This window comes from Eublepharis macularius, chromosome 1 (assembly GCF_028583425.1).
Source record: "Eublepharis macularius isolate TG4126 chromosome 1, MPM_Emac_v1.0, whole genome shotgun sequence".
NCBI lineage: Eukaryota > Metazoa > Chordata > Lepidosauria > Squamata > Eublepharidae > Eublepharis > Eublepharis macularius.
In genome coordinates this window covers 18,899,887-18,971,975 of record NC_072790.1, presented here as the reverse complement: position 1 = coordinate 18,971,975, position 72,089 = coordinate 18,899,887, and the positions used below count along the sequence as shown (strand labels likewise).

The 72,089-nt window shown below is 42.3% G+C and overlaps 1 protein-coding gene across 1 annotated transcript; it reads left to right on the top strand.

Annotated features, from left to right (window-relative positions):
* The first annotated feature begins 47,997 nt into the window (after positions 1-47,997).
* Positions 47,998-63,574, top strand: MDH1 (malate dehydrogenase 1). The gene is made up of 9 exons (XM_054990851.1): positions 47,998-48,128; positions 55,363-55,461; positions 55,990-56,086; positions 57,476-57,651; positions 58,983-59,105; positions 59,254-59,430; positions 60,816-60,929; positions 61,182-61,271; positions 62,765-63,574. The coding sequence occupies exons 1-9, from the start codon at positions 48,126-48,128 to the stop codon at positions 62,888-62,890; spliced, it is 1,005 nt and encodes a 334-aa protein (XP_054846826.1). The 5' UTR covers positions 47,998-48,125; the 3' UTR covers positions 62,891-63,574.
* Positions 63,575-72,089: the final 8,515 nt, after the last annotated feature.

Sequence of the window (72,089 nt, the reverse complement as noted above, 5' to 3'; positions counted from 1 at the left end):
ATGCAGGAGCTCATAAAGTGTGACTGAGATCATTATGTAAGAGCCAAGCCCTGCGCCTAAAATGCTGGATTTTAAAATTTATACCCACCATATGAGAAATTTTATTGCACATGGAATAATGTTTTTAAATGTTTATTTATAATGTTTTTATTGTTTTAAACTGTATGTTATAAATTGTATGTTGTTACACCGCCCTGAGCCCGTCTGATGGGGAGGGCGGTCTAGAAATGTAATAAATAAATAAATAAATAAATAAATTCACCCCCTCAACATCTTACCTATCCATACAATGGCTTAGATTCAGCAATGTGCAAGTAGAAACAGAAATGGACTTAGCACACTTCCATTTCTACTAGACCTCGGTGCAACACCTAGCACTTTGCTCCCTCTTTATTTTAGTGCATAGAAATTGGTTGCACAAAATCTTGTTCGAGGAAATGCAAACGGAAATATGATAAGTTTGACTTAAAGCAAACAACAACATTCGATTTATATACTGCCCTTCAAGACAACTTCATGCCCACTCAGAGCGGTTTACAAAGTATGCCATTATACAGAGGTATACAGCAAAAGCGTGGAGCAGTCATTCCATGTAGGTGCGCCCCCAGGGCCCCCTCAGTGCAGCAAGCTCACTTTGCACACATAATCCAGAATAAACACACACACAAAAGTCAGCAAAACCAACCCATAAAGAGGGAGGGGGGCAGCACCATATGGAAGCTCCAGAAGCAGTAGCAGCACCTTGCATGGCCAGTGGCATCTCAGGAAGGATTTCCACCTACTGATGCCTTCCCCAGGAATCCATTGATGTCAGGAAGCAGATGAACAAGGCAGGGGAGGAGGTTATTCATCTGGGTAGGGACTGTGCAGAACCTTTCAATAGTCAAAGCAGTCTACTGAACAATTTTGTGACATGATACAGCCCCATGCCAAGACTGATATAGCAGAGACTTCAGAATTCTGGCTTTGTTCTAAGTTTTTGTGGCAACTGGCCAGGATCCTATTCAAATCAACGTGTTTTCCAACCAAATCAATGCTTGGAGCAGCTCATCTTTGGGGGGGCTGGCGGGGCATTTACTGGGTGGTGATCCTGAACAGCCTCGTAAACACAATCCAGCTCCCCCTCCCCCCAAGATGAGCAACTCCAAGCGATTATTTGGTTTGCTTGGTAACTGAGCCCGCCTGGACACACCCTTAAGACTCACTGGCTTCTCTAGGATTTCATGGTAATGTTTAGTTGCTTTGATGAATGAACATCTAATACTGCCAACAAAGTATAAGCTACCTTTTTCAATAGAAGGAATTGTGTTATGTAGATCCACCAACACATTTCACACAAGCCTCTTAGATTGTTTCAGAATGGACTGCCAAAGATTTGCTATGATAAGGACAGACGTCTGAAATAAGAACTCTTAACTTAAACCTTTGGAACTGGCCTGCAGGATGGCTCCTGCAAAAAAACACTGTTCGATACAGCGGACTGAAGGTATCCAAACAGCCATGTCTATTTCCAGTCACTATTTCTAGACAGTAGTCATATTATTATTACTTTATTTAAAACATTTCTACACCACCTTTCCATCCAATTCAGGGTCTCCATGGCGGTGAACATGAAGACAAAATATTTCAGACATTTAAAATACAGAAATATAAAATATTAAAAATAATCAGATAAAGAATAATAAAACATAAAAGCACACAGAGAGGTGGGCTATTAAGGGTTAGTAAGGGAACGCCAAACAAAACAAAGAAGTCTTCGCCTGCTGGAGGAAGACAGACTAATCTTCCTGGGGAGGAAGTCCCACGATTTGGTGCTACGACCAAGAAAGGCCCTTTCTTGGGTCGCCACCCATCTAGCCCCTCACATTAGAATGAAAGGCCTTCTACGTTAATCAGATTTAAAGACCAATTTACTCAACAGAAGCACAACTCCCCCCTGAAAACACTTTCCTCATAATGTTCAAGTTAAATATACTCTGCACCAGCTGAGTCCGTTCCCATTTCCTTGCTGTAGCAGAATAAAAAGGTCTCTTCTGTAGTTGCTGAACTAATATCTATTTTTCAAATGCTGGCTGTAAACAGCCATTCTCCAATGAAGAAGCCCTTCAGATATGATTCTTCCACTGCTTGAAAGCATGCTCCTTCAGTGTACTCTTGCCACAAAAGTTACACAAGGTGGTGGGATAGGTTAGAAGAGCACTGCAGTAAAAGAAAGAGAAATTTGTTTCAGACTTCTAAAACATGAACAATATTTGTAGAACATACACACAAGAGAACCATACTTGTCTCTTGGGGGTGGGTAATACAGAACCATAAGCAACCAGCTTCTGTGGAGTTTAGGAAGTCTCGACTGAATCCACTCCCTCCACCCTAACTCCAGTTGCTTTCCTATTGAAAAGTGTGCTATTCAGTAACAACATAATCTTTCTGGACTTGCCAGTTCTCTCAGGATTGCAAAACTCGTGTGTTCCTGTTACTTGATAGTAATACCAAGTCATCTTACTTAAAACTCGTTTGTGCAATTAGATGGGAGAGGTGCCCGCTGAACACCATTTATACCACATGCAACATATGTAATAAGCAGCCATGCATAGAAGGACTAGTTTTCGGGTATGAAGTTTGATCCTTAAAGAGCAGCAGCGCCTTTTAAGTGGATGCTATTTGTGCTGGCGCATCACCTCGAGTGTTAGAGCAGCAACACAGCATTTTAGGAACCCATGCCAACTCGGCAGTGGTTTCTGGGTCACTTAAATCCTTACTTATTATGTCTTGTAAAGTAGCCAATATATTTGAATAACAAAGCACATAAATAATAGCTTAGCTCATATTATGAAACCTTTATTCTGTGATGTATAACAAATTAGTTTCATAAGGTGTTTTCAGGTAAGTTGAAGTCTTTAACCATATATATTAAGCAAGCATCCAAAGTGATGCTCAGAAAGTCAATCTCCTTTAAAGCGAGGGTTCCCCACCCCCAAATCTTATGAGGTCATTTAAAGATTAAACTCTTGCTCAACATCACTCACTCATTCTGAGGGGGGGAAACCTTATTAGTGAACTTAGTCTTTACTTGGCAAAATTCCAATGAAATCAAGCACTGATACGCAAACATTGTGCACTCTCAGCAAAATGGTTTCCCTTTCCTTTTTAATTTTAATATCAAAGTGTTACAAACATCAATTACGGCTCATTACTAAAACTGTGAATGTACCATTTAATTATTTTAATATACTGGGTTTACATGAAGAATGCATAATTTTTGTAGACAAGATGGGGGGGGGCACAGTATTGGAGAGGGGGGGCTGCATCTCATGTTTTTACCCAATCAGCCACCAACTTCAACTGTAGGCAATATAGTATTTCACATAATTGCTCTAATCCTCAGGCATTTTAAGGGGCATCTGAAGTAACACAAGGGCAGTCTGTTTTGCTATATTCACAATGAATCTGAAATTACCTTCTCACCGTGTTGCAGGAAGTGTTACTGGAACGACTTCTCTCTCTTGTTTGGAACAAAGGTAGTAAATAATTTTTGATATAAGAAGCCTACTAGCCCTATATAACTGAAATGATGCCTGAACACCACTTGCTTAATGAATGTAAAAGAACAAATTATGTGGGCATTTTATGGAGTTTAGCAAGCAAGCAGCCAGTTTTAAGAACATTTCTGTAACTTTCAAAACAAACACCACACTTGAAAAGGCAGGCAGGGATGACTACAGAAAGTTACCAGGACCTAGCTTTGCACAATAGTGCCATCTAGTGTTCAGATATATTACATAACCTTTACAGGATGACCTATTATCCCTTCATTACACTTTTTAAAATTAACTACTATGTTGTGTATTTGGATCTTTGTCTACCTAATCATTATACGCCAAAGTCATCTTTTCCTCAAGTTTTCATACCTACTTTATAATTGTCAGTTGTACACAGTATGCTACACATTTTTGACTTCGCCTATACATCGGACAAAAATAGGTGATGCAATGCAAGCAAAGTAATACTTACACATAAACATGAAGTGTCTGGCATTACGGAAGTGGTATGAGTAAGAGAAATGCATTAGTGCGTAAGGGAATCTTCTGTAGGAAGGCAGAGAGCCTCCATATAGTTTCTTCTATAGATGTCCTGCATGCTTTGCCCTGCAGAAACCTGTGAGGCAAGTGCCAGGGTAGTCATTGGAATGTCCGACTAGGATCTGGCAGCCCCGGGTTCAAATCCCTACTCTGTCATGCAAGTTTCCTAGTGGCCTTCAACCAATCATACCCTCTCAGCCTAACCTACCTCACAGAGTTGTTGTGAGGGGAGGAGAATAATGTAAGCTGTTTGGGGTCTCCATTGGGGAGAAAGGCAGGGTAGAAATGAAGTAAATAAAACAAATAAATAACAATAATGGAAACCTCAACATGAATATTGACTATGAATATATGCTGTGAAACTTCCAAAAGACAACACGTTTGTCCATCTCTCCCTCTCCAACCATTAGCATGGACACAGAGCTTTTCTGTTTTTTTAAATTATGCTCAAAATTAACAGGTTCCCCTTCCTAGTAATTGTTATAAAATTTAATCTTCTGTTTCCTTTGCTATTATTTCTGTTAGCACCTACACTGTGATCAGAACAGTACAGCTTAGAACTAGACTAGCTATAAGGTTAATGAATAGTTATCACTGAATGGTAGGGCTTCTCTAGACTTGGTCTTTCTTGCACTATTTAAATTGTGCTGTCACTTTTCTCTACCAGACTGGAGATACTTCTGCAAAAGTCAAGAAAACAAAAATTATCTCAGCCAATATGACACCTGAATAAAAGAGGAAACTGATCCAAATGTGTTTGTAAGACTGTATAATTATATAAAAAAAATTACCACCAGATCTCTTTGGATCTTTTTTATTTGTGCACTCCTGTTGAAACACTACATCAAAAGTATAAAGGCATATTCAATACTCTACATTCATTTTGCAAGAAAAAATACAAACCATGGAGTAACTGGAATCCTTCATTGGTCCTAACATCAGTCAGTGGCAATGGTCTTCTCTTACTGACTGGCTGGCTGCACCAGATGTCAGTATTTTAGCACCTACCTCATTTTAGCCATCTCACCGCTACAATCATCAGGTTCTGGTGGGTAGTCATGTTGGTCTGTAGCAGAAGAACAAGATTCAGGTCCAATAGCACCTTAAAGACCAATTAGATTTCCTGGGTATAAGATTTCGAGAATCAGACTTGCTTCATCAGGTAAACGACAAAGGGAGCTCTGACTCAAAAGCTCATACCCTGGAAATCTAGTTGGTCTTTAGGGTGTTACTGGACCTGAATCTTAATCATCAGGTTCATTACTGTTACCCATTCATCCCCATCAGTAAAGAGACAAAAGTGACACTAGAATGCCAATGAGCATTGTTCAGAAGTAGCAACAAAGAGCATACTAGAAGGATTTTTCTGCATTTGGTGTGAGCAACCCAATTTGAGTCAGAGGCATCACACTAAAGCTCTTAAGAGTTCCTTTATCTCCCACTTCACCCTTGGGAGTTCCCACTCTTTAGCAGTCACACGGTGGAGACATAGTGTAGTCACTGGGACAATACTTTGCCTTCCCTTGTAGGGATGTGCACTGGAACTCTGCAATAGCTGTTTTGCTTGCTCTGTAAGGTACAAATCCTTCAAGGTAAAAGACATCAGGGGTGCCTGGCTAACAACAGCAATTGTTGAAATGGTTGGCCCAGAAAGGTGGTTGTGCTCCATTTTCTCCATGTGCATGTGACATTTTGTGGATGTAACACTGTGAGGACATCATGGGGGCTTATTGCACTTTGTAGCAGTGACAGACACCGTTAGCTACTTTTGACAGAGGAAGAGTTATTGAACCCATACGCTGTTCAAGAGTGTGGCCGTGGGCTCCCTTCCCCTTGCTCACACGTGTGGAGTACATCGTCCTTGCAACCCCAGCTGGATGAGTGGAGAGGACAGGTCGTTGTTTGTTTGAAGTAGAGTACCTGTAAGGGTTCTGAGCAGAACAGCGCCAAAAATATGTAGTGACAATATCTGATCTCATGCTTGGCGATTTGTACAAATTACCCCTTTTGCACAAACTGATCTCTCTCTGGAGCTTCCACTTCCAACATCACCTCATTTGGGTTCTGTGTGCACATCTTGAGGCCAGCAAGACTCTGCTCTCTGCCACAGGTACTATCAGCTGAGATACAGGTGGCCTTGCTGGAGTTATATAGCATTTAGGAACTCTTGGCTGGCTACAGACTTACTCATAACTCCAAGCTGTGCTGTGGCTGTGTCATCATGGTTTCGGGGGAGGGGGGGCTGGTTTCTCTCTCCCTTTGAATTAAGTGGAATTTCGGTACTTATGCAGAGAACATTATGCTGCCACCAAGAGCAAAATGTGGACTGAAAGGGCTTAAGATGCTGACAAAGCACCTCTCCTACCCCAGCATTGCTCATTTCTGGCCCCTAAGCCAATGTGGTGTTAGCATGGGGTGACACCAGCATCTCTCTATGTTGCTCTAGTGTGGGGGTTTAGTTGCTATCCTGAGCACTTTACAGTCTGGTCTTGGGACTGTACTAGGAAGCAACATTCTACAATTTGTTCCAAGAAATGAAATTAGGGCACCATGCCCTATTGAAGTAGCCAGAGAGTTTGAACCAGAACTGCTCCACTCCCAGTCTGAAGGTGCATGACAGATCGCCTTTTCAATCTGAAGTCCTTGGATCCTTCTATAGGGGCATCTACCATATACTATGTGTGGACTTACATCACTCCAAATTCTCTAATTTCACAGGACTGTTGTAAGGATATCTTCTCCTCTATCAAACCTTTGATACCATATCACTGAGGAACATACATGTAGCTAGATCACAGGTGACAAAACACAGCCTACTTTATAGGATTTGGCTTTGCATGCTTATCCTTTTGAAGAATGGCTGAAAGATTTGGCCAGCTTGTCTTCTCCTGGCTGCAGCAAAAGAAGGTATAGTACTCCAAGAAATGCACCAAGTATTTTATACAAGAATTATATATTCCTATGCATTGGCATTCTCAAAATGAGGACCCAAAGGAGCTTACAGCATTTTCCCCTCCTGCATTTTATCCTCACAACAACCCTGTGAGGTAGTTTAAGCAGCTACCATACTTCAGACAGTGTAATAGAGTCTCCAATGAGGGGATCTTCATATGGGAGAATGCAGTCTTTGATGTATCCTGGTCCAGACCATATAGAATTTTAAAGGTCAAGACTAGAATGCTGAGTCTAGAAATCAACTAGAAGGTGAAGCACTTGAAAAAGACATATGCTTTATGCAGCCCTCACCAATCCTGCTCCAGCGGATGCACGTTTAACCAAAAGCAGCATGCAAATACTTGTCAAAAGATGACCCCACATTGAACTAAGCACATTAACTCAGTAGTCCTCAACCTTGTAGAGCTTTGGGGGAGTTTTAGAATTTTGAGAAAGAATAATGGACAGCAGCATAATATTGCCACAAAATGGCTGCCATGGGGACAATCACAAAAGCTTGGGAGGCCTCACAAAACGTTGGGAGGTTCCACGGCAAATGCTGCCCTACCAAAAAAAGGCAGCTGCTTCCAAATTAGCACTTTCTGCAAATGCAAAGGTGATGCCTCCTGGGCTCTTCTTAAGCATCTCCTGCCACTGAAGAGTTGGAGAGAAGCCAGGATCAACTGTTTGCTTAGGGTCTGGATGCTGTATGGCTTTGGTTTCCAAAGAAAGGGGGAGTTTGCTCCCTGCATAGCCATAGGGAGAGGCTGCCAAGTCTAGAGACATCAGAAAGTCTGTGTCTACGATCATGCCGATGGCACAAGGCTGTGACGTGCCTGCCTGTGCAGCTTTGTTCTTTGCTAGTCAGTCAGCTGGTGGAGGGCAACTCAGAGACCCCTGGGAGTTTTTTGCCTCAGTCAAAGCCCTTTAGATTTTATCCCCAAGACCTAGGAAGCAAGTAGGTGCCAAGAAACACATTGATGGACACTGTGGCTGGCAGTCATGGGCACCATAGTGGGAATCACTGCACTAATCCAGAGATGTGGGATGGACATTTTTCCATTTCTGCAGATTCCTTGTTTCATAAAATGAACACTGAATGGACACCATTATCAATGCAGCATTAGGTACTGCAATCATAAATCCGATATGGAAAATAACAAGTAATACACAAGTGATACTATGGACAGACAGAGCGGAATGGAAATCCCTCAGTGACCACCAGAAACGATAGTTAAATTCAAATAGATAACTACAACCCTGGCATATCATGCATAGTTCTTTGGTTGCATAAAATAACCATGTAAGTAGTTTTCAGTGCATTTGTTTACATTTAAGGGCAGGGGGAAACACCAGTGTAAGGAAAGTACAATGCTATATTGTCCTTTAATATTTACAAGCATTATTCCAATAAAAATAATTTCTACATAAAGCTTTGGATTTGTTTGAATATAACATTTAAACCACACTTAATTTATTTTTCCTAGGCAATTATTTCACTTTAAGTATTTGTTGCTACTGAGACAAAATTAACACAATGTGCTCTTTAAATTTTATAAAATACGAGTTAAAAAACCACGTTAAATCTGGTCATGGTCAAGAAAAATTTCCAGAATTTTCTGATTTAGATTTTTCTGGAAAACCCACCTCACTGCAGGAATTTAATCTACATGTCACTAGTGCAAGAGTTCCAGTCTTTTCTTGTCCAGGAAAGCAAGCCAATGACAAACCAGCCTAAACTGGCAAGAGGCACCAGAGAGTCATCCCTACGCCTCAGAGAAAAGGAGAGCAGCTGAATGCTTCATACACGGAGCACCCAGAGCTTTAAGTAGTCTAAACTAGGTCTTCAAATATTATTAATTCAGCTGCAGCACCAAATGAGAAACCGTTTTAAATATGCACAGAATACATCCCCTAGATTTGTTATTCAGTAAGGAAGGTTTTGAATGAGAGAATTTGACAGCTTTTAGTGGGAAAACTTGATTTCTCACCTGATGCTTCTGAGACTTCTGGCCATTCTCTGAAGAGGTTAAAAAAAAAACACCTGAGAGATGTTGAGAAAAGTGATCCTAAGGAGAAGGGCACTTTAAAGAACAGTAGCAAACACACTTTTGGCTAATAAATGATGCCCCACAGGAATGTTAATGGACAAAAAGTAGGTATTTTATAATGTGACAAGACTGTACTGTTGGCCTTTAGCCAGTAAAGATTCCCTGCAGTATGTAAGTTTACAAGTTTACTCATATCTATCTTTGAACATTATGTACTAATATTAAGGGCACACGATTACTTACATGACTTCCAGGTATTCACATAATTCTAGATTTAAAATGTATAACATTTCTGCTAGGCTGTTTTGTCACACAATGCGCAAGTTGCACACTCTTTCCATCTGTGTGAGTTCTAATGTAAAATATACAGCTATGACTGCTTTGGAAGAGTATTTTTAAAGATTAACATCCACTTAAGGGGATACCTCTACCCTAAAAAAACCTGTTCCAAGTACAACCACCTGTTATAACTTCGTGCAAAAGCTGATGAACTATTAACCCATACAAAGTATACCACTAAAATTTCAGACTTCAGTGAATTATCCAATTGAATAGATATTTAAAACAAGCATGAACCAGATGTAATCAATGTTGGGAGAAAAATTATTCTTCCTTTAATCTCAGCATGAAATCGTTTTTTTCAATGTACAGTTTTAGGAGTGAAGTACAATTTTACATTGATTAAAACAATATTAACAATGAAGTAGCATGTTCCCATTTCAAGCATTGTATTTCTTTAATGATATTTTAATGACTGATGTTTTAAGTCCCTAACCAATCATTACCACATTATATTTTCTTGAAAGAATGGCAAAACAGAACATTTGACAAAGTAGGTGTTTACAACAAGTAGCGTCTCTCTCTCTCTCGCTTTTTTTTAGCTAAAACCAGGACATCTCAGAACTGTGAAAATTAGGCTTCCATTAGCATCTAGATTCTTTGTGGATATCACTGGCAGTTATATTTGCAGCTTTGAAGTTTCCTCTAGGTCTGTCATTTGGTTAGGCTGCTGATGGGTGCCTGGGGTGCTTTGTCCTCTGGGATGCTATTTGGCTTTAATTCATCTCTGATTATAAGCAATTTATGCATTTTTATCTGTTTTATATGAACATCAAAGGAAACAGATACCTACTCTGCGATCCCCAGTACAGACAAAGAAGATGGCTACGTGATTGTATTTACCTTTAGTGTAGATCTCTATGTTCACTTTTACAGTTCTGAAAGACAGACACGTCTCTTACTTATAAAAGGACCGTTCTGTTATATGAATGGCAATGGTCCAGACTTTACAAATATATTCAGACTAAACACAAATTACTTGTATACATTTTTACTCTGAAAGTATTTAGACATCCTTATCTAAACAATAAACAGTTAAATGTTTAATTGCTTTGAAATAAATTTTACCTGCACATCTGCATTACACTCCATATTCATAATGCTGCTTCAGAATTTTAGCCACTAATCATCACCCTGCCACACTTTGATTTTAAATTAGATCCAAGGACCACAAAAAATGATACAATTGTCCAAAATTAAAAGGCAATTTCTGGTATAGTAAATATATAGAAGCAGTATAATATGTTTTCAGCATATGATTTGCCAGACTGCTTCCACAAGGAGTACCAAGAATATGTCAGTTTATTTTTAAAAAGGTGCAATTTCAAGCTCTCTGCATAGAATGCCTTTAGAAAGAACTTTTTATGTCAACTGTTGCCGTATAAAGTCTGATATATGGAAGGAGACTCTTGACAAAACATCAAAGCATAGGATGGAGTACAGGAAACTGACTGTACTGTGATTTGGACACTCTAATTTCCAAGAACATTTTTTCAGAGTGGATTTTGAGTTTCTACCTATACTGTGGATCCAGGGAGCAGTACAGTACAGTACACTGTTACTTAGTACTTAGTGGCTTAGTACTAGGGTTATGATCCAGAAAGTAACATAGCTTCTTCTTCTTTTTTTTTTAAGAATTTTTATTTGATGGGTTTACAAACATAAACATAAAAATCATTATCATTATCCACCCCATTGCATTTTCCCCCATCCTTCCCCCCCCTTTTTTTTTCTGGTGACTCCCCGCAGTTTTCCATACCCAACTTAATCTAAAAAGTATATTATATCAATTCTTAAAATTTATAGTATATATCTATATTATACATACTAATTAAATCTCTTTACTTATCTTAACTATCTACACTACCTATATTATTTATCTTAGTTAAAAATACAAAAATTATATAAGTAATAATAAGTACATATACTAACTAAAACAAAACTACATATATATATATATATATATATATATATATATATATATATATATATATATATATATATATATATATATATATATATATATATATCATACTATTCCTTACATACCAATTAACTATATTGTCTATATTTCACATATACTCCCTATAACCTTATTACTCATACTTATACTCCCCTGTAAATATACTATACTAATCCATTAAAATACAGTAAAATATACCCCTTTTTAAGCTTAAGTAAGTTTCTATCTCCCCTAATTCTCCAAAGACCACAATTTCCCCTTCATGTCCCACTTTTTCTCCACATATTTCTTGAATTTTTCCCAGCTTAATGTATAGTCCAATTCTTCTTGTTCTTTCAATTTCCTTGTTAGTTTGTCCATTTCTGCCATATTCAAAACTTTCAAAATCCAGTCTTCCATAGATGGTATCTCCTGAGTCTTCCACATCTGTGCATAACACATTCTGGCCGCCGTAATCATATAAAACACCATTAACTCTGTCCATTTTATCAAAATCTTCTAGGTTCATACATAAGAACAGCAATTCCAGGGTTTTATTTATATTCCTTTGTAAAATATCTGACATAACTTTAACTATATCCCCCCAGAATTGCTTAGCCTTATCACAAGTCCACCACATATGATAGAATGAACCTTCATGCTGTTTACATTTCCAACATTTATCAGACATCTGGCTATTACCATTGGCCAACTTCTTTGGTGTTAAATACCATCTATACAACATTTTATATACATTTTCACGCACAGTGGTACATGCTGAAATCTTAACTACATTTTTCCATACCTTTTCCCAAGCTTCCATTGAAATTTCCTTGTTACAATTTATTGCCCATTTGACCATCTGAACTTTAACAACTTCCTCCTCTATAAACCATTTCAACAATATCTTATATATTTTAGAAATTATTTTCTTCCCCCCCTGAAGCAAACAGTTCTCAAACTCAGAATTTTGTACTCTAAAACCATTTTTCCTTTTGTCCTTCTCATATAAGTCTTTTATCTGCATATACTGAAACCATCCATATTGGAATGGCAATTCATCATTACCTTTAAGCAAATAATTGTTCTGCTTTATCTCAAGAATCTCTTTATATGTCAACCAGTCTTCCCCTGCATATTCTGTTCTTGGGTTTACTACTTCTGCAGGGATAATCCACATTGGTATAGACTCTTCCATATATTTCTTGTATTTGTCCCATACAACAAACAAACTTCTTCTTACATAATGGTGTAAAAACATAGTCTGCTTTCACTTTGTCATACCATAGATATGCATGCCATCCAAATAATTTATTGTATCCTTCCAGTGCTAATAGCTTCAAATGCTTCAGTGACAACCATTCCCTTAACCAGTCCAAACATACCGCATCATGGTATAATTTAAAATTTGGTAATTGCAAACTTCCTCTTTCTTTTGCATCGTACAATACTTTCATTTTAACTCTGGGTTTCTTTCCAGCCCAAACAAAGTTTAACATCGTTCTCTGCCACTTTTCAAATTGTTTATTATCTTTAACAATAGGTATTGTCTGTAGTAGAAACATCATTCTTGGAAGAACATTCATCTTGATTACTGCAATACGACCTAACCATGACAAGTTCATTTTATTCCATCTAATCATATCTTTATCTATTTGTTGCCATAACTTGTCATAGTTATTCTTATATAAGTCAATATTTTTCACTGTCACTTCCACTCCCAAGTATTTAACTTTGTTCACTACTTCACATTCCACCTTATCTATCAAAGAAAGTAACATAGCTTCTTCTTCATAACAGGAATCTCTCTCATGTACCAACTTCAAAGCTCAAATGATCTCCAAAAAGTACTTTAAGATTTTTATGTGGGAGCACTATTAAGAGGAAAAGAAAGTCAGAAGCTGGTAAAGAGCTTGAGTAAATGGTAGGAAAGGTACCCCTACTTCATTAATCGCATTGTGTTAGACCACTAATAAAGAGCATATACACAATGGCAGAAAAATAATGACCATCTTACCTAATTTAGTTATGAAGTGTTTCATACAAGATACCACTGACCTGAGTGAATATACTGTGTGTAACTATATGCAGAGACTGTGTATGCCCACTGAACACTTGAGCTTCCCATAGTTACTAAATACACAGTACGTACACACACGTACACACACACACACACACACACACTTTAAAGTTTTGAGCAAGATATGAGAAAGATTGTTATATGATAGGATAGAGCCCAGAGATAACATCAACACAATTCACTCTTCCAGCCATAACTCAGTAGTTACACCTTTAAAAAGTCACTTTGGTAGAAGCTGTACATGCTCCAATTATGTAGATGTTCCATCAACATTATTCCCCTATCTTCATTATTCCTGATTCTGGAAGAGTTATGCATTCTACCCAACTCATTAAAAATTAACATTATACATGAAAAGCTAAATCTTCAAACATTTTATATACCTACTTAAATTAAAGGATTGCCAAATTTCAGGTGACCTCCATCTTTCCCAAGAAAAGGGAGAATGGACTTTCAGATTATGTGTTATGTATTATATATATGATTCACATATTACATTCTTAATATGACAGAGAACCTGAGGCTTTCATTCCCATTCACAGCATAGAAAATTAGGTTTCTAGGAAAATCCAAGGCAAATTATAAGAAATTGAAGGCCACAGGGACAGAACTACCACAGGCACAAAATATGCAATTAGAAGATTCCTTTACTTTTAAAATGGCAAAGAAACTGATGAGGTATTTTGGGTGTATGATGGAGTGAATATTCCCACCCAAATGAAGAACTACGCAAATAATTTTTCACATTTCTTAAGGGGACTTTTAAGTTACACTATGAAGTAGGCTTCAGTCCATTCAAGGAAGAAAGATACTACCCATGGCCTCCTTTCTTGTCCAGGTGTTATCAACACCCATATCTAAGGAAGACTTAATTGATATCAGATTACATATTATCAAGTTCATATAGCCCATCTAATTATATATATTGTAGATATATATATGCCTGCAAAAAAGATGGTGTTAACTAAAAACTCATTTGTTAGAATCAGAGGTTAACCCAGACAACAGCGACCTCCTCAACCCGACACATCAGGGAACATGAATGCCACTAAATAGCCAAAGCAGATCACAAATAAAAACAGCAACCCTGCCCCCTACCAATGTATTATATATTATATATTATATTATGTATAATATTATGTATTATATATTAAACTAATTAAAACATAAGTCAATTTTAAAATCATTTATTTAATTTATTTGTTTGCAGTCAACAGTCATTAAGAGCCATTAACGTATATAGTCCCAAATAAAACGGGAACCACATAAAATTCCAGCATATAAAATGTGAAGGATAATAAATATATAATACAATTTAAAATACATGTTAAGATCATTAAAATTGTTGAGATCATACCAAAAGGAAGGAAGAAGTAGATCTCTATGTTGTTGCTTACTATCTTGTTGCTTACTAAAGAATTTTATCACGTGAACACAAAACTTGGTTATTAGCCTAGAGAAATCAAACATAAGCATGATAAAAACCGAAGTGCACCAGTTAGTGGCTGACTGAGGAGCAGGCTTTATCCATTTAAAGAGTTTCACTCTTATCCACCTTTACCAAACACATTACTAATTTCAGAACTTGCTCACAATTCTTCTGTCCCTCAACATAGAAAAGCACCCAAGGACTAATTTCTCATATTCAAATTGGTCTTAGAAGGAATGCTGAGACAATTCAGCTCCTATGGTAAAACAAACCTACTGAATGTAAATTATGATATAACCCAGATTATGGTTTTTAGTAGAAGAGGACATTATTATAAACGGACAATGGATGAGAAACTTCTAGAATAGGTGTCTAGCTTTAGATATTTAGGATTGATTGTTCCATCAATCCGGCTCATATTGACTATGATAAGCATAACCTCAAAAATGTCCTTGGTATTCTAAGATTTTATAGGAAGAGAGGAGGTCTATCCAGTCCCCTATCCAGACCCTCCTGATGGAACGAAGAGTTTCCATTTGGAAGCGTCTCAGTTTGATGAATTGGTTCACATATTTTAAGTCCTGAATGGATCTCCAGTCCCCATTCCTTTTGGGGACTGTGAAGAATATCGAATAAATGTCCTGTCCCCTCTCGTCTAGAGGGACAGGTTCAACAGCTCCTATTTTTAACAGGTGTTGCATGGCTTGAATGGTGATGCTTCTCCCATGAGGGTCTTTTTTGAGGGGTGAGATTAGAAAGCGCTCCGGAGGGTAGGTAAGAAATTCTATTGCGTATCCATTGGAGACAATCTCCAATGCCCAGGTGTCCACCTTGGACTCTGTCCATGTTTGTTGAAACATTAGTAGTCTTCCCCGCACTGGAGCATTCTGTGAGTCAGGGCTTCTGCCCTTTGTCCTCTGCGTCGTGCCTGTTGCCACAGTGTCCTTGTTGTCTGTCGAACTTGGAGTGGAAAGGCCCCCTCCGAGGTTGAGCCCTGGGTAGCGTCCAGTTGTGCTTATGGTCCTGTCGATTCCTAGGCAGTGTGTGATGAGATCTGAAAGGTTGGTAACCGAACAATTGCCTCTCTGGTCTTTTTAAAGATCTTGGGAGTGTCTTCTTTTTATCTTTGGTTTCCACTAGGATCTTCTCCAGTTGGTCCCCAAAGAGTCTCCCGCCCTGGAAGGTGTAGGACATCAGTATGAGCTTGGCTTGGAGGTCGGCTTGCCAGGCCCGAAGCCATAACAGGCGTCTAGATGTCGTAGATGAGGCCATTGCTCTAGAGGTAAGAGATAACGCATCTAGTGTAGTGTCGGCTGTAAAAGTGCAGGCCTTGAGTATTCTGTTGGCTCCCTCTAGAAGTCTTCTGTTATTTTCAGGAAGCAGTTGAATCAATCTTCTGGTCCACACCACGGCTGCTCTAGACACCATGGAAGCTATGGAAGAGGCTTTAATAGATGTGGCCATGGCTTTAAGATTGCCTCACCTTTTTTGTCTAGGCCGTCTCTGATCGTGCCCTGCCCGTCTTCAGAGAGGAGACCCTGGGACTGGAGGGCTGCCACTGGCACGTCAATGACAGGAACCTGTAAATGCTCGTTAGCAAAATTAGGCAATATGTACAATTTTTTCACAGCATAGCATTTCCTGCTTTCTAGCTGCTGGCATTGCCCATTCTGCTTTTAGCTGCCGCTCAAAGTACTCCGGAAATGGGAAGACCCTGGGATTGTTCTCTGATCTGGGGAAGAATTCCCTATTACCTTTTGGTCTCAGCTTGGGTCCCTGTGGTTTGGCCTCCTCCTCCTCCCCATTTCCCGTCTCATTCAGGTCCAAAGCTGAGTTTTTGCCAATAGGTACTGATAGTCCTCCATTTGGAAGAGTCTGTTAGATTGTTCAGAAGTGGCAGAGTCTAACTCTTGCTCCTCTTCCGATAGGAATTACCCCTCTTCAGAGTCCTCACTGTGTGAGGGGTCCTCATCTACCCATCTAGGTGTTTTGTTCTGCTGTTTTCTAGCTGCCTTGGTTGGCCATGACACAGACTGACTGCTATATCCCTGGGATGTTCCTGGGACCATGGCAGGTGGGGGAGGACGGGGCCTCGGGTCTTCTGTTTGGCAAAGGGACCATAACTCTTCCCTCAAAGACCTTCTAATTGCCACCAAAATTTCAGGGGGTAGGATGGAGGAAGAAGCACTTACGTTGTCTTCCAGACTACCATTACTGGGGCCCTGTGCCGTGGCTGTTAGTGTTTGCCTTGTCTCTCCAGTCAGGAGGTTGGCAACCTCGGCGGTGCAATTTGGCGGGAAATCGCCCATAGCGGCTGTTCCCGCTGAAACAGGGCCCCTCGCAGCTGCGCTGTTCTCAGACGCTTGATGCCGACGAGCAGCTTTCTCTGGCTCCCCCTGCGACAGACAGGGCCATTTCTTGGCGGGCTGTCTTCCTTCTGTCGGCACTCTTCTGCCGGGGGGGCCGAACAAGCCTCCCAGGCAAGTCAGACCCGGCCGGGCATGTTCCCGCTGCCGGAAGGATGGCTCCTGGGGAACAGCCCTCAGCCCTTTCCAAGAACGGACCTTTGGACACTTACCGTGAAGGGTCCTTCTCCTCTGAGGAAAGGAGGACATCTTGGGTGATTCCCACCATCCAATCAGGGAGACAGGAACTAACTTTCTTCCTCTTCCTGTCTAGCCTGTGGGACCACCCTCTCTTCAGTTCAGGTGACTCCACAAAGCAGTAACATTGAATTTATCATTCAGCAACTGTCAATACTGAGAGAAAAAACACCTGTTGCATTAACATGTACTGTAAATAAAGCATAACCCGGAGGAGGTAGAAGAATGAGGCAGCAGGGTAGAGAAGGACGGAGACCCGGGGAGGGCAAGATGTCCACCTTTCCTCAGAGAAGAAGGACCCTTCACGGTAAGTGTCCAAAGGTCCGTTCTCCCTCTGAGGCGGAGGACATTTTGGGTGCTCCCAAAGCAGTTTCTAGTTTCTGGGTGGGATGTGGTCTTCGTCCACTATCATGCACTGCAGTACTTTTCTACTACAGTCAGTGTCCGCTGAATCATATAGATTTGATTTGTAGCATCTTAATAAGGTCAAGACTGACAACCTTGTTGCTGCCTTCCACAAGGAACCTCTACGAAGAGAGTTTTTTAGGAGTTTCGATAGTGTATGTTTTGCTATTGGCACCTACCGCTGCTGAAGACATTTTCTTCCCTAAATTGAGGGGAGATATATTTAAGAACAGTAAGACTGACTTTCTAATTTGCACTGTTCGGAGCAGATAGGCGCCTTGAGCCTCCTTCTGACATCTAGGTTGTGTCAGAACCTCTCCCTAGTCTATTTAGGGTACAAGTAAAAATATGGTAGCCTTATCTCTAGCAAACTATGCAGTTTGGAACATGCTTTTGGAATACAGTACGAGGCATCACCTTACCATAGGGAAAGATATAGAGTTCAGGTCTGACTAAATCTTCTGACAGACGCGAACATAAGGAAGATAGTCTTCATTCTCAGCCTTCTCAGGGGAACATCCTTGACCAGTTCAAATGGATGTTTGGTCAGGGCTGTGTAAAATGTCTACTGAGTGAGGGCTTCCCAATAAGAGTTGTAAATTCTGAGCATAAACTGTTTTCTGAATACTAGGAGAGTGTTGGCCACCTCTCAGGAATAACCCCATCTTAGGAAGGTGTTCCTTTCTATTTCTGCGTGGTTAAGCAGAGTAAGTCTAAATGAGAGAGCCAAATTGGTCCCTGCTGTAACTTGCCCGGAGAGGTCAGTAGGATGAGAGGTGGAAATATCACCATCTGTTGGAGGGTGGAAAGGCATGGTCTGTTACTGGAAAGGGTAGTAATACATAGAGGAGGCCTAATGGCCACTGCAATGTAAGGGCATCAGCTTGTGGGTAGAACAAATCTTGTCATGTACCCCGGAAGTTGATGGCTGTGTTGGGACGCACACAGGTCCATGAGGTGTTGCGAAGTGCAGTGTTATGAGATGTTTCTTAGGGGACTATTCCCCTGTTGTCCCCTCAGCCAGTCTGCCTAGGCACTGGATATGCCTTTGATGTGTACAGCTCTGATCAAAACTAGGTGACCATCCTCCCAGGTAAGTATCCTTGCTGCCACCTTGTTTCGCCTCGAGGTCTTAAATCCCCCCTGCTTGTTTATATATGTTTTGTCTGCAACCTTGTCCATACAGAGCTCTGAACTGGAGCAGGGCCAGACAAATTGCTCACCTTTCTAAGTCATTGATAGGAAGACATGCCTAACCTGATTTTTACACCTGTAAATATTTGTTGTTCTTGAGAGGTCATGATCTTTTGCTTTGCATTGGGTTGGTGACCTTGGCTCAGATGGGTTTTGATTTGAAGTGGTATCTGAATGGGAAGATCTGTCTTCTCCATGATCTGTTGTTAATGAGATCTAAGAAAGGTCTGAAGTGGTCTTGCCTATAGACGACCCCAAAGGTATTGCATTGTAGGTGGCCACTAGCCAACCCATCAGTTTCAGTAGTGTCGTGAGAAGTGATTTTGCACTCTGATGACAGTCTCAGTCAGCTGTTTGGTCTTCCTGACCTTTTCTTTGGTGAGGGATAGAAAAAACCCTTTTGGTGACTGTGATCTAACCCAGGTGTTCAAGCTTGTAGGAACTGAATGGTGAATTGAGTGTTGTGGTGAGATTTTCTCTTGATCTTGAACCAATCAGGAGATCGTCTGGGTGCAAGTGAACATGAATACCCCCTGTCTCTGAATCGTATGATGAGGTTAATCATGAATTTTGTGAATACTCTTGCTGTGGTGGACAGGCCAAAACAGGATGGCTCAGAACTGCTAGTTTTGTTTTTGTTTTTAACATAAAATCTTAGGTATTGTTGAAGGGCTGTCAGAATTGGTACATGGAGGTATGTTTCTGTGAGATCTGTAGATGTTGTGTGTTCTTCTGATTGATTGGTCACTGCGACTGAGTGCAGAGTCTCCATTCAGAAGTGATACAATTTGATAAACTTGTTCAAAAAACTTGAGGTCTAATAACACCCTCCAGTCCCTATTCTTTTTAGGGACTGAGAAGAAGATTGAGTAGACCCCTTTCTGGTGGGCAGCTTTCAAATTGTATGGAATAGCCTTGTGAGACTATTTGTAAGGCCTGCCTGCTTGTCAACCTAGGCTTGATGATAAAGAGTAGTTGGCCTCTCACAGGGACAGCTAGCAAGTCCTGTCTTAGAGATCTGGGTATTAAGGCTGGATCTCTTTCCATGTGTGGAGAACTGTCTGTTTGATCTTGGGACAAGGTAAGCATTATCCCCACAATACAGCTGGAGAGCTGGGACTGAGAGGACTGGTTTATCCAAGACCATGTGGCAAGTTCATGGCAGCAGTGAGATTTGAACCTGCAGAGTACTGCACCACTGTTCAGTTCAAGTCAAGTCAAGTTAGCCTTTATTGGCATATAGCAGCAATTCAAGTTATCCACTTACAAAAGGAAAGAACAAAGTTAAAAGATCACTGTTCAGTTACTTAACGACTATACTACAAGTGGGGTCTTGAAAGGACCCCCCCTTATTAAAGGGCTGCCTAGATTAACCCCAGGATGGTCATTTGGAATCTTGTCTGGACCTTAGTAGTGTGTGTTGTGAATAAAAGGCTGAGGGCCAATGGATCGCCTCTCAGATTGAGTGTTTTTGGCAACACATTCTTCTGTCCTAGGTCTCAATCTAGATCTTTCCAGGGCATCCCCAAATAGCTTGTCTCTCTGAAAGAGGTAAGCCAGGATGATATTTTTAGAGTGTGAATCTGCTGGCCATGCTCTTAGTCAAGCGTGCCGGCTTGTTACTGCTGTCAAGACCATAATCCTGGAAGAAAAAGGTAAATGTATCCAGGATGACGTCTGTCTTGAAGGTATTGGCCCTTACATTTCCGTTTGCCCCTTCAATGGGGGCAGCTATTGTTGTACAGGAGGAGTTGGATCAGTTTCCAGATCCATACTCCTGACACTCTTGAGGCAATTGAGATAATAGCTGTAGCCTTAATAGCCATGGACACGGCCTCGTGAGCTCTTGTTAGCATGGCCTCTTTCCTCTTGTCTAAGTGGTCTCTGACTGATCCTTACCCATCTTCTGACCAGAGCCCAGATGACTGAAGTGTAGCCACTGGAGTTTCCATTGCAGGTACCTGCAACAACTCATAGCAACGAAAGGTAGTGAGTACAGTTTGTTTCGTTTTGTTTTGGGACCAAGTTTGGGGATTATTAATTGGTGTATGGTTTAGACCACTCAGCCTTGAACCTTCTCCCCAAACATTCTGGAAATGGGAGGACCTTTTCTGAGGAACCTTCACTAGGAAGAGACTCTTGTTACCCTGGGCTGGATTTGGTATTCCCAGTCTAAGGGTCCTACTCCCCCAAGGGTAATTTCTACTGCTCTAAGGCTGAGACTGTCTTAGATAGTAAATACTGGTAGACCTCAGATTCAGACAGCTGGGCTGACTGTTCTGGTAGGGATATTTCCTCCTCTTCCACATCTGAAGGAATTCATCCTTCTCCTTGTCATTACAGACTCTATCTGAGGGCGATCCCCCTGCTCCGTGGGGATCCCTGACTGATAAGCATTACAAACTGCCTTATTCTGACTCAGACCATCGGTCAGTGTTATCTCCTCAGACTGGCAGCAGGTCACCAGGGTCTCGGGAAGAGGTTTTTCCCTTCATCTACCTGATCTTTTAAACTGGAGTTAATGGGGAACCTGGATCCTTTGCATACAAAGCAGAAGCTCTTCCACAGAGCTACAGCCTTACTCATGGAAGGAGGAGGAGGTAGACACCACACCACTATTTCCTCCCTCCTGGTTAGTCTTAAGAGTTAAAAGGTTCAAAGACACCAGCAAATTTGCACCCTTTATACATTACCCATCTGAGAAGGAAAGGCAGGGCTAGATCCTGTTGTAAAAGCAGGGCTAAATCCAAAGGGAAAGGCCTGCTATAAAATCTCCAGCCAGGAGATTGGCATGGGCACATTCACATGGTGCCAGGGCTGAGGAGATTCCTGGGATCTTTATAGGGCCAAGGTGCTTCTGACTGGCAAAGTAACAGGATTTCCTCCCTCATAGTCAGTCTAATTGCTGACCGGAATTCTGGAGGTATAACACGCTCTGGGGAACACTTACGTGGCCCTCCTGGGCTTGTTGGCTAGAGCTCTGGGTGTCTGGATTATGTTTCAGCCGAGTCTCTCCTGCCAGGAGATTGGCAAGTGCGTCTTTGAGATTAGGCGGGAAGTCACTCATCGCATTGTTTCCCGCCAAAATAGAGCTCTGCCAGGTGGCGCTGTTCTCAGCTGGCTGGCTGAGACGCGCTATTTTAACAAGCTCCCTCTGTGGAAGATGGGGCTGTTGAGGGGCCTGCGTCTCTTCCAAGGCCATCTCCTCACCAGGGAACCCATACAGCCTCAGAGGCATGCTGGTGCCGGCTGGGCCTGTTCCCGCCGCCAGTAGGATGGCTCTCCATGGGAACAGCCCATATTCTCCTCGCCAGGGAACCTATACAGCCTCAGAGGCATGCTGGTGCTGGCTGGGCCTGTTCCCGCCATCGGTAGGACGGCACTCCATGGGAACAGCCCATATTCTCTTCCATGAAGCTTTCCTCAGAGTCCGATGACTCTCTAGAGACCATCTCGTCCTCTTCTTTTCTTTCTTTGGCAAGAGTAGTAAAAGAAGAGGAAATGGGAGGAGAGTAAAGTAATGAAGTAAGTAAGGAGTAAGGTAAAGAATGGTTTGAGGAAGAAGAAAGATAAAAGAGAGAGAGAGAAAAAGCAGCAGAGCTAGTCTGCTGAAGAACTGCTCTCCCTGGAGGCAGGAACAGAACTGAAGAGAGGGTGGTCCCACACGCCAGACAGGAAGAGGAAGAAAGTTAGTTCCTGCCTCCCTGATTGGATGGTGGGAACCACCCAAGATGTCCTCCACCTCAGAGGGAGAAAGAATCTTCCGAGTCCGGTGACTCCTTCGCTTCCATCTGTCCCTCTTTGTATCCTCTTAACTCGAGAACAGGGTTGTTGTTGTTTTTAATAAAGGGACAGAGCACAGAAAGAGAAGCAGTGAAAAAACAGAAGATAACAAACATGAGCATAAAGTGGGAAGAAAAGGTAGGTAAGATTGAGAGAAAAAGTCTAGTTTGGATTCAGAAAGGTAGCAGAGCTAACCTACTGAGTACTGCTCTTCCCAAGGCAGGAAAGGAACTGAGGAGAGAGAGGATGGTTCCACACACCAAAGGAAGAGGAAGAAAGTTCAACTTCCTGCCTCCCCGATTGGATGGTGGGAAACACCCAAGATGTCCTCCGCCTCAGAGGGAGAAAGCCCCAGTAACAGTACACAGATAACCACAAGGTTCTGAATCATGATTACAATGTTTGGCAAATCTCGTTCAGACATTACAGTGTACTTGCAACATTTTACTTATTTCCTTTATTTATACACCACCTGTCTTTGTAAGTCAATGTGACTCTAAGTCAATATAATCAACGATTGAGACATCCAATAAACAATACAATAGGGTATGCATAGCAGAAATTTGAAAAGAAGAATAAATTCAAACACAGGAATACAGAGATGAAACACTGCTCAAATTAAACAGAAATAATTCAATGTGATCTATTGTAATATGGAAACGACCAAGCAGGTGCATATCTACATCAACAGACCGTACCCAGTAATATAGTCTACATTCCCTGTCCCTTTACCAAAAGATCTTTCTGAATCATTTCCTTACAGCACAGTTCTATTGCTGGAATTTAAAAAGTCTTGCTGAATAATTCAGTTTTGCATAGTTTGCAGAACGCCAGGGGAGTGGGAGCTTTCCTGACCTCTTCAGGCAGGCCATACCGTACAGTGGGAGCCACCGCAGAGAATGCATGTATATGGGCAGCTGTTGATTTTGCCCATTTGCAGGATTCTGCAGGGAATCTGCAGAAGGCTCTGCTGAGATGACCAAAGCTGCAGTGATGCAGGATAGCGGGAGTGGCAGTCCTGCAGATATGAGGGCCAAGACCATGAAGGGTTTTGTATGTGATGGACAAAACTTGGAACTGAGCCCAGTAACTGATGGGTAGCCAATGGAGGGACTGCAGAATGAGCGCAATATGCATGCTCTGCTTTGCTCCTGATAATAATCAAGGTGCAGTGTTTTGCACCTGCTGGGGTCTCCAAGCTGACTTTGAAGGGAGACCTGTATAGTACATTACAGTAGTCTAGTCTTGGTGGTACCATGGCATGAATCCACGTGGTTAGATCAGCTGTGACAAAGTATGGTCCATCTTCCTCCAGGCTATTCTGGGTTAAATTTGTGTATTAAATTTACATGTTGCCTGCTGTACTTCCTACATAGTTATTCACAACAACCATGCTCAACAACCACCATGCTAAACATGTAGTCCTATATATAAATCTCTAGTTCACACAACCTACAAAACATACAATGTTACAGCTAGTGTAAATGTCATCTGTCACCTAAGGTATCCCAGCATCCCTGACCCAGATGATGCCCTATGCTTTATTCACAGAGAACCACAAAGACTTCAAATAAACTCTACATTAAATGGAAATAAAAAACTTTGTAAACTATTTCCCAAGATTAAAAGTAGAAAAGGGTGAAAGCAGTACATCTACATAGTCATCTTGACACTAATTATGAATTGATGAAGTCATTAGTTGGCAGAGGGCTGGCTCGGAAGATGTGCACCTGGAATCTGTGAACAGACCCACTCTGCAGGCTCTTGGATTAGAACAGCCTTAATGGAGTGTGGAAAATAGAACACATTACAGGGATGCCAGATCACAATGTGCTCTCACCAAAAAGAGTCATGAAGCTGAGTAGAGACGTAGGTGATCACTGAGGACCACTTGCTATAACTGAGCAAAGTGCCTTGTGCACTCAGTCTTGCCACTCAGGCAGTCAGGGGATCATGGCGCTACCCAATTCACTGGTCATTATTTTATTTACCATCTTTATTTATACCCTCAACTTTCTCCCCAGTGGGGACACAAAGTGGCTGACATAATTCACCTTACCTCCATTTTATCCTCATATCAACCCTGAGGAAGGTTAGACTGAGAGTGAGTGACTGGCTCAAGGTCACGTGTAGCTCAATTCATACAATTGCTTTCTATACAAGAAAAGACCTACATGTATACGAGATTTTTCTGGTGATAGAAGAGGAATAAGGGAGCTCTTCACTGCAGCCTCCCACATGGCTCTTACTCCATGCAGGTCCCACGTCCACAAGAATTCCAAGACTGGAAAGAAGGGTTGTGGGGTAGGGATATACTGGGGGATATCCACAATCCTTGAACACTCATGAAGATGCCTTATAGCCACACCATTGGTCTGCCCAGTTCAGCAATGTCCACTTTAACCACCAACAGCTCTCTGGGATCAGTCTTCACATCACTGACTACATGATCCTTGTAACTTTTTCCAGACTGCAGTTGGATCCCTATGAAGCCTCATCTGCCTAGTTGTAAAGAAATATGGTGGCAATTACTCTGAGTTTTAAATCAACATAAGATGTGTTTAGCTCACTGTAATTCTTAAAAGTCATCTCACATATATTCTCAAAGAGACAAGTATAAGTAATCCAGACTTTAACAGGTATATATATTGAATTATTTCCACTGATCACCACGGCGGGATATACAAGCTGCCACCCCGCCCCCGCCCCCCACACGCACAACCAGGTAAAATTCTACTGAGATGAACAAAGGCAAGAGAAAGGAAAGTCTCTGAATTTAACAATACTATATATAATCAGGAAAAAACAGAAATCTTCTCCTTACTGAGGAACATACATGCACATTTAAGTCTAATTGTATAACTCAAACTGCAGGTTTTTATTTTGTTAGTTGTGCTTTCCTAGCTCTAATTAAGCATATCATTAGAGCTAAATCACATTCAGAAGCTTTGGACCAAGCTGTATATGCAGAGGGAGAAGAAAGAGGAACAAGCAAACACAGCAACTAGCTGTATTCATATCAGTCATCAACCAATCTGAGTTCATTGTGACATCTGAATGCAGCAGAGAGCAATATAATTCACACGAGGAGAGAAGCAAAAAATTCCATCGTGATCAATGTTTTAAACTGAGAATCAGTAACTGGCTAATTCTTGCTTTTTAAGGGGGTTACACCTGGACCCTTTAGTTACCATCACAGGGCCAAGGGATCAGCAGAGAGAGAGAGAGAGAGAGCAACATTATGGCAACAGACTTGCTGGCAAGCCATTCTAGTGGATGAGGACCCTAACCGTTCAGGCCCACCTTCTCCTCCAGCAAAACTATTTGCTGGTTATAGCTCTAATACTTAGCCGATCACTAACTAAAAGGCTCAGGAAGTCGGTGAGGTGAAAGAACTCTCCTTGAGACTCTAAGGAGCCACTGCCAGCCTGAGTAGACAATACTGACCTCAATGGGCTAAAGGTCAGCATCAGGAATCTCCTTGGGTCTCAACTAGATTTCCATGTACATTTGGATAATTTATTCAAAGGCTTTTTGTGTATACACCAATACAAAAAAATCATGATATGCTGCTTTCAATCTGGATAACATATTTTCTTAGATGATAAGTTTCTGGAACTCCTGCAGGCTTCCTTAAGAGTCTATATGCAATATGAAACAAATTTCGAACCACAGTAGCTTTGACTATGGTGAAAAATAAGTCGCAATAGTTTGTCATGCTGATCGCTGAGAAAGAGAAATAGTAAAACAAGATCATATCCCCAGGCATCCTGCACATGTGAGTTTTTATCATCATACATTCTTTAGCTGACAGTGACTGAGTTAACTCAGTGTAATGATTTCTGACTAACTTTTTTTAATCCTTCACTTTATGAATGAAGCAGTCAATCTTTATGCTGTCAAACTAAAATCTTTGCCTCAGCTGCCCCGGAGAGCTCCTAAAATCTATCCCAAAATGGCTTGGTTCCACTGCTAATACAGATACTTACAGCAAAATCATTCAAAGGGACATTATGTATGTTAATAAATCTAAAAATACACTCCTCTTACACTTGCTGTACATTTTAGGAGAAAAGATGTAGTTTACTCTTTCATTTGGGGTACTATTGACCTTGCGACAGAAAGATCTCATCTTTCTTCAAACAACTCTTTTGCCCTAATGATGCTTGGTCAGAGACAAAACATCCATTCAAAGTTTCGACACAAAAAAACCTGCACAACAGTTGCTTATCAACTAATTTTCAGTACATTTTATGGAAGCAGAATTGTGACACAGCATGAAACCTGCAAAAAAATTCTCTCATGCAAAGTCACAGGACAAAATTTCATTACCCTTTCTCCAAGATAACGGCACTTCTTTGATCACAGTAGGACAAAGGGAAAGGAGAAAAGTATCAGAACTAAAAAAAATGGAAGGTGAAATTCTAGCTCCATTCAGTTCATAGAAGGTTAACTACTACTGACCACAATTGGAGAAGAATTTTACTGGAGGAAAATGAAGGAATTATGTTAAAGGTTTGTGTGAGACAATGAACTTAAAAGTTGAAGAATAAATTTTTCAGTTCAACAAGGTGCTTAAGTTCAGAACTGAAGAAGTGATGATGGGGTATGAATATATGCTTGTGTTATCTAACGGATAAGAAAGAGAGAGAATCCCTTAATTCAAATTGCTGAAAAATGTCTCCCTTCCCACACCCTACAACACACACCTATGGTATATTGCAGGGGTACACAACTGAAACAATTATGAGTCATAATTAATTTTGACAAGCTAAATATGACCTGTGGAGAAATGCCTTTTATTTGGGGGTTTGGGCTTGACAAAAACCCCACATTAAGTTTTACAAGTTTTTCTCTCGCCTGGCAGAAGACATGCAGGAAGAGAGAAATCAATTGCTTTCAAGTATTGCCAAGAAACAACCATAAAATCTTGCAAAATTCTAACAGCCATCCTAGTGAGAGATAATGAAATTGTCAGTTCACACCTTGGCTAGAACCTGACACATAGAAAGGACACAGACTTGGGGTGTGAGGAGCTAGACTGTATCTTCCTGGAAATTTCAGGAAAGATTCTTTAATTCCCAATGGGGTGGGAAAACAAAAGAGATAAAATCCTTTGACATGGAGGGAGATAGTCTATTTTGGCAGATCCATCTTGGCTGACAACATCTGGAGGGAGAAGCTCTCACACTTGAGCTCCATTGCTACATGGAATAGACAAAGGGATGGCTCCCCAAATAGAGACTTCAAGGTAATGGGATGCTTTTAGAACTCTGCAACTTTCAGAGCATATACAGATCAGCTAGAGCATGCATAGAGGGACAAGGGAATTGCATGTTTACACCTTTCTTTTATGATCTTTGCTCATCCATTGCTGTATAGAGAGTACAAGTATGGACTTTTTAATTTTCATAAATTCTTTAATATTATACATACTGATAGTTCTTCTCTGTACCACATAAATCTCCACCACCACTGCTGGGAAGGGAGGCAGTCAGTTGCTAAATTGCTAATTCCCTGGGAATGCGCAAATGTAGTACGCTGTCCCTGTGACAACCAGTTGCTGAGTAGCAGGAGACAAAGGCACTAAGTGAAGCCTTAGAATAACAGAGTGGGAAGGGGCCTTAAGGTGGATAGAAAGTTGCAGCAGCAAAAAGGCAAAGACAATCTTTGGATGTTTTAACAAAGGCATAACATCCAAATCACAGGATGTCATTATCCCACTATATATCATGTTGTTCAAGCTCCACTTGGAGTATTGCATGCAGTTCTGGAGGCCTCACTTCAAAAAGGATGTGGACAAATTGGAACAGGTGCAGAGAAGAGCAAGCAGGATGATCAGGGGCCTTGGAGACCAAGCCCTACAAGGAAAGACTGAGGGACTTGGGAATGTTCAATTTGGAGGAGAGGAAGCTAAGGGGAGACATGATTGCTCTCTAGTCTTTAAGTATTTAAAAAGCTGTCAGCTTAGAGGAGGGGAGCTGTTCCTGTTGTCAACAGAGGACAGGACTCGAAACAATTGGTTTAAACTACAGGAGGGAAAGTACCAGCTTTCCCTCCTGTATTAGGAAAAATTTCTTCGTATTAAGAGTAATCCAGCAGCATAATCAGCTGCCTAGGGATGTGGTGGCTTCCCAGTCATTGGCAGTCTTCAAGGAGCGACTGGATGAATACTTAATATAAACTGGACATTAAATGTCTTCATGTTAAGAGTAATTCATCAGTAGAATTAGCTGCCTAGGGAAGTGGTGGGTTCCCCTCACTGGCAGACTTCAAGGAGCAGCTGGATGAATACTTGTCAGGGATGCTTTAGGCTGTTCCTGCATTAAGCAGGGGGTTGGACTAGATGGTCTGTAAGCCCCCTCCAACTCTATGATTCTATGATCCCCAATAAGTATTTGTTCATCTGCTCCTTAAAGACTGCCAATGAGGGGGAACCCACCACATGTATAGGCAACCAATTCCATTGCTGTGTAGGAGTGCAATGTAGAAAGGGAAACTGGTCCTCTTGGTGGCAGTGTACCAAAGAAAGAGAAAGAGTGAAACCCCTCAAGGACTGGATGAGACAGCAGAACAGCACATCACTAGGCAGAGTCAGGATGGTTGCTGGTTGCTTAGATGGCTCAGAGTGCTGACCAGAGCAGTGACTACAGACGAGCCATTCTGCGACACAGCCTATGTAATTGAGTTGAGAAGTTTTCAGTTGAGGGAGTCAAAATGCCTCATCTCTGAACTTCTCCTGCCACAAGACAAGAAATTTTCTTGTTGCATCCCAGGAGATTGCTATGGGAAGGTTTCCCAATGGAAGAGGCCAGTCAGAAAGGCAGCATTCTGATGCATGCACAAACACCAAACTTTCCACGGTTTTCCAGGGGTCTGCAACTAAAACATAAGCTCCTAGAAGCACCCCTCTGAACCTGACAATGTGACTCTCCCCTCACCAAGTTTCCTACTGCATGGATTCAGGGTGATATTTCTCCAAGGATGGAGAGATCCCTCTCAGGGTAAACTGCTTACTGCATCACTGCTGGGACCCATCCAGAAGCTGGCGGTGGTTGAGGGATCAGACATAGATTCCCAGCTGGGATTCATTCTTCTGATCTCTTCCCACCTCCCACCCAGCAAGCTGCTCAATATGTTTCAGAACATACAAAGTGAACGGGAAAACAGATCACGGGGTCCCAGCTGGGATGTGGTGAGAAACTTCTAGGGAGAGTCAGCCCACCTGGGAGTTGGTATGAACCAATATGGTCCTCTTTGCCACATATTGTTCACCTTATGTATATTGGCTCAACAGCATCTCCCACACTGGGTGCACAATGTTAAGTAATTAAAAGTGAAGAAAGCCCCTTCCCCTTGGAAATATACTTGCAGAACATCTCTGTGATGTCCTATCAGTATAAGTTCACCTACAAGTGGGGGAAACAGGGAGCACATCTACATTTCTAGGAGGCTACTAGCCACACCAAGCACTACTGCTAGCCAAACATTCATGATGCCTTTCGCTTTGCAGAATCTGAGTCCCATGGAGCTGGTGGCCCAAATAAATACTGACAAGAGTGTTCCAGTGCAACATGCTACAAGCAGTGGGTAAGTAGGATTGTCAGCTCTCATGTTTTAGTCTGGCTTCTGTATTTTCAAGTTGTTTAACAGATGGCTGTGTGACTAACAAACATGTATCTATCATAGGGACAGGTCTGCCTGTCATTCTGCAGTCCACAAGATATTGAAAAAAATTTATGGATAAAGAAATCATGGAAATCTATTCTCAAACAAGATGGGACTCACATTGTAAGGGACGGTCTGCTTAAAAAATGGTTTCAATGCAGAAATAGACTGAGCCCACCAATTCCCCCACTGATGTCGCCAATTAATGCCTACTATGATGTAGCAGTTAGGAACAAAATTCATCAACCTAGCTACGAATCACTGATAGATAAAGAAGGAAACAAAAACCTGGCAAGAAATCCAGGCCCATAGCAAAAACATTCCTTGGCTGACTTATCACCAAATAGTATCAAGATTAAAGGATCAAATTCTCAAAGAAGGCAGCAGGCTGAGAGAGAAAACACAATACGAACGATTAATATCTGGAGACTTGTCGCATCTGTTGGGGAAGATTTACAAAATATTACTGCAACACCATACAGAAACGGAACAAGACAAAACTTGATTGATAACATGGATGCAAAGTTTTGGGGAATCTATTCCAATGGACTTTTGGGAAAACTTAACGGACTAAAGACATAAAATTTACAGACTGCCAGTTACTGAAAGAAATTGGTACACAATGTTTTTTAGATGGTACGTTACTCCCAAAGATATTGCAAGGATTAGCAATGGCTACAGTGGACACTGCTGGAAGTATCAGAATATGGATGCAACATTTTCCCATATGTGGTGGACTTGTAAGGAATCACAAAAATACTGGATAAAAATACATGAAGAGATGCAAAAGATCCTCAAACTCAAATTTGAATTGAATCTGAAAAGTATGTTCTTAAATATTTTACCAACTAATCTGAGAAAAGAACAAGGAGATCTCTTCCGTTATATGGTGACAGCAGCAAGAGTATTATTTGTAGGAAAATGGAAAACCGATGCTTGTCCTGGTTTCCCAGAGTGGAGAGAGAAGGTTCATGAATATGTTTCAATGGCCAAACTGCCCACCTACTTACAAAATAGGCCGATAACTGACTTCTGGAAAAAATGGAAGGATTTCTTTGATTACATAGGTTAAACTAATTGATATAGTAGCTTAGAGGGAGGGAGGGAAGAAGAGAGAAGGAGAAATGTTATGTATCTAGGTTCAGGGAAGCCAAATATTAATAATTCGTTTATTAGCTTAAAGAAACTGAAATGTACTGCTTGTTTTATTCCCAAGACTTTTATATTTGTACTCTTTATATACTTATTGGTTGTATAAGATTTTCATTTACTGTTTACTTTAGAATTTCCATAACTTTTATATTATGCACTTACTTTACTCTGTTTTTTCATACTTTATTTTCTTTAAATAAAATTTTGAATTATAAATTAAAATAAGTTGAGCAGCCACTCATCACCATCCTTTGGGATCACCTTTCAAGTTAATAGCAGAAATTTTCAATAAAGTCTATACTAACGGTGTTTCTGACTGCAGTCTTTGCAATACTCAAGTATGGAAACATTTCCTCTGCTGTTTCCTGGAAGCAATCTACCAACACCACCCTGAATGGTATGTTGCCCTGCAATGGAAAAAAATACAGTTTTCTCTTGGTTATTCAAATAATTTCTTTAATGTTTGCAGAATAATATAAAAACACCCTCCTTTCCTATCCAAAGCAAAGGCACATGTGGGCATGCACATGAAGAAGGAAGAGGAAAGGGAGATGGGAAACAGAGAGGCAGAGTGCTACTTTTAACTACTTGGAAAGTAACTGGTCACTCCCAAGTGATCTTCTGCCCGCTTCTGCTGCAGACAATCCAATCATTCTATACTATACATCTAACATCAGAGCATACTATAGCAGACAAATTCATTACTGGGCTTTCATTATTTCCCTTTGCCGATTTTTAATTTTTTTACTATTTTGTTTCCAATTTTAAAATTATTGTGAATCAGCAGTCTGCTGGTTCAAATCCCACTACTGCCATGAACTCAGTAGATGGTCTCTCAGCCCCAGCCCCCCACTGTATTTTGGAGATGATAACAACACTGACCTTGTTCACCATTCTGAGTGGGACACTAATCTATCCAGAAGAGTGGTATATAAGTGCAGTTACTATGATTAAAGCATGCCTATACTCTACCATTTCTATTTCACAGATATAGTTTAAGGGTGCAATGATTTGTTATTTATCTAGTGCATATTTAATCTCACCTTCTCTGTAAGGAATTCAGCACAGCATACATAGTTCCCTTCTCCATTTTATTCTCATAAAAACCCCGTACAATAGGTTAGGCCTGATTGTCTGATTCATAAGGGACTCATGGGTCATTGTATCAGGAGCAGTAAGCAATGGTGGTTCAGCTTCAGACAAACAGTCAGGAGATTCAATGGCTTGTTGACAGGCGACAGGTGCTGCTGTTGAAGAATCTTTTTTGATACTCGAGAGCCTCATTCTTAGACGTTCCAATTTGACAGTGATCTCAGTTTGTTCTGTAGATGGGAGGCCTGAAAAAGAGTTTAAGAGGTCCTCTTCTATTGTGTTTTCTTGTGAAAAGTGTTCCTGTTGTTTTGGTTGTTCGAACTCCATAATCGGGTTTGCTGAAAGTTTAGTCCCCTGGTTAGAAAAAGTTAGAACATTCAAATCCTCTCCTTCTGGAGTCTTGTTGGATTTCGGAGGTGACTGTCTATTAAGTGCTTGCTGTGTAACCTTGGATGGCAGAGAGAAGTCCATAGTAATAGATGGATTGACCAGGAAGTTAGACATCTCAGGCTGTTGAATAGCATTGTCTTGAGTATTACAATATTGCAAAGATGTTGAAAAGTTCATTGGAGAAGTGTCCTTTGATAGACCATAGTCAATTAGGTCCTTCAAAGGTTCAGCCCTTTTTAATGTTGCTTGTGTGATTTGTTTCAACTCATTCATTAGTTCTCCACTGCCCTCCATAGGGGATACCATAACTTTATCCGTGCACTGTTGTTTCTGAGTTTTCTGAAGGCCCCTGACAGATAGAGCACAATCACCACCTCTTGAAAAGAGAGGACTCTTAATTGTGTCCTGAAAAGTTCTAGCTGGGCAAATACAAAAAGTGCCTTTAAAACCTCTCATTTTTAGCAGCATCTGTGGGATGGTAGGCTGCTGGAATGAGAGAACCATCCTTCTATTTGAGAAACGGTTAGGAAGTCTTTTAATTAATTCAAGATCCACCTCCTCAGCCTCCAGCCTCAACAGCCGGCATAGTGAGTAAACCACTTCTTGTCTATTAGACCAACAGCCTGCATTCACTGCAATTTGAGCAATTTCCACAGTTATCTGGGACTTTTCCACATCAAAGTGCCTTTAGAGCAGGGGTGGGCAAATTGCGGCCTGTGGGCCACATGCGGCCCGCTACAGAGTTTTTTGTGGCCCGCCAAGACAGTCACCTACTGGGTGCCTGGCACCGAAAGAGCAACGTTCTACCGCGCAGCGGAGGAAGAACGCGACCGAAGTGCCAGCTGTCTATTTTCTTCCCTTCCTTGGCCCGGCCCTCCAGCACATGCCGAGCCACAGCTCCTGCTCTTCCGCTTGCTACAGAGCTCTGGCCGCACAAACTTCTCGCCGTCCCCGGCTCGCTCCCGCGATGTTATCGTGTGTGTGGAAACGCGGGCGGGAGCAAGGCAGACGAGGGCGTGCGCACAAGCAAAAGCTGCCCAGTCGAAGCAAATGCGCCGCCGCCTTTTGCTCGTTCAAGCCTTGCGCGCTGTTGTGCGTGAAGCGGAGTCGCTGCAGGCGGCCAGCGCAGGGCTGTGCCTGAGCCCTGGCGGGCTGGGAGCAGCTGGCAGGCTTGGCAGCAGTAGAACAAGAAGGCTGTTCTTCCTTTCCAGCTCTCCATGCTGTCCTTGGGTGTCTTGGTGGGCCGAAGCTTAGGCAGGTATTTGGTTCCTTCCTCACCTCACCTCTATAAATTTCCAACTTTAGTGAAACCATGAACCCTCAGAAAAAACGTAAAATCCGTGATGAACTACCACTATTTTATTTTATTTATATTTATTGATTTTTATGATACAATTTATACCTTTTCTGAAATGTAAAGTTAACTAATGAATGCAATCATTTTAAAAGGTGCAGCCCTCTGCGAACCTCTGCTCCCATAAAGTGGCCCCCGAGCCAAAACAATTGCCCACCCCTGCTTTAGAGGAAAGTTGCTCTGCAGCTTTAACATTCAAAGTGGGAGGGTGGCCAGAGACAGCACTAGGGTTTCTGTTTTGTGCATGCAAGGAAACAGCCTCTCCTTCAAATGGGTGTTTTGTTACTTCTGTTTGCAACAGACCTCCATCCAGGTTTTCCTTTAGCAGATAGTCCAAGCTAACCAAGTTGGCTGATATCTTGTTAGTTGTTGGGAAAAGGCTATAACTGTGTCTGCTGTAAGAAGACACTGATCCCCTATCATTTTAATTAGGTCTGCTCTTGTAATTTCTCCATTTTCCCTTAAAGCTGCAGGATTTAAGGGACTTGAATTTGAGGTGGACTTCTGTTGGAGAGTAGGGGTCTCCCCCACCCTGACAGCAGAGACCTCATTCGCTGAGGATGGAACTTGTGTTAAACTGGAAAGGTTCAGGTTCAAAGGAGCTGGGGACGCCAATACATTAAACCCATTATTAGAAGAAGGAATAGCCTCCCACTGAGCTCCGTCTTGAAGAAAAAAATCATCTATGCGAAGCTGCTTGTGAGTTTTGTGGCCAAAGGTTACCAGGGAATCAGGGTCCGAATTGTTTCTGTTCCTTTTTTTGCTTTTAGTCATTTCAGCAGCAGCAGGCAAAACACAATAACAGAAGGCTGTATCGACTAATTACCCTTAGATTGGAGGCTTCCAAAGGGATTTACAGCTACGGCAGCAGAAGTTTACTGCGGCCTCTTAGAGGCTTATCAGAAGTTAAAGGAGGGGAAAAAACTAACTAAACTGCAGGAAAACACACTTATAATATTCTAGCTTTAAGAGTGACCTTGTGAATAAACTAGGTCCACAGAATAAAAAGAAGAAGACCTTAATGCTTCGGAGCTCCACAAAAGCATCCCCTTTCTTTTTCTTCGCCTCCTCTTCTCTTTCCTCCAAGAAAGATATATCTTGGGTAGCCTCGTCCTTTGCAGGGAAGGAAGGTGATTAGCAGTCTAGTAGGTTAGGCTGAGGGAGAATAACTGGCCCAAGGACACCCAGTGAAATTCTCGGCAAGAAACGATTTGAACACCATCACAAAAGTGCATGTGCCCTAGACTACAATGCTGCTCTCTGCTGGTTTCTCTCAAGTTAGGGGACTTGAATATGCCAATGTACATGTAAATACATACAGTACTGCAGTCTTGTTCTCCAGGTCTGAACAGAAATACTAAGAACAATGGGACTTTATTCTCAATTGCAGTCCTAGTTACATAGTATGACTAATACTTCAGAAAAGCAGAAACTGTAGTCAGAAAACACTTAAAATATTATCTGCAAAAGACTCTGACCAATTTATTTATATTCAGATCTACGAGCAGTGTATGTCAGTGAATTTTTTTTTAAACGGAATATGGAAAAAACAGACAGCAAGTGTCTATTACCTAACCAATAATATAGCACTCATCACAAGTCTGAAAACATAGTTTTACAAAGTTAAAATATTTTAAATTAGTTATATTCACTAATTTCTTTGGGATGTAACATTATCCAAAGCTTTTTTGCACTAGCCATGTAATGAACCTGTAATTAGCCAATTAATAATTAACATACAGATCATCTTCCTTAATAAGAGTAATGAATATCTAAAAGCTTAATTTTTCTTTTACTTTTATAAATGGCTGGCATAAGAAACAAACAACTGTAAAAACAGCAATAGTTAGCCTAAGGATGCAAAAGTTATAACAGAAAAGAAATAACTAGTCTGTCTGTTAAGTCTTGCTGTGAAAACACACAAGTGCTTAGAATGGAGTTTAGAGATGCACATGAAACAGGAAAAAACAAACCCTGAGGTTCGTGGTTCGTTGTATTGCACGAACCATGAACTTTCACAAAATTGTCCCATTTCACAAAACAGTCAGGTTCGTGATTCGTCAGGATCCCGGGGCCCTACAACAGTCCCCTTCATTACCCAGAGATGCCAAACTCGCAGGGAGACTTCAAAGGCACCCTCACCCAACAACCTTCCCAGCAAGGACAAGAGCAGAAAATAAAAGTATTTTCAGTCTCTTTTGAAGCAGCAGCAAATCCAGCCAAAAGCTCCCAAAATCCACTCTCTCTCACTCCAAATCCCAGCAACAGCTCCTCCCTCTCCCTCTGTCTACTGGAACTGAAAGCAAGAGAACTGTGCCTTATATAAGAAACGCTCACATAAAGCAGCACAGGAGCTCTCTGGTTGGCAGACAGACCTGCTTAACAAGGTTTGGAGGGATGAGACTGGTGTTCCATGGCTACAGAAGGTCCATTTCCCCCATGCTCGTTCCTCTCATAGAACAGAATGGAAGATCTCCAGTTGGCAGGGATATCTGCCCATCAAGGTTATGTGGGCTAAGATTGGGGTTTCCACAGCAACAAAAGGTCAGCAGACATTCTGGGCCTACGGATCGGCGCCAGCTTGTCTGGCATCAAGAAGCATTCATGAATCAAATGAATTGGCCCCAAGTCATGGATTTTGTGAAAAGCGCGGCCTCATGAAATGCATTTTCGTGATACAAAATTAGATTGGAGTAACATTGCTTAGGATTGCACTGTTAGTTACTATGTATTAGTGCAGTAGATCATAAACTTTGCTGGCAAAGGAAGTGATTATGTGAGCCCCTTAAAGGAACATTAAACTAAAACAAATTCTCAGAGTTCTCCTTTTTCATCTATTCTAATCCCGGGTAAACAATAGTTATTACTCAGAAGAACTTTGACTTGTCAAAAAAAAAATACCCAAGCAGTTTACCAATGAAACTCTGTTAACTAAAGACTGCTTATTCAGGCAACATGAGTAATATCGGGGCAGAGGCTCTTCCAACACAAGATTTTCTGAGACTAAACAGTGCCATCCTAATGCAGAGTTACTAATCTAAATTCAGTGATATGAATGGTCTTAAACTGGAGTAACTCTGCAGAGGATTATTGTAGATCTTGCAATATACATGGGGAACTATGGTCAAAATCAATTTGACTGATTTTTATACAGCTTCAAGCAGTGTCTAGAAAGGACCAAAACTAGATCCCAGTAGTATAACCGGCATGACTATAGCACACACCTGTAGCAAATCCTGACGCAATATTTGATATGGTAAAGATTATGAGCTTTGACAGCCATGAACTACAAAAGCTCATTCCACAATATGAAAGGAAAAGAAGTCATTTAAAAGTTCTTTTTCTTTGAACTGATGTAATGTTCAATATATTCGTGAACTTCTTTAAAGTTTCCAACTAGCAACTGCTAGCAAACCTATTTTGGCAGTTTCACAACTCCCACTGATTTCTATAATTTCTGTTTCTACATAGGCGACAGTTGCAATAAAGAATTAGCAAACAGGAAAGTCTCTATCTTATTGATGCTCAAGTAGGACTAGGCAATGACAGGTATTGGTTAGAGTGTCAGACTAGGACCTGGGACAACCAGCATCAAATCACAACCTTGCCATGAAAGCTTAGTGAGTGAACTTGGGCCTGCCATGTATTCCTAGTCTAACCTGCTTCACAAGGTGGTGGTGGTGGTGAAGATAAGGTAAAGGAAAACGACGTGATAAGATACCTTGGGTCCCTATCAGAGAGAAAAGCTGGATATAAATTTTTTAAATGACTAAAATTTTATAATAGTGCCATGAAGGGGGGGACTGCTCCTGTTGCTTTACATAAATGATTGTGTATAGACTAGCATATCAGCATTCCAGGTCTCATCCCACCCTGATCTCAGTACTGAGCAAAAGAGGAAGAGCGCACTGGATCAAGCAAGGGAGGTCCTTATTGTCAAGATGCTGCTGCTGGCATTGTTAAAAGCTTATGCGGGGTGGGGGGGAATGTTCCAAGGATAGGATTTTTATAGCTGCTCTGACTAACCTTTTTATCTGGACTTTAAATATCACAGTGCCTCACATTCAACAGCCTGTCCCAAGTTCTATATGCGCACAAGCGAAGAGAGAGATGGATCAACAGAAAAAAGCTCATATTATAAACAGAGGTTAAAAAAACAAGACTTTGCAACCAGTCAAGGAAGGCATCTAGGAAGTCAGCCTGATTCTATGTTCCCATTATACTGGTAGCCATTTAACCAGAACTTGCTTAAGTATAGCTGTAGTCACTTGGAACTGCATGTATTTTCACCAAGTCCCCCATCACTAAAATCCCTACTTGTGCGCACAATTCTTTAGGCATAGGACCAAAGGATATATAGCCTTGTACCACGCATCATGAGTATCAGCAGTGTTCCTTTTGCTGAGATTTATATTACACTCCTGGTGCTGTACCAAGATTGGCTACAGAGGTAGTTGGGCAGTGCAGAAGAGCAAGGCTGCATTTTGGGCTTCCCACTGACTACCATAGTTTGTAACTATGCTAACCAGGAGTCATTTCCTAGAAAAAGAACTGCAGGAACTCATTAGCATATCTCATTAGCATATGCCACACCCCCTGACATCACCAGAAGTGTGTCAGAAGGCTACATCCACCCCTCAGGCCTCTTTCCCCCCAAATCTCCAGGTATTTCCTTAAACTCAACTTAACTTTCCTTAACTCAAAGCAGCTTATCCTGCTCTGGAGAGCCAGCCCTGCTTGCACGCACGCACACACGCACTCACTCTCTCTCACAAGTCACAAATGAAAATAAAGCAGCAGAATGAATTCAAAGCAGCTTACCTTCCTTTGGAGTCCACCCCACCCGGCTTGCACTCACTCATATTTTTTCTCTCTTGCTCTCACTCACAAGTCACAAATGAAAATAAATGTCATGGCCCAGTCTGAGAGTGAGGTCTCCTCTGGAGGAGAGGAGCCTTGTGTAGCCAGCCAGGACTCCTCAGGAGAAGAGGAGCCCTGTGTAGCCAGCCCTAGCCCTGATTCAGCAGAAGCCAGCAATCAGGAGCAACAGCTGCTGGCTGATCAGAGCTTACAGCCAGCAGCTGAGGCACCAGCACCCTCTAGCTCCAATACTACAGAGGAAGCTCAGCCAGGGACTTCTACAGGTGCAGCGCAGCCAAGAGCCTCCACCCCCCCAGGTTCACCCACGCCCAAGGCAGCGCCAGAGACTGGAACTGCAGGAGAGACGGCGCAGTGCTCGCCTCTTGAGCCAACGCCAGCTGCTGGAGAGTGACGATGAGTAGTGGCAGGATAGAGCCCCAGCAGCTGGCTGAAAACCACGCCTGGCTATAAGAGCCAGTCTGGAGGAACTGCTGGGCATGGAAGCAACGTGTCTACTGCCTGCAACCACTCCGTGTTCCGTGAACCTTGCCCGTGCCTGCTTTTGGACCTGACACTATCGGTGACTGACCTTGGACTGTGCCTGACCTCGCTCTTGGACTCTGGACTCACTCCTGGCTTTATCTCGTGCTCTGACCACCGGTTTGACTTGGCTTTTGCTCTTGGAACTCCCCTTTGACTTTGGCCTTAAGGTTTGGACTTGAACCACCCCTGCTTGGGCTGGCCCAGCCCGTGACAATAAAGCAGCAGAGCAGAATGAATTCAATGCAGCTTATGCTCCTTTGGAGCCCAGCCCCAATCAGCTCTCACTCTCTCACTCACAAGTCACAAATGAAAATAAAGCAGCAGAGCAGAATGAATTCAAAGCAGCTTACTTTCCTTTGGAGCCCAGCCCCACTCGGCTTGCACTCACTCACTCATTCTCTCTCTCTCCCCCTCTCACGAGTCACAAATGAAAATAAAGCAGCAGAGCAGAATGAATTCAAAGCATCTTACCCTCAGATGAAGATGGATATGTTATGCTATATATTATACAGTATAATGTAAAAACTAATATTATAGAAATTATTATTATAGGAGATAGAGATGTAATGTGATGTAATGGATATGAAGGGAATGGAAAACTGTTGGAAGTCAACGAAAAAGGGGGGGAATGGGTGGGAATAATATAATGCGATGGAGATTGATATTAGATATTATGGTTTGTATACGTTAACCCATCCAATAAAAATTTTATAAAAACAAAGCATCTTACCCTCCTTTGGAGAGCCCTCAACACTTACAGGCCTCGAGGACGGCCCATGCCCATGCCCCCCCACCCCGGTTCCTACCAGGGAAACCAGGAGGTGGTGCTGCAGCTGCCACTGCCTGCTGCTAAAGACAAGGACAGCCAGGAGGAAAAGGAATCACGTGGGTGGGGCCAAAACCACATGACCTCTTTTCAGATCTACTAGAACGCCGTTCCGGTGCATTCTGCCTCCAAATGAGCCCTGATGCTAACTATTTGGGTAGTGTAAGTATACTGGCAAGAAGATGAGCACAAGAGTCTATGATTCCATCTTACAGTAAAAGATAAAGGTAGTCCCCTGCACAAGCACCGAGTCATTACTGACCCATGGGGGGACGTCACATCACAACGTTTTCTTGGCAGACTTTTGTTACAGGGTGGTTTGCCATTGCCTTCCCCAGTCATCTACATTTTACCCCCAGGACCTCAGAAGGATGGAAGGCTGAGTCAACCTTGAGCCAGTGTCTGAACCCAGCTTCCGCCAGGATCAAACTCAGATCATGAGCAGAGCCTGGGCTGCAGTACTGCAGCTTACCACTCTGCGCCACGGGGCTCTTCGCCCATCTTACAGTATAAGGTATTTTTAGAAGCAGCACCGTACCCAAAACCCCATTGGCATCATGCTAGCACAGATTCACGACATAACCATATTGTTTTACTTCACTAGTACCAAAGGGATTCGATAGCAACCCATCCATTCTATTCCATATAACCTCACCATAAAATTTCTATTAGGATGTTGCATGGAGCTCTTTTTTTAAAAGTTTAGAAAATTCTATAGTATTAGCATTACAAGAGAAGATACCAAAGTTTAGACATTAAAATACAATATTCAAATGTATTATTTTTCCCTGCAGTATGCGACACTTTTGGAGATAGAATTAAAATTGGGCTCTCATTTTAGACTGAATCAAATGAAATATTAGTCTATAATTCTGTGGATTCTAGTAAAATGCCAAGTACCTAAGACGCTGTAAGAGCATTTTTCTTCAGGTATGTGAAACTTAATATTGCTTTAATATTCTCTGTTGGATATTGTTAGAATGGAATTTCAAGTATTTCCTGCAATTTGAGTTAAAGATTACTTGAATAGTGCTGAGCATACAAAAATCTTGACGCAGGTATCTAAAAACTGGCTCTGTGGTTTTGCATCCTGTTGTTTCCAACTTCAGCAGAATTAACTTCTAGTTGGAACTATGAATTCAAACATCCCCTGCAGATTTAAATTCACAGGTTTAACTGGTGTGTGTGAAACTTTTCCAATGTTAGGAGGGCTACTCTATAGGTCAATTCTAATCTCTTCTAGATAGGTGGGAAAATGCAAGAACCATTTAACATTACCCTACTAGCTTTCAACAGAAGTCACAGTGACTGGCTTTAAAAAAATAGTTGCTGAAATCACAAAGTTCTATCAAAACTACAAACAGGGCAATTCATAGAATCATAGAGTTGGAAGGGGCCATACAGACCATCTAGTCCAACCCCCTGCCCAGTGCAGGATCAGCCTAAAGCATCTCTGACAAATATTCATCCAGCCTCTTCTTGAAAACTGCCAGTGAGGGGGAGTTCACCACCTCCCTAGTCAGTTGATTCCACCTTTGAACTACTCTGACCGTGAAAAAGTTTTTCCTAATATCCAGTCGGTACCTTTGTGCATGTAGTTTTAGACCATTGCTTCGCGTCCTACCCTCTGCTGCCAACTGGAACAGCTCCTTGCCCTCCTCCAAATGACAGCCTTTCAAATATTTAAAGAGAGTAATCATGCCCCCCCTCAATCTCCTCTTCTCCAAACTAAACATTCCCAAGGCCCTCAGCCTTTCCTCGTAGGGCTCAGTCTCCAGACCCCTGATCATCCTCGTCGCTCTCCTCTGCACCCTCTTGATTTTGTCCACATCCTTTTTGAAGTGAGGCCTCCAGAACTGTACACAATACTCCAGGTGCGGCCTGACCAAGGCAGTATAGAGAGGGGCTATCATCTCCTGTGATTTCGACGCTATGGCCCCTTTGATACAACCCAAGATTGAATTAGCCTTTTTTGCCACCGCATCACACTGACTGCTCATATTTAGTTTACAGTCCACTCTTACCCCAAGATCCCTTTCACATATACTACTGCCCAGAAGTGTATCCCCCATCCAGTATTTGTGCTTCCCATTTTTGTGGCCCAATTACTTTTTAGCTTCCATTATTGTTTTAGTTGGACTGCTACATATCAAAATGAACTGAAAAAGAGAAATCATTTTGCAAATGAACCCTTATGTAACTAAGGTTACAATCCTTCATATGTTTTTTTTGAAGCAGGTATTATTGAACCCATTGGGGACTAATAAATTCACTTATACACCTGTATCTCTATACATATGCAATATTTTAAAAGCATCACATAATGTATACACCACACTCTTCAGAAACAGAGGGATAAAGTACTTTATTCCTGTATTCACAACAGCTCATATTAGAGAAGAAGCTGAGAAATCTGCCTCGAGGCTTGACCATACAATTGTGTTAACCGGCTGGTAAAATGAATTTGCACAGGAAGTTCTCACCAACTAGCTTTCTAAAAATATATTTTCCCTGCCTCTATCCTCGTATTGGCCTCTTTCCAGTATCTCCTCAAAGAATATTAAGCTTGCCAATTTAGTGTAGCTTCTATTATCACCAAACCCTTTGCACCTAATGAAAATTCATGATGCAAATTCCAAGGAATTACGCAGGACAAAGTCACGAAACTAAAGCATCATGGAGATATCTACAGATTTCTGCTATTCTTTCCAATTTCTCAAAGGCAATTTTTAAAAGTAACTTCACAGTAAAGTAGAATAACTCATTTAAAGTTGTTCAGTTTCAAGGACAAAATATGCAAGTTCACAGAGACACAGTTCAAATGAGGCACAGGAAGACAAAGAAAAAGCTGTAACTGAAGCCTGGAATAATTTCCATTTTTTTAAAAATTCAAACCCACTTGCTTCTATGGAGAATGTTCACTTTGTAAGCACTATACACATATTTAAAAGTGTTTATTGTTAATTCCACCATTCCTCCAAGGAACTCAGGAAAGCATACATCGCACTCTCCCCTGCAATTTTACGTATGACTGGCCTGATGTTACCCAGAAAGCTTCCTGGCAGAATGGGGAATATAAACTCAGTTCTTCCCAGCTGCAGTGTAACACTCTTCACCATGACCCCCATCAGTTCTCAACTGTATACATAGCAATAACTTTTAATTACTTTAAACCTCCAGACACCATGGAAACAATATACTGACTTTTCCAGGCAATGAAAATGGGCAGTTCTGCCCATTTTTCCTAACAACCCGATCCTGTGCATCTAGCAAGTTGGAAGCAACTTGGATGAAAGTTTCACTGAACTCAATAGAACTTGCACTTCAGTATGTAGAGGGTTGCAGAGCAGTAAACTTGGCTGGTAATACTAAGTATGAGGTGGTTATGTAACACAATCCTAAACAGATTTACTTGGCCCCACCAAGTTCAATGAGAATTACTTAGCATGTTTAACATACCCTTTGTCTTAAAGGTGCCTACAAAAGCATGAGTTTGCCTGCAGTGCCAGCAATTCTCAGTTCTGTTACAGGAGCAGTGTTGTTTCGGGAAGCCACTTGCAACTTTATCCTAAACATGTTTACTTAAAAACCATTGACCTAGTCCTAAAAAAAGAGATTTCATTGTATATATGTTGACAGCTTCCAAGGCAGTTCCAGCCAGGAGATTGCATATCAATAAATTCCCATCAATAACTCATAATGGTTACCAAAGATCTAGGACATATTGTTTTATACAGAACTAGCAACAAAGCCCATTGTGGGGAAAAATACAACGGGCTCTAGAAAGGGGAGAGGGAAAAGCGGGCATTGCATCCTCCTCTGTGCTTGATCCTGGCTGGGTGAAGGCAGGGGGGCAGGCATTGCCACCTGCTCTGAGCCTGATCCCTGCCGGGTGAAGGCGGGGAGCGGGTATTGCCTCCTGCTCTGCTCCTGATCCCTACCAGGTGAAGGGGGGTAGGCATTGCAACTTGCTCTGTGCTTGATCCCGACTGAGTAAAGGGGGGCGGGGATTGCCACCTGCTCCGTGCCTGATCCCGGCTGATTGAAGGGGGTGGGCATTGCCACCTGCTCCACATCTGATCCCGACTGGGTGAAGGCAGGTTGTGGGCATTGTCTCATGCTCCGCTCCTGATCCCTGCTGGATGAAGGTGGGGGGTGGGCATTGCCACCTGCTCCGCTCCTGATTTGAGGGTGGGAATTGCCTCCTGCTCTGCTCCTGATCCCAGAGTGAAGATAGGGGGTGGGCATTGTCACCTCCTCCACTTCTGATTCCTGCCAGGTGAAGGCAATGGGCAGGCATTGGGTTCTGCTCATAATTTTTTATTTACTTCAATTATACCCTTCTTGCCTCCCCAATGAGGACGCAGAGCAACTTACATCATTCTCCTCCCCTCCATGTTATCCTCACAAAAATCCTCTAAAGTAGGTTAATCTAGATGATTAAGACACCCAAACAAATGAGCCATCTGAACTTAGTTCATTTGATTTACTGACCAAAACATGTTTTATTTTGACCTTGAAGTTGTATCCCTTCTCTTTATGGATCTCAGTGATGCAGACTCTTGATAAAATGCTATGAAAGTTAACTATTAACGTACGGCAGGATTTGAGTCCAGTGGCACCTTAGAGACCAACAAGATTTCCAGAGTGTGAGCTTTTGAAAGTCAGGCATCTGAAAAAGGGAGCTCTGTCTTTCAAAAGTTTATACCCTGAAAATCTTGTTGGTCTCTAAGGTGCCACTGGATTCAAATCCTGCTGTTCTACTGCAGACCGACACAGCAACCCACCTAAAACTATTACGGTATGGTTCTCTATGTTTAATGCATCTTTTTTATATTTACTGCTGTTGTACAGCAGGTTAATAAACATAATCAGAAAAAGCCCACAAACATCTGCATTTCAGAGAGGCTGAAAAGGGCAGTATTTCCAAGCCTGCTAGATTGTCAAACTCTGCCTGCAGGGCTTATGTGCTGTTTCAAAAGACACTGTTAAATTATCAAATATTTTACAACCCAGACTTCTCAGCTAAACATTCTAACAGTTAGAAACGCTCACATCACAGTCATAAAGGTTGTATATTAAAAGCAAAGCTATTATTTTATTTCCAAGGCTTGCAAGGAATAAATCCAGCTGAAATCAAATAAGCTTATTTCCATGAAATAACCTATGAAAGACTGATGCATAAGACACATCAAAGTTTTTCTTTGTTCCCCTCCATTAGAAACTAATACGCTCTCAAATGTAAGTCGATCACTTCATATCCACTTTTGTTATTTTAAACCCACTTGCATTAATTGTCCTAAAGAAGGGAGAGCAAAAAGCAGCAAAATGCCTCCTCCTTCCAGCCTTGAAGCCAACACACCCACGAGACCCTTCCTGAGGAATATTTATATTGAATTATATTATATTGAACCCTGAAGTCATTTGTAGATTTTTGTTAAAAAATTCCAGTCAGCCAGCCACTTTGGGATCCAACTGTGGCAAAAGAAAACTCTAGGAATGGAGCTTCTTTCGCTCCTGACAGCACAGTCCTCATGCTGTTTACCAATAATTTGCTTTAGCAACGTTTTTGAAGAGAGATTTTTTTTAAAAAAAGTCAAATGTCTGTATTTCAGAAGGGTAACCCAGTTACACTGCAATCCTATGCAGTTGGTCCAGTGCAAGCCCACTGAAATCAATATCTCATTGCTCCAAGTTGAACCTTTAGATATTGATCTAGTGGAAGTAGAAAGTCTACTTTGTATAAGTAACACCTGGAGACTGGTGGTATCATTTAACCAAAATACTATTCCCCTCATGTTATTGAAAATGAGGAGATTTTTGAGAATTTTCCAAACATGACCCAATAGCTATGAGAATTCCTTTTCCTTTGGACAAATCAAAAGAACATTGCAGAATCTAATAGCTGGCCATCCAGACCCCACAGATTGCTGTTTGGGTTGTGCAATATGTGTGCTGCTGTCTTTTAGAAACTGTATTATATATTTTGTGATGTTTTAAATCCGGCTTTAAATTAATACGTTTATGTAGTATTTTATATATGTTGTATTCTGCTCTGAGCCCATTCATGGGGAGAGCAGATTAGAAAAAACAACAACATGTGATGTATATACCGACCTTCAGGGCAACTTAACACCCACTAAGAGCAGTTTACAAAGTATGTAATAACAATAACAATAAAGCTGACTAAAACTCCAGGGATAGACACAGAGGTCTCTGATAATTTAACACAGAGTAAGAGATATACGCCCAGGACACAATGTAACTTAACACGTTGTCATAACCTATTCCAAAAACAGAATGCAAAAATGCACACACAAAAAATCAGTACGTGTGCTTGGGACGGTACTCTTAAGTCCACAGTAGCAAAAAATAAACAGGAGTCTGGGGCACTTTAAAGACTAAGAAAAAACTCTTCCACGCCTCAAGACGTTCCCTCACCAGGGAGCCCCACTGACACACACCCCACACGCAAATATACTCCAAGCGGACCGCACGGAAAGCCAAAGGAAGGCAGGGAGACAAACCGAAGATGAGAGAAACGGGAGTCGATCCGGCGCGACGTGCAGGCCCCCCTCAGGCCTCCCGCCTCCCCCTCGCCCGGAGCTCTCACCGTTCGGAGCGGAGCCCGCCAAAGCTCGTCGTCAGCGGCGAGTCCTCAAGCGGCCGTTCTTCCTGTCAGTCGCGCGCGCGGCAGTTTATCCTCTCGTCGCTTGGCAACCAGCAAAGCGGCCGGTTGGGCACCTGGGGAGGGGGGGAGCGGAACTAGCTCCGCCCACTGAGCCTCAGGTCCAGTTGCGCCTGCGCGGAGAGCGGTAACGGCTGGAGACCCTTAAAGGGGCGGCTCATAACTTCGTTTCTTTTTGTAGAGGGAGGCCTTGGTTCCTTCCCCCACCCCCCAAGGCAGCCTGTGTTCGTCCTGAAAGGAAAGCAGGCCTGCTGACTGATTTGGTGGGGGGATTGCAGATCTACTTGAGGCCAGTTCCTTTGTGCGCATGCGCTAGCCGCTCTCGCATATGCTCCGCAGAGAAGTGTGCGACTCACATCAAAGCTCAAACCGTTTGTACATTCCCCCTCCCCTTTCCCACAATAGGAGCATGCGCAAATCTGAATGACTCTTGCCCGTCAAATTTGTCGTTTGCGCCGGGAGGGAGGCCTTTTTCGATGCATGCTGGGAGTTGGAGTTCCCTAGCGCCGACGTTGCGCTTTTCCTAGCGCGAGATAGATAGGCAAGGACTACAATGACCTGGGGGAGAACTGAGACGAGGGCCTGAGCGTCTTTGCCCGCCCCTTTCTGATTACCTTCCCGGCGGTGCTCTGTCTCCCTTTCGTTGCCGGAGCTGTGACTGTGTTTAGAGGTGACCTCGAGGAGCAGCAGTCGTCTTTTCTCCTGTTAGCACCATGGTCAGTGAAACTGCAGGGGGGCGAGGAGGGCAAGAAGGGGGCTCGGAATGCTTTATGCAAGGAGATGCATTAAAATGCATTAATTGACTAAAATATATTAAAATATATTAGGCAGATAAACGTAGTTTAGTTATTTTGTTGGGAGGTGGCGGCGAGGAATTATCTGTGAATCATATTTTTTCCATATGTCCGGATGGTTCTCATCCTCCTTTAATCCTCACAACACCCCTGTGAGGTACAGCAGGTTGAGAGAGGGTGACTGGCTGAAGGTCATCCAGTAAACTGCGCAATGGGATGGGGATTTGAACCCATGCCTCTGAACTCTCCACCACGCCCTCCTTTGCAACACAAAAGTGAGATCCTGGACCATCAGTTGTGGAGTAAGTGATAATGGTATCTGAACAAGAACGAGAGCCAGAAAAAAAAAATCTGGTGTGTTTGTTTTGTATTGTATGTTTGAATTGTTCTCTCTCTCTCACACACACACAACCATAAACACCCCAAGAAATGGGAGGATGCAAGAATAGTGTGAGAGAAGCAAGAATAGAGAGAGAAAAGGGGTGGAAATTCTTCCAGCAGGTGTGATTCCTGTGGGCATTTTTCTTTCTTCTTGGGGGAAGGAAGTGTAAGGCCTACTGCTGGGGTGGTTTCCATGGGTGCCATGGTGCCCATGGACACCTTACTTGGTGCTTACCAAGAGTTTTAAGAAAGCGAGTGGGGTTCTTGACCTGCAGGGCTTCTGATTTTCCATTGTGTGGTTGCTGCCACCACTCTGTGTCAGAATTCCAAGTACCCACAGGCCCCAAAATGTTGGGGACCCCTGGCCTGCTGCACTGAGAACACAGAGCTCCACTTGCCCTGCTAAGGGCTCATAAGAGTTCTTTGGAGTCAAAAGCCGAAGCGGCCTCAGGTGAATCAGGGCAGCTCTTGTCCAAAGCCTGATTTATGCACTCCTGGGATTGAGATAGTAATGAGGTGGTGAAATGGTAAAATTGACTATAGGTGGAGGATTGTGTTCTGGAATGTTCTCCCCTGTTTAAAAAAAAAATCCCTGCAAATAAAATCCCTGTGCTGTTTCTCTGTTTTTGTGGAGTGTTTTTTACAGACAAGGGTTCAACATTGGAACCCACCACCTACAATCTGCTGTACCCAATCAAAATCCTGCCTGTTTCAACCAGGCCTGAGAAGAGAATGCAAAAGTGCTTACAGCAGGTAGTGAATGAAAAGCTGGGGAGAGAAGTTGGGCTCTTAGAGCTGACTAGAAGAGAACCTTTGGGGTGATGGAAAACACAACTCTGAGGCTCTGAATCAGGGATGGGAGACTGGAGAGAGTTCTGAGTTCCCTTATTAGTCCATAGGCAGGGTCGGAGGAAGGTCTAGACACCTGCTTCTTTCACAGAGCAGCTTGACGTCTCTGGGTGGAAGCAGAGGGGAAAGAAAAGAAAACTGCAAGTCAGCCGCAAAGGGGGGAGTTTAAAACTGGTGATCGCTGGTGATTGTTGATAATGAAGGTGTGAGAGATGTCCCTTTGCAAGGACACAGTGCCAGAAGAGCTGCCAGCCAAGCAGTCCAATCACAGTCCTCTATTTGCCCTCTTTCAGCTTGCAGCAGCTGCCTCCAAATAATCAGGAAGGCATTGCTGGGATGTCTCGTGATTTTTTCCCCCAAGGTGCTCTTCAGGCAGAGGCAAACCAGATTCTTGCTGGTTTCAGGAGCTTGCTGTTTGCCAAATGAACGGTTTTACTTAAATCACAGTCTGCACATTGGCCAGTGGTGCTTGCTGGTGGTCGTGACGTAGCACTTCTGGATTATTTGCTAATTCTTCTCTTGTTAGAAGTATGTTGCCACATAGCTTCTTTTTTCCTCGGAGAGAAGAGGGCAGGGATGTCTGACATGAGATGAAGACACACACACACACACACACACTTCTCTCATGATCTGTAGCTGCGGCACAAAATTCTGTTAGGTAACAAGCAGGACTGTTATCTGGCATGGCCCAAATTGAATGTTTGGCCTTCACTCCAGGAATAAATGGCATTATCTTGTGCAATCTAAAATGCATCCTGTGTACTATTTCTGGGCTAACTGTGTGAAATATGCCTTGTAGTTTGACATCATCAGGATGGAGATTAAATGGATCGAGATTAAGGGGAAACAGCTGTAATCAACAGCCGACAAGAAACTCTTGCTTTCACTGGCATTTTGTTAACACCTGTCATTGCTTTTCCTGTCTGGTAATCATAGAAAACAGTGGTTTTTCAACAGCCTATTGGTTCCAGCTCTTCTGTTGTGCTACTGTTTCTGGAGCAGAAACAGCTCGTTCTGGTTTCACAAAAAAGGTTCATTCTGGCCAGCAGTTTATATCAGTGCTTTACAGTAATTTAAAGGCTTTACAGTAATTTAAAGGCTTTTCTTGTGAGCTTCTGTCCCAGTGCAACAGCTGTTAGCTGAGGCATACTGATCCCAGTGTTGAGAGAACTGCCTTGTGCTGTTCCAACTAGAACTGGTTTGCTAACACTTGTGCATCTCTGCTGAGCAAAAAAGTACTCTTGCGCCATCAGACCCAGCAAATATGCCAAATCTTAATATTCCTGCTGCTTCTTATATCCCTGAGTATTAGACTGTCTCTTGAAGTTCTAACTTAAATGTCACAACATTTTTCTATATGTTATATGCCCCAGTTTTAGTGCCTAAAAACTCCTGCTGTATTTTCTTTAAGCAGATCACCCTCATTGCTGAGATCTAATCTGGAAGCCTGTATAGCTCTGATCGTTTCTTCCATCCCAGCCTATAGAATCATAGCAATTTCTGTTTTTACTTGTGTGTCTAGATTTTGACTATGCAGCTATTAGCAAGAAAAGGTTAGATCTAATATATATTTTTGCAGGCATGTGGTAATGGAAAACTGTGCTTTCCTGGAGGCTGGTTTCCTCCCCATACATGAACAAGCTGGTGCATGCTATACTAACTGAAATCTCTAAATTAGTTTTAGAGGCCAAACCATTTTTCAGGAGTGCCAACTCCAGGTTAGGAAATTCCTGGAGGTTTGGGAGTAGAGCCTGGGAAGGCAGGGTTTGAGAAGGGAACGCAGCACAGTAAGGTGTAATGCCGTAGAATTCACCCTCCAAAGCATCCATTTTCTTCAGGGGAACTGTAGCCTGGAGATCAGTTGTAATTCTTGGAGTTTAACTTACTTGGAGGTTGACAACCGTGTTCTCAGTACTTGTTTATTTCCTTAATTAATATCCCACCTTTCTCCAACGTGGAAGCCCAAAGTGGCTTTACATCATTCTGCTCTTCTCAGTTTTAACCTCATAGCAGCCCTATGAGGTAGGTTAGATTGAGAAAGTTTGACGGGCCCAAGGTCACCCACCAAGTACCCATAGTGGAGTAAGGATTCAAACCTGGGTCTGCCAGATCCTAGTCCAGCACTCTGACAGCTATACCATGCTGGCTTTAACACCATGAAAGGTATTAAGTGCTTTCTTGCTGATCCAGATAAATCTTTCCTTCCACGTCCCCCTTCCTTGCCAATTCCCCTCTTCTTTGTCCTTTTTTTGTCCCCTCAAAAACAAGTACCCTCAATATTTTGTGGCTCCTGGATAGCAACGAACTTGCTCAATCCTCATCTGTTCCTTTATATTTTCATTCATTCATTGACTTCTTTTATACCCTACCTTTCTCTCCCACGGGGACCCAAAGTGGCTTACCTCATTCTCCTTTCCTCCATTTTATTCTCACGACAACCTTGTGAGGTAGACTAGGCCGAGAGTGTGACTGGCCCAAGATCACCCAGCGAGCTTCCATGGCAGAGGGGGGATTCAAACGTGGTTTTCTCAGTCCAGCACTCGAACCACTGCACAAAACTGGCTCTTATATAAAAACCCAATATTTCCCTGCCTACTTGGGAAGTACCCTGAGTATGTAAAAACTTCTGTCTTGTCTGTTGGTGGTTCCACTCTACTGCCAAGCATTAGGCTATCAAGTTTCCTAATAGCAGGGTACATGCTGGGGTACTGCAAGTAATTACAAGGGGATAGATGGGCTATTTAGAAACCCTATTCCACCAATTGCAGAATCCCCCCTCCAAGATTCTCTTAGCGGGCTGAGTCACCCTTCCCCTTTTTCCCTGTGACTGACACCTGTGCTTGGTTTACACATGCAAGAGAACGTGGTGACCTGAGACAGCAGAATGGACTTCGGCACTTCAAAGTACGAGGGGGGGGGAGGAGAGAATCACATCTTTAGAATGTGATATGATAAGATTAAAAAGCACCATAGCATGCAGTGTGAAAGGGTAGAATCTCTGTCCCTGCTCTGCTAGTTCCCATCTTCATAGAGTGTTTTTAATTATGAAAGGAGTATCCAGCACTGGAATCTAAAATCTGCAGTCTGATGTGGTACAAACTATTCTACCATCTCATTTTCCTGCATATGTGAACTAGACCTTAGCAGCTCTCTACATTCTGTTGCTTTTAGTGGATTCTCAATTCTCCTTGGGTTGGTTTTTGAAGGTTTTTTCTTTTGATTATTTTCAAAGGTCCTTTTTGCATACCTGAGAAGTCATTCTCCACCCCATCCCTAAGTAAAAGCCCTGGCTTTGTCCATGGATGCATTAATTTTGCTGTTGTCATTGTTCACTAAGGGCAAACTAAACCAGAAAAAGATAAGGAACAAAGGTATAAATAAAAAACACCCCTGCTGTTTAAAATCAATATAATAGCTATAATGTGCAGCGTGACTGTTTCTACTGTAAACCATAAAAGAACAAACACATTAACTGTTGTGTTCATCTGTAGTCCTTTCTCAAAATTTCATAAAGAAGTTATTCCTTTATAAAAGGTATGGTACCAGAAAGAGTTTTTATAATTTAATCTTTGGATAAACCAAAAACACCTGGGCTAAAAAGTTCACCAAGCATAGCATAATCATTATACTAAATATCAGTGGGTAAAATATCTTGGCAAAGACTAGTTTGCAAATTGTGTGTAGGGACATTTTCTTAAATCCAGTTTGCAGCAAATGTACCTTTAATTTAAGCCAATAAATGTCCAGGGTAGCTCAAGGTGGATTTGTGTCAAACATACTAAAACCCGAACATTATCACCAAATGTTTAATATACGCAAACAGCTAACCAGTGACAAATTATAAAGCTCAAGGGTTCAAAAACAGAGGGGCCAATTCTGAGCAGATCTATAGAGAAGTCTCATTCAACCAGGCTTACTCCTAGGAAAGTGTTCTTAGTATTGCGACCAGAGTGACCTCAGGAACAGGCCAGTTAAAACTAGAAGGCTTTGGCACCTTTCACACCCACCTCCAAGTGCTGAATAACTTCATAGAATCATAGAGTTGGAAGGGGCCACAGAGACCATCTAGTCCAACCCCCTGCCCAGTGCAGGGTCAGCCTAAAGCTTCTATAGCTTTCCTTGCCAGCAGGCCACAAATTCCTTTTTCTTCATGTGGCACAAAACTATAAGGAAGGGGAGTCTCCAAGCTCATTAACGCAGATTAAGCTGTTCATGGAAGAGTTACTACAATAACAAAATTACCTCATGAAATTTTTACACAGAAAGGTCAGTGTTTGAGTCCTTTTTGCTGCTCCTCTTTAGTATGAAGTAAACCCCGAAGCCTTATTTCAAAAGTTACAGTTTTTAGCAGTATCATTTTAAATGTTATGTTTTGGTACAAGATTTTTTTCACCTCATGAACATTTTAAAATTCTTTGTTTTAAAAAAGTATATTTCTAACACCTTCCCTCCTTAAATCTTTCTTGAATATGGTACGTAATCTTATAATTGCTCTCATCAAATCCAGATTCCTTAGCAGCAAAATTCCACAGCACTTATCTCTGCTTGTGCTTTTCGGGTTCAGTCCAGTCCTGTTTGGTGCGACAGTTAATTGCATCTGCTGCTCTCGTACTCGAACGAAAATCGTGACGGGACTGGTAGTTAATGCTGGCTTCAAACATCTGCCATGCAGAGTGATATAAAATGCAAAGCCTATGAAGCAGCACCTAGTTAAGTGAAAGTAGTGTGTTAAGAACAAAGTAACAAGCAGATAGTCTTTAAAAAAAAAACCTTACCTTGTTTTTAATTAAGCCTTTTTGAATTCTCTTGTTCAATTTTTTTTAGCCTAACTGCTGTAGCGTGAGTGAAATTAATCTCTTTTGTTTTGAAACAGCAGTACAGCCTGAAGAAAGATCTACGTTGTTTCGCTAGTATTTAATTTTAGGCCACTGACTCAAATGCCTTTGTGCTGCGCTTCTTAAAACAAGCGTAACTAATACCTGGTTTTTAGAAAGGCAAGCCTTTAGTGACCAATTTTGAAAAGTGTGTGTGTACGTGTACGTACATGCACAGGCTTTCTGGAGCTCTGTATTTCTTTTCTATCTAGAATTAGACCTTTAACAGTAGGGATGCCAAATTACTCTTTGTATTTTCTATCACAGACTCTGCTTTTGATCTCCCCGTGTACTATGGCTATTCAGTTCAGATCCCAGACTGTAGAAGGTTATTACCCCTTGTTCTTATTAAATGATTATCTGAAGGAGAAACTTGAATTACGTTTTATGAAATCACCAAGCATTGCACCTTCCATTTTAACAGCAACAAACATGCCCATTTCCTCAGCTGTGTTTTCCTGAACCATCTTTTTAGATAGATATAGAATAGTGGGTAAAATAGTTGTAACTGTGTTAAAAACCTATAATGTTTGTAGTCTGTACCTTTTTATAGTTTGTACTTTATATTGCATATTTTATATTTTGTTAAGGAAGACTGTATTTGTAATGGTGGTTATACTTGTCTTTTGGGAATTATTGTAGAAAGGTCTTCAGTTAATTAAAAAGATACTTTCTTACAACATTTTCCTAAAAATATATGTATTTTCCTATCTTAGGCTTGTAGAAGTTCCTCCAGCTAACTTCTGGCTGGTAGTATACAGGTCTGTGATGTTAGGGTCTTTAAAATTATAGATGGGATGGAAGCAGTCAAAGAAGTTCTAGCTATCTCATTACTGAACCATTATTTTCTGGCTGCCTTGTTAGCTTTGAAGCTTTCTGTTGGAAATCAGCAGCTGAACTCCTAAAGCAGGGACTAATAACTGGCTAAGACACATTAATCATTCTCTTCATTGTGCAGTACTAACTCCGTAAGTGTTTACTAGGTCTGGAACAAGAGAGATGTTTTGCCTGGTGCAGTAGACTGATATCTGCAAATACCTTTTTTCTTGCAGTCTGAACCAATTAGAGTCCTGGTGACTGGAGCGGCCGGGCAGATTGCGTACTCTCTGCTCTACAGCATTGCTAAGGGTGATGTTTTCGGCAAAGATCAGGTAAAGGATAAAGGGCATAATATTATGCTCATGAATAATAATAAGGAGCCTAAAGGTCAGCATTGTAGCTGGTATCAAATCTCCAAAACAAGAATAAGGCACCATTGACTCCTGCTCAGCTTGGGTTTCATAGAGTGGAAAGGGATATTGCATTATGGGAAATGTGGTTTCCACTTCAGTGTTCCTTGCTGAGTGCGTTTCTGGTACAGAACAATAAAAAAAAATCTGTCAGTTTGTATATTTGTTTTGTTCATTTGCCTCATGGCCCTGGTGATGCATAAGTTCTAATGTCTGAAAAATTTCCAGAAAGTTTTTATTGTATTTATTATTCTTACTGTATTTATGATTCTTACTGTATTATTGGCTTTTCAATTGTTGTAATCTGTCTTGGGTCTATATGGAAAAGGTGGACTATAAATGAAGTAAGTGTCTTTTTTATTACAGGACAAAAAGAGTTTAATCTGCTTGGTTATGGTAGATATTTGTGGAATTAAGTACTTTTGCACAACCTACTTTTTTTTTTTACAGCCTCTTGTTCTTGTACTGTTGGATATCACTCCTATGATGACTGTGTTGGATGGTGTACTTATGGAGCTGCAAGACTGTGCTCTTCCACTATTAAGAGGTGACCTCTTAACAAACCAAACACTAACTTTTGGGTTCAATGCAAAGAAATGGTGTGTCTGCAGATGTTTAGACTGGAGGTCTATTGGGACGGTGCAAGATACTTTATTGCTTGGCTGGCATTGTTGTTCTGTATTGTAGGCATATGTTGAGGGTCATGCTACCACTCTGGAAATGGATGACTTATCAGGCTCACATAAGGAACTAACTGCCAGACCCATCGCCTAAGTCAGACTGTGGCAGATTCTGCCCACAAAGGTGGTAGAAAGACATGGCTGTATTGACAGGAGTTTATTCAGCAATGTGCTCATGCATTTTGGCAAAGGGAACAATGAGTGCATGTAGAAACGTGGGTCATGTTTATTCAATAGCTGTTACTTGAGTGTGCTGCAATGGATTTTGGTGGTGTTCCTCATTCAGTTCCGCTAAAACAAAAAAGTAGCCGCTGAATTGCAACTTCAGTAGCCTTGAAGAAAGTCAGAAGAAGAGGGGGTAGTGGGCTGTATCCAGTGGTGCCTTTCCACTTACGGATAGAGTGTTCCACACATAGAAAGGCAGTTCTACGCTTCACACTAGAGCGTGGTGTGAAAAAAGTAAAACTAAATGCAAATATGTCATTTTCTTTGCACTAACTCTTGCACAACAGAAGCCAAAAACTGCTATAGAACTGAACTCATACAATGCAATCCTAAGAACAGTTTCTTGGAAGTAATCCCCATTGAATAAACCTGAATAAGATTTCAAGTAGACCTGCTTACTGTGGCACTGTTAGAGTCTCTGTACACGAGACATCTTACACGAGGATGCTCAAGTGTAGGGAGACGAAATCTTGGCCGGGAAGCGTAGTTCAAAAAGACAGAGCTTTCACCTCTCTACACAGAGCTGGCAGAGATCACTCCTGAGAGTGTTAATTAAATCGAAATTGACACAGCCTTTGGGGAGGCAAAGCTGAAGTTAACAGACCCTCTCAGGAGCTCTCTCTGCTGGCTCTGTGTAGAGAGGTGAAACTGATTCTTAAATCTTTGTGGAGTGGTACTAGCCACTATTTTGCATGAACATGGGGGTTCTTTGGAGTTAACCTGCTGTATTTATGCCCCAGTGTATTTCACCATTTAGATAAGATCAAATAATGGAAGCTAACTTGCTTTCATACAACTGAAGTACTGTCCTGCTTTCCGTAGACACAAACATTTGCCTCAGCAAAGAAAAATAAAACACTATGAATAGTATTATGTACTGTTTAAATGTGAACTGCCACACTTCTGACTTGAATTTTGATCAGAGCTGTGCTTAAACTGGATTTGTTCTGAGATCTGTCCTTGGAATGTCGCTGTAATTCATCTTTCAGATACCATTGTTGAATGATCCCCTCTTTGTTTCTGCTTTTTAGAGGTCATTGTAACAGACAAAGAAGATGTTGCATTTAAAAACCTTGATGTGGCCATTCTGGTTGGCTCCATGCCAAGGAAAGAGGGCATGGAACGGAAAGATTTACTCAAGGCCAACGTGAAGATCTTTAAGTCCCAAGGTGCGGCTTTGGACAAGTATGCTAAAAAAACTGTTAAGGTGAGTGCATCTAGGGTGTAACCCATGAAGTTGCTGGTTCATAACTCTCCAATTAGCCATCAGCTCATGAAGTGCCCTTATGCAAACCATATTCTCTCAGCATCACGACCCGCCACCCCATTCCGTTTTGCAAGATGCAGGTGATAATACTAGCCCCTTTCATAGACCTCTTGCAAAGCTTAATGAGAATTTTACATGAAGCACTTGGAATGTTGATAGTACTGTATAAAGGTCAGGAATGACCACAGCAAAGTTCAAGTTGCGTGGCCATGTGTTAGTCTGAAGCAGTGGAAAAGAACAATAGTTTAGTAGAACCTATAAGACTAACAAAATTAGTGGCAGGGTATGAGCTTTCGTGAGCCGCAGCTCACTTCTTCAGATACCAAAAGCAAAGTTGGTATACTATTAGAAAGACGTTTGAGCCACATAAACCGTTTTTCTCATGTCATTTTTATTGAAATACTTAATTATTCTGTACACTGTTAAGCACTGTTCAAGTTCAGTAGCAAGATCAGTAGCAAAGACCAACAAGATTTTCCAGGATATAAACTTTTGAGAATCGAGCTATCTTCATCAGATACAAGTAGGAATAGAAATCCCTGAGCCTATATATTCCAGTTAGGAGGGCTCAGGGATCTCTACTCTTACTTATATCAGATGAAAGGAGCATTGACTTTCAAAAGCTTGTGCCCTGAAGAATCTTGTTGTTCTTTAAAAGTGCTACTGGCCTCGAACTTTGCTCATCTAATGCAGACCCACCCAGCTACCCACCTGAAACTATTAAGCACTGATATTGTTGCACTTTGATTAGCTTGGGAATATATATTATCTTGAAATGTTTCAGTTTAGGAAAGGAGTCTTGTTTCACTGTGTATGTACCACATTTTTTCTAACAACTTTTTAAAAACAAAAATGAACCAGTCTTGTAATCTTGATTTTTAATTAAAAAAAAAAAACAGTCTTGTCGTCTTGCTTCTAGAGCACTGAAGCAAGGTAAGTTGAATTGTTGTTTGTTTAGCAGAGGTTTATTCCATCCTTTCTCCAAGCAGCCCAGGGCAGTGTGCACACTTTCCTTTGTTTCCGGAGCGTCCCTTTAATAGGCATGAATACGAAATGCTAAAGACCATCTTTCCTATTAATAACCATTGCTTAATAGATTATTTTAAGTTCACTTATGACAGTATCTCTATTCACTATCTCTACATAGGTAGCTCTAATCTGGTTTGGTCAATTTACCTTTTTAACTGAAGCAGTTTGCATACTATTAAAGAAGTTTAGTTGATTGATTATTCAACAGACAGGGTAAATAAGCTTACTGTCCTCCTCCACAGGTTATTGTGGTAGGCAATCCAGCAAATACCAACTGCTTGACGGCATCAAAGTCTGCTCCATCCATACCAAAAGAGAATTTCAGTTGTTTAACTCGTCTGGACCACAACAGAGCTAAATCCCAGGTACAAGTTGGTCTTCTGGGTACCAGGGGGCATCCGTTCTGTGTGATCAAGAACGGACTGTGTCCTTCAAAGTGATGTCTTGGAAGCACCAAAGCTGAGAGTAGCAACCTTTCTTCTCTCTCTCTCTCCCTACTATCATTTGGTCTAGATTGCTCTGAAACTGGGCGTGACTGCGAACGACGTAAAGAACTGTATCATCTGGGGGAATCATTCTTCCACTCAATATCCAGATGTTAACCATGCCAAGGTCAAAGTGAAAGGCAAAGAAATTGGTGTTTATGAAGCTGTGAAAGATGACAACTGGCTTAAGAGAGACTTCATTGCGGTGAGTCGTCATTCTGGGCATTCCCACCCCTCCCGTGCCCCATAATGCTTCGGCATGACAGAAATAGTGAATGATGCAGAGCAAGAGGTGTTTAGTGCTATCTTACTCTCATGGCTGTTGTTCTTCGTATTATATCCCTTCATCATGAGAATCTTGTCCATGACAACTTATATGAGAAAAACAGTTTGAGCGCTTTCTGAAATTCTTTACTAAAATGATCATTATTGAAATGCTGATGTGTTGCTAGAGCAGAGGACCCAATCCAGTGTCAGAATTTGAAAGGTGGCAACAAGCTCAAAAAGGTTGGGGACTCCTGTGCTAGAGGGCCAATGAATGACCTTTCCACTCAGGGAGAAACTGAACTCTCACAGCCTACAAGCAAGAGGAGAAGGAAAGGAGGGGAAAAACGAAAGGGTGCCATGGGACCTCCTCAAACTTGAGCAAGCCAAATAGCCCTACGCAGGGATTAGCCTGTCCTGTGTCTTCAGTCATGAAACAAAGAAGGTTGATGTTGTTCGCTTCTGCACCTGCTCTTCCACGACTCACAGCAGACTGCTCCAGACAAAGATTTCATAAAATCTTGCAGAACAATTAGGTCTCCCCCAGTTGCCTCTGAGTCTTCTTTCTAGCTATGGTAATCAAAGCTCGCTTTAGTCTTCTGCTCTTAAAGGAGATCCTGGAGAGATCGTGCAGTGTTGTTTTGTCAGCATCATTGATTTACGTATTGGGACACTTGTTGTATCCTTACCCATTCAAACTGGACAGAAAGATAAAGCTGGATCCTAGCTGTTCTCTTTTTGCTTGTTGTCTTGTGTTGCGGAATAAAAGGAGAAGGAATTTGTTTGGCAGGGGGAGAGAGGGAAGAGGGTAACTGATAAGCCAAGAATAGTAATCCACAGCTCCAAGGCAAGGATTTATGGATATGTGGAAATTTTGCAAGTAGTCAACGTGATGTTTCTGCTACCGAGCAATAATGTACCCTAGCTGATAATGGGTTGGGTGGATCCAACGAGCTTTTCCGCTCAATCTTGCCCAAGTCCCCCACCAACACACACACAGTACTGCCCCTGTCTCGTATGGCTTTTGCCCAGGCAGGTCCCTTGATTCCCAGCATAACCTTTCTGGGTGATCAAAAGGGACTCTTCTTCCCTTTTCATCAGTAGAAAAGCTGGCTGGATTCCCCTCTGTTATCTCTGGCTACATTTACCTAGATCCAGTATAGCTCAGTCAGATGTCTCAAGTTAAATTGGGGGGATTAGGGTTCATCATGGCTAACACTGGGTTTGGCATAACAAGATAGCTACCACTCTTTTTCTGTGGACTTTGTAGAAATTGCAGCACTAGGTTCAGATAATCTCAGTAGTTTCCTTCTGTCAATACTGCAGACGGTTCAACAGCGGGGTGCAGCTGTTATTAAGGCCAGGAAGCTGTCAAGTGCCATGTCAGCAGCCAAAGCCATCTGTGATCATGTGAGGGACATCTGGTTTGGCACTCCAGAGGTAAGTGTTGCTATGGACTAGCAAGATGTTGGCCTTGATGTGGCTATTCTGTATGCTGAGCATCATCAACTGATAAGCCCATGTACACTTTTATGAACTCCTTGGCAGAAGAGAGGGATACAAATGTGATAAGAAGAACTTGATCTTCTGTTGATGTACTAGAACACACTTAAATATAACAAGAAGCAGAATCTCCTTTCTGGAATGTCTGTGTATAAATTCTCACAATGAGCTACTCTCTTCCCTTTAAAGGGTGAATTTGTGTCTATGGGTGTCATTTCTGATGGAAATTCATACGGCGTCCCTGAGGATCTGATCTACTCCTTTCCTGTGGTAATAAAGGTATGCAATACAGGATCTCTGAAACACCCATTAAGTGAATATGGTTCTATTTTAAGTTCAGATTCACTGTTGTAGTTTTTTAAATACTGGTCATGGGAAGCATCTAGTATCTTCCTATTTAAGGAAATACTTATAATTTGAACTCTTCCTGTTTTTACACCCTATCATTCATAGCCTATAAATCTACCAAACTGTAGGCTGAATTCCTAAGGGTCAGTTCTCACTAGCAGGTTACAATGAACCACCCCCAACAAACAATAGAGCATTATTAAAATTTCAACAGCAGTGACACAAGCAGTTTTTATTACTATTTTCTAAAACAAGGTCTTGGATACACTTCTGGGAACTCCAGACATTAGGGCTTGGGTCCTGTGCAATATGAGTTCAGTATAGCTTGTGGAAGAGAATTCCCCAGCTCCCTCCTCTCCCTCCGGCGATCCCTGCTTTCAGAGGTTGGCGGGCCCCCTGCCCCCAGAACAGCGCGAGTGAGGGAAGTGGGTGTCCGCAGCAGGAGTAGGGAATCAGCAGAAATTTCCCCTCCCCTTTCATAAGTGGAAAAGATAGTGTGCTGTCTGGTCATCTTAAGATATAAAAGGTAAACTGTGTTACCGGCAACTCACTTTTCATCCCTGTGCAGGCGCACTCCGCGGGGATAAGAAGTAAGTCATTGGCAATGGACTTACCTGGCCAGAAGAGCCCAGAGACGGTGTCTGCACCTACGGACTCAGCCGGGGCGCAGGGGAAAGACACCCGAGAACAGGCCACCACCAGAGCAGCCAGCAGAGCTGCACTGGTGCCTCCAGGGCCTCAACTGCTGGCCCACACTGTGCCAGGGATGGCGCAGGCCACCCCGAGGGTGGCAGCAACTGAGGGAACAGCTGGCTGCACCACGCTGTCACCCTCTGAGCTGCAGATGCTGGCCCGAGTGGCAGCAGGGGCAGCGGGAGCTTCGGTGTGGAGGGCTGAGCATGCAGCCAGAGCACCAGGTTCTCTAGAACCTGTTGTTTATACAACAGGCTTGGTTGGTAGTTTATATTATGCTTGCACTGGTTTTATACTAGTTTAATTTTTATGCTCAGACCCCCCCACCCACCCAAATCTGAGGAATTCTGCTTTAGTGAAGGAGTAAAGAGTTCTCAGGATCCCAGCTGAAGAGGGAATGGCTGTTGAAGACATGAGGTTGCCTTACACTGAATCAGGCCTTTGGCCCGTCAGAGGCAGTGCAGTCTGCTCAGACTGGCAGTAGCTCTCCAGGGCCTTTTCTAATTGGAGGTGCCGGGGACTGAACCCGGGACCTTCTCCACACAAAGCAGAGGGTTTTCCACTGAACTAAGGCCCCTCCCCTAAATAATTAGAGTTGAAGCACTTTGAGTCTATCTGCAAGTCTAGTCTTACTTCAGCGTTGGGAGTTTAGTGAAAACCTCAAATTGCATACCTATGCTGTCTGGCATCACAGTGTTTAATATGATCTTACTAATCATATTCTCAAATAGAATAAAACATGGAAGTTTGTTGAAGGCCTTCCTATCAATGATTTCTCTCGTGAGAAGATGGATTTGACTGCTAAGGAGTTAACAGAGGAAAAGGAAATGGCTGTGGAGTATTTGTCCAGCGCATGACTAGGTGCTCACCAGGACGTGGGAGGCGACCCAAGTATGGAGGAGTCTAAAAGTCGTCTCTGAATCCAGCATCCACTGCTATTACTGTGTCAGCCAGCTGTTTTTCTTGTGTCTGTTCCATTCATTATAAAAGGCTATTTGTGCCTATTATCAAGTGCTGTTAGTAATGAGATGATTGCACAAGCAGTTCTTATAAATAAAACATTTTCAGAGTTGACCAACCATCTCCACTTAGTACCTTTTGCTTCTGGTGTTACATTAGTTCCATAAGACTTCTTTGCCGCTGCAGCTGAAAGGTTAGCAGTCGTTCAGTGTGAGTTATACCAAAGCCATCCGCACAAAACTAAAAGGCATAGGATAGGCTCTAACACTCTGTTAATCAAAAAATTGTATGTACCAGTGGACTTTCTGCAAAAGAAAAATGGGGCATGGATTTTCTTCTGCTATTAAAACTGAAGTTGGAAATGCAGTCTGGAATATGATGAATGTATACGCATTGGCCATCAGGAAGTCTTGCTAGAAATGACATTAAATGTTGAGTAAACGTTCATCTTTTTTTTCTTCCTGTGTTGTTATTCCATTAACTTCCTTCATATGCTTTCAGTAATATATATAAAATAAATATCCTCACCAGAAAACCCGATTACATGAAATTATGAAATAAAGCAATACTGGACACATTTATTTCTTTTTATGTTATTTATAGTCTGCCTTGCTATCTGAGACTCAAGGCGGATTACACAGTATGAGTTAGTAAGTCAATTTCAAAGACAGTTCAATAAACAATGTAATTGGGTGGCTTGAAGACTTGTAACTATATAGGGGAAATAAATACCACCTCCTAAACATTCCTAAATAGATTGTGATTAAGTATTTACCTGGATGTCATGGTGACAGTAAGAAAAAAACCCAGTGGTTTATGCTGATAAGTATTTTCTCATCTCTAACTGGATGTCCTGGAACAGGAATCCTGGGTGCTCAGCATCCTCCGATTTTATAATCGGGAGGAGTTGTGTAGATGAAGGTGTCATTTGGGAAGGTCTCCTGTCTCCATTATGAAGCATACCTTGGCAACACTTTAGGCTGATCCTGCACTGGGCAGGGGGTCGGACTAGATGGCCCCTGTATGGCCCCTTCCAACTCTATGATTCTATGAACACCGTGCTCTGACACCCATCAAATACCCCAGTGTCCAAGCCCTGTAGGAGGCAGTTTTGTTGTCTCCCTCCTTCAGCCTGAACAATAACCATGATTGCAGACTGTTCACTTGCAATTGGAGTAAGGATAACTTAGCCATTCCCTTCTATGGGAAGAGCATCAGTCGCTTAAATTAGAAAAATTGTTGCTCTTGTACCAGGCAGGTAGAAGATGGTTTTTGACCCTGCCATTGATGCTGGTGACTCTTAAGGCAGAGAGCAAATTGGGACCTCATTTAAATGGTTCCCAGAAGATGTAGTTTCCTTTACTGCACATTTGTGGAAGGGTGGGGGGAGGCTGGTCTTTGGTTGCTTGATATTCAGTTGTCCTCCATGCCACTTTTACCAATGTGGTGGCTGGAGTGTTGGATTAGGCTCTGGGAGAACCAGATTCGAGTCCTCATGGAAGTTGGCAGGGTGACCTTGGGCCAGTCACACACACTTATATGAAAATGCTTCACATACTTGTTAAGAGGATAAAATAATGGAGAGGAGAATTATATAAGTCACCTTTGCAGAGACTGGTGCATTATAAATGAAGTAAATGCCATACAGGATCACTGTTGTCTTAGATGGGAGGAGCATTTAATTTTGCTTGTTACTACCATTCACAGTTTGGATGTTCCATGATAAGATGGATTTCCCTGTGCTGGAGAGAAGACAGGTGCAGACCAATCTTGAAAGCTTTTCAGATACACATTTGTGAGGAAATTGGTTCAAGATCAAAAAGTGGAAGAGATACTTCAACCTTGGTCATAGATGCAGAGGAGTTAGCCGTGTTAGTCTGTAGTTGCAAAATAGTAAAAGTCCAGTAGCACCTTTAAGACTAACCAACCCCCTCCATCACACGGCAGAGTCCTTTCATACTGTAGACATTCTGTGGCATTCACTGTTACTGCAGATAGGTTCATTAATACATTTAGCAAATGTATTTTATATTATTGTGTTAATTGGAATCCGCCCTGAGCCTGCTGATGCGGGGAGGGCAGAATACAAATCGAATTATTTATTAAATAAATAAAACTTTATTGTAGCCTGAGATTTCAAGATGCATCTGACGAAGAGAGCTGTGGTTCTCGAAAGCTCATGCTACAATAAAGTTGGTTAGTCTGGATTCGGTTTCGTTTTCTCAGCCATGCCGGACGCTCCTCTCGGCTGGTCCGGGAGGAAACGACCGGGCACCCTGACCGGGCAGCTGATCCGCAAGGATTAGCCCCCAGGACTCCCAGGGAGGGAGCCAGGGTCCGGGACGCGGCGGGAAGAACTCCCCGAAATCAATGCGGGGGGGGAATTGCCCGTTTGTCCCTATGGAGGCCGGCAGATGTGCGCGGCGCCTCGAGTGCCGCCGGGCAACGAGAAACGGCAAGTAAAAGAAACAGGCGGAAGCCTGTAAACAAGCGAATCCCTTCTGTTCTACAAGCGTTTGTGAAGGAGAGGTTGATCTGAAGAAGACTCGCTCTTCCCCTTCGTGGAGTTCCAGAATTTTGTTGGCGCCCCCCCCCCCCAAATGGCAGCAAAGAAGCAAAGTCCCGCTCTCGGTAAGTCAATCTCGGCTACCTTGCAGAAAGGGGAGTCGCTCGAAGAGTTGGTGCGCAGGGCGGTGGTGGAAGCCATAAAACCCTTTGTTGACAAGCTGAACGAAACTGATCAAAGGGTGGGCTTAATTGAAAGCGAGGTGAAAACCATTAAGGCAGCAGCGGGGGGGGGGCAGAAAAGTCTGCTCTGGAAAGTGCGTCACTTGTGAAGGCTACAAAAAAGGAGCTGAAGTTGGTGGAGAACCAGCTGATCGGGCTACAGGTGGAACGAACGCAGACAATTTTGCGTCTCCAAAACGTGAAAGAGGAGGAAAATGAGGATCTGTGGGATTTGGTCTCGGAACTACTGGCAACACCCGCGAGGACGACTAAAGAAGAGGTTAAAAGCGCCATTTTGGAGGTCCGTCGGGCTTCTTCAAAATATGCAACAAAGCGACAGTTGCCTCGTGAGATCATTATTGACTTTTCAACTAAAAAGATTCGGGACACCATCCTATATAACTCATACAATGCGGATTTGGACTTTATGGGTTTGAAAGTTAAGATTTTGAAGGACGTTCCATTTCTAGTCCGGAAACGGCGTTTTAAATATAAAAAGTTTGCAGCTCTTCTGAGGGACCATGGAATAAAGTACAAATGGTTATTCCCGGAAGGAATATGGTTCAGATATAAAGATCAGGCCTATAAGATATTATCAGAAGATCAACTAAAGGATTTTGAGAATAAAAACCCAGAACTCTGCTGCACCAAGAACGAAGAAAAGGAGGAGCCGGAGGGGGGGGAGGAGGAGGAGAGCATCGCAACAGCAGTTGCACAGAGAGAATTGCGTCCGGGACCTAGAAGGGGGAGGAAAGTTTAATCAGAATTTGAAATGTTTATTTTCTGTATGATTAACCACTCCATCATTATTCTATGGAGCTATTTTTGTATTATGACAGTATGAAGGGAAACATTGAAGTGTAGTGTTTAGTGTTTGTAGTTCATTCCCCCCCCTTTTTCTTTTTCCACCCCCCTTTGTCCCTTCCATCTCCCCTTTCCTTGTGATAGTCTGGTGTAGTGTTTTGTAGTTATGAAAAATAAAAAAAAATTATAAAAAAAAAAAAAGTTGGTTAGTCTGAAAGGTACTACTGGACTCTTTACTGTTAAACCTTGGTGTAATCTGCAATGAAATGCATTTAGGGTATTTCTCAAAACATCTTTCCACATAATGTGCTAAATGTGATTTATAATAATTCAACTGAAACAATTTTCATTAAATTTTATCAAATTTTCATTGAAATCACTAGATTACATAAAAACTAAGCCACAAGATTGAATAAAGCAGCAACCTCCCCCATCCTATCCCTATTTAATATGCTGAAATATCTAGAAGTGGAAAGTTTTTAATTTAGCCCCAAGTCCTGTAAAGACCGCATCAATCCATGGCTGGTGTCCATGGCTGGAAAAGGTCACCTGCTCCAGGTACCTTAACTTCCATTATGATTGGTTCCTATAAGAGACTGGTACACACAGATGTCGAGGACCAGCCAGGCTGGTGTTTTGTACAATAACATGAATTAAATATTGAAGTAAAGCAGGGGTATTTGTCAAATAATCTGACCCTGTCTGTGACTGCTGCCCAAAATGAAATATAGATCCAAAGTGCCTGACCTTTAATACAATTTACTATCGTATTCACTGTTACTACAGATAGGTTCATTAATACATTTAGCAAAATGTTTCTTGGCCTGTACTACAGAGGATGGGGAATTTAATAAAGGTTTCCCCTGCATGATAAAGGGAAATATCTTAGTTCCATGACATACTAATTTTTAATGTACCAAGATGTTTGTGTTTTCTTGAGCGGGAACCATTTCAATTTACCATGACCCCTCTGCAACACAAAACACCCCCAGAACAAGAAATGGTACTGTCTAGAAAAGGTTATACCATAAGATTTTGTTGAGAGGCGGCCAGACACTTTGCAATTGCTCTGATGGACAGCTGATTTATAGACCCTCCCCCCAAAGAGACTTGATGGGGCTAACATTTAATATATTGCAGATGTCAGAAAGTAAGAAGAATTTTCATTGTACAGCAATGCTGGCTCTCTTAACACAGTCACAGAGGGCCAAATTCCTATCTTGAGGGCAAAAAGCAGTTAAAAATTAACACATCTCGACTTTACTAAACTTTATTTTATTTTGCACTCAAGCAGTTAGGATTTCAAGCTACCAGCATGATGGGGAGTCAAATGTTAAGGAGAGTACACGGAGGTGACCTCGAGAAAGGTGCATTGAACAAGGCTGCTACAAAGACATACAAAAATGCTGGGCGCCTTCATAACTCCTGGGGTCTCGAGATGGGCAAGCCGTGTGAGGTGGGCAGGCCATGCCATAACTCCTAGGGTCTCGAGGTAGACAAGCGTTCCTGTGATGTTTGGGTCTGAGCTACGTGCAAGGCTGAGCGCAGAGAAGGAGCTGTAGGAGGTATGGTGAAAACTGAGACGATACCTCGAAGCTTGTAAGATGCAGCTGCCTGAGTGTTTCTCTTTTCTGCTGCAGGTATTCAAAAAATGGGTATGTCTATGGGCACAGGCCCTGGGGAAGAGCCAAAGGGCTTTTGTCCTCTGGCTTGCTACCCATGGCTTTACTCTTGAGGAACTAACCTGGTGGATACCATCCCAGGATGTTTTGTGTACTTTCTGTTTCTTTTAGCTCTTTTATTTAAATGTGTTTAATTGTATTTTTGTCAGCTGCTTTGAGGTCCCCACTGGGAAGAAAAAAATGAAAATACACTCAATACACATATAAATAAGGGTTGGGGAGGAGGGAGTGCTCCCATCTTTTGGAGAGACCACCTACCACTGGCAAATCAATCTGACATTATTTTCTAAAGCATAGCTGTAAAAATTCCCAGTAGCACGGGAATACAGCAACACAGCTGTTAATTTAAATGATGAAATATTGATAAGAAAGTGCATGAAATAAGTTTTAATTATAATGCAACCCCCTTGAGACTAATCAACGAAAGCTTTAGTTAGCATCTACTGATTTAGATGGATTAAGCCACGCATCCTTTTCAGTTTCTGAATGTGTTCGGGTCTACAAGACGCTGAAATCGTTAAAGAGGGAAAATAACCCACTTATCTATTTGCATTGCTTTGGATCAAGCCATTCGCTTGTTAATTGAGAGCACAGCAAGCTTGCGGCTCTTAGCTATTTTCAGCACTGTTCTTCCAATCCATTGCAAATTCTCTGTTCAGCCAGCAGGTGGAGCTGGAAGAGAGGGAGCTGTGCGGGAAAGCAGTCGAGAGGATTAAGGGAGGAGAAAGGACAGCTCAGCCTCCCAGTCCAAAGGACAAAACACACCCTTGCAGAGTAGAAATAAGGGCTGCCACCCTAAGGACGTTTTCCTGAGACCAAACCCCCATCGAATAAAATAGGCTTAAGGAGCTTTGAGTTCTCATTGGGCAGAAAGGGAGGTTTCACTCTCATGAACTTGCCCTGCCTCATTTCATGACAGTGGAGTCTAAATGAAGTAAAATAAAACAAAAACTTCTGAGTCGACCTGCTTAGGGTTGCTCTCGAGAACATAGAGGATCCATCGCTGTAGCCAAAGTTTTCATACTTTGTTCCCGTAGAGGACTTTTTCTGCATTGACCTCCATCACGCAGCAGAGTCCTTTCATACTGTAGACATTCTGTGGCATTCAATCTGTGCGTAACAGACCCAAAGGTCCACTGCAGCTCCCTCCCATTACCAAGTTTACAGCCACCATTTTGTGCCACCTCGTTCATTCATTCATCCATTCGTTCATCCATTCAGCTGCCGAGACCAAGGTTGGCCCAATACAGCAGGCAGATCAGGTGGAGATCAACAGCTTTCCCAAATCAAAACGTGTTACTCCAGGGCTTCTCTCCCTAGGCCCATTCCCTGCTCTGGTCCCCCAAACCACCTCTCATTGGTGGCAGCCAGTATAGTAGGCACAGACACTGGACCTTTCTCCTCAAGAACAGTGTGTCTGTCTGTCTGACTGTCTGTCTGTTTGCTTGCTTGCTTGCTTGTTTGTTTTGGAGTTTACAATACAGCAGAAAGTTTCCTCATATACCACCAGTTTAAGAACTCACCTGTGGCTTGCTCATGGCTACATGGTGGCTTTGTGTGAAAACAGTCCCCACCAGTTTACATTGGGCTGTATCCAAAGCCCTGTTAATTCTGCTCATGGGAAGGGACTTCTCTGCCTACTGCTTCTTGCGGCAGCCCACTACCCTGTCTCTTACCTTATCTGACTCTCTTCCAGCTATGGTGAGTTGGCTTCAATCGGACTCCTCTTCCAGCTCCTGGAGCCAGACAAGAAAATTGCTGATCTGGGTTTCTTATTTTTCAATATTGGGGTTAAACAAAGCCTGTGACTACTGACATTCGTTGAGTCTGCTCACTGTTTATCTGGGTTTTGTGCCTTCATTTCCCTTTTCTTACAATAAATATTTATCCTATCTCACGGTTCCTGCTTATCATAGGCTGTTCATCTTAGCCTGTTTTAAAAAGCTCCCTTTAGCAGAGATAAATGACAGATTCAGGGCCAAGCTAGAAGTGACGAGTTACACTTGAATGGCAAGTGAACAGACTCACATGTATTCCTCCCTGTTCACTTGCGCTCCACTTATTTTATTTATTTATTTAATTCGATTTATACCCCGCCCTCCCCACAGATGGGCTCAGGCCAGCTAACAACGTTTAAAAATACATTAAAATCACAAAAACATAAAATCAATAATGATTTTTTAAAAGTAATTAAAATAGTCCAGGAGCAGGCTATTTAAACAAATATTGGGAGCCCGTATATGGGCATAGCAGATGGCCAAGGGCAGCCCCAGAAGAAATGATGGTCTTAGATGGAAGAAGGAGGACACCCGCTGGCACTCAGCCGAAGGCCCGGCGGAACATCTCCGTTTTACAGGCCCTGCGAAACTGTAACAGGGCCCGCAGGGCCCGGATCTCCAGCAAGAGAGCGTTCCACCAGGCCGGGGCCAGGGCAGAAAAAGCCCTGGCCCTGGTTGAGGCCAGACAGATGTCCTTCGGGCCGGGGACCACCAGGAGTTGATAGTCTGCAGGGCGCAACATCATGTAGCACAAGCGAACAGGGAGGAATACATGTGATTCTGTTCACTTGCCATTCAAGTGTAACTTGGCACGTCTAGCTTGGCCCTTAGAGGAATTCCCTGTGAGAAGAAGTTATGTACCTGTGGAACTCAGGTTGCTGAATCTACCACACATTTTCTGTTTTTCTATAAAATGTATGCTTAGCAAAGAGATAATATGCTGTCTACACTTAGGGTTACCTTTCCATCCCGCTCTACAGATTACCATCAGTTAAATCTCCTTTCAAGAGGACTACAAAAACAGTGGAAACATTTTTCTCATCCCGCTAAAACATGGTTACCAAGTCCTGAAACCATCATGACTGACTGGGTTCTGAGGACATTGATTTAATTCTTATAGTATGCATATTGATATTTTAGCTTACTTTTAAAATTTCATCCTTTTATTCTGTGATCCTTCTGATTTCAGAATTGTCTTTATATATATATTATAGGCTACTGAACATTTGAACTGGGCCCATCCGGAGTAAATCCAACAAGCCATTGTGCTTTATAAACTATTTTTATTGAAAATAAACTTCCTGAAACATTGCCCCAGTGTTCAGGAGATGCCATGGGTGGGTATGATATGGAAGTCTGCCGTGGGAGGGAGAAATCAACAAAAGCTGGGCTTTTTTCTGGGAAAAGAGATGGTGGAACTCAGTGGGTTGCCCTCGGAGAAAATGGTCACATGGCTGGTGGCCCCGCCCCCTGATCTCCAGACAGAGGGGAGTTTAGATTGCCCTCCGCGCCGCTCGGCGGCGCGGAGGGCAATCTCAACTCCCCTCTGTCTGGAGATCAGGGGGCGGGGCCACCAGCCATGTGACCATTTTCAAGAGGTTCCGGAACTCCACGGAGGGCAATCTCAACTCCCCTCTGTCTGGAGATCAGGGGGCGGGGCCACCAGCCATGTGACCATTTTCAAGAGGTTCCGGAACTCCACGGAGGGCAATCTCAACTCCCCTCTGTCTGGAGATCAGGGGGCGGGGCCACCAGCCATGTGACCATTTTCAAGAGGTTCCGGAACTCCACGGAGGGCAATCTGAACTCCCCTCTGTCTGGAGATCAGGGGGCGGGGCCACCAGCCATGTGACCATTTTCAAGAGGTTCCGGAACTCTGTTCCACCACATTCCAGCTGAAAAAAAGCCCTGAACAAAAGTCTCCTCTGCCACTGCCAGCAGAAATGCTCTTCACTGGTGGAAGGAAAGATCCCATTGGAAAGAAAGAGCCATAGTGGCCAAGCTGTCTTTCAGGAAAGCTTGCTTGCCCTTTCTGCCCCTTCCATTGCACAGCAGAGCAAAAAAGCAGTTTTCTCCCCTTTCCCACAGTCCAAAAGGAGTGTTCG

Bases quoted from the DNA above. Each gene is read 5' to 3' on its own strand.
- MDH1 (XM_054990851.1), top strand. The intron at 57,652-58,982 runs GTGAGTGCATCT...CCTCCTCCACAG, and splicing joins ATGCTAAAAAAACTGTTAAG to GTTATTGTGGTAGGCAATCC. The intron at 59,106-59,253 runs GTACAAGTTGGT...CATTTGGTCTAG, and splicing joins ACAACAGAGCTAAATCCCAG to ATTGCTCTGAAACTGGGCGT.